This window comes from Hypanus sabinus, chromosome 2, assembly GCF_030144855.1.
Source record: "Hypanus sabinus isolate sHypSab1 chromosome 2, sHypSab1.hap1, whole genome shotgun sequence".
NCBI classification, from domain to species: Eukaryota; Metazoa; Chordata; class Chondrichthyes; order Myliobatiformes; family Dasyatidae; genus Hypanus; species Hypanus sabinus.
Genome location: NC_082707.1, coordinates 135,861,007 through 135,930,800, shown reverse-complemented (window position 1 = coordinate 135,930,800; position 69,794 = coordinate 135,861,007). Strand labels below are relative to the sequence as shown.

The following is a 69,794-nucleotide window of genomic DNA, read 5'->3' as shown; positions in this document are numbered from 1 at the left end:
GCTCAGCAATCTTCTCCCTCACCTCCCACAGTAGCCTGGGGTACATCTCATTCGGTCCCGGCGACTTATCCAACTTGATACTTTCCAAAAGCTCCAGCACATCCTCTTTCTTAATATGTATATGCTCAAGCTTTTCAGTCTGCTGCAAGTCATCACTACAATCACTAAGATCCTTTTCCACAGTCAATACTGAAGCAAAGTATTCATTAAGTACCTCTGCTATTTCCTCCGGTTCCATACACACTTTTCCACTGTCACACTTGATAGGTCCTATTCTTTCACATCTTATCCTTTTGCTCTTTGCCCACCAAAGCCTTCTCATGGCCCCTTCTGGCTCTCCTAATTTCCTTCTTAAGCACCTTCCTGTTAGCCTCATAATCTTCTAGATCTCTAACATTGCCTAGCTCCCTGATCCTTTTGCAAGCTTTTCTTCTTGACTAGATTTATTACAGCTTTTGTACATCACAGTTCTTGTACCCTACCATATCTTCCCTGTCTCATTGGAATGTACCTATATAAAACTCTACACAAATATCCCCTGAATATTTGCCATATTTCTTCTGTCCTTTTCCCTGAGAACATCAGTTCCCAATTTAAGCTTCCAATTTCCTGCCTGTTAGCCTCATAATTTCCCTTACTCCAATTAAATGCTTTTCTAACTTGTCTGTTCCTATCTCTCTCCAATGCTATTGTAAAGGAGATAGAATTATGATCACAATCTCCAAAATGCTCTCCCACTGAGAGATCTGACACCTTACCAGGTTCATTTCCCAATACCAAATCAAGTACAGTCTCTCCTCTTGTAGGCTTATCTACATATTGTGTCAAGAAACCTTCCTGAACACACCTAACAAACTCCACCCCATCTAAACCCCTCACTCTAGGGAGATGCCAATCAATATTTGGGAAATTAAAATCTCCCATCATGACAACTCTGTTATTATTACACACTTCCAGGATCTGTTTCCCTATCTGCTCCTCGATGTCCCTGGTACTATTGGGTAGCCTATAAAAAACCCGAGATCCCGAGATTATTACCTTTGCAGTCCTGCTCCTCAATTTCCTTCCTAACTCCCTGTAGTCTTTTTTCAGGACCTCTTCCCTTTTTCTACCTATGTCATTGGTACCAATATGTACCACGACCTCTGGCTGTTCTCCCTCCCACCACAGGATATCTTGGATGCGATCTGAAACATCCCAGACCCTGGCACCTGGGAGGCAAACTACCATCCTAGTTTCTTTCCTGCGTCCACAGAATCGCCTGTCTGAGCCCCTAACTACAGGTGTCCCCGCTTTACAAATGTTCACTTTATGCCACTTCTCTTTTACAAAAGACCTACATTAGTAACCTGTTTCCACATTACAAAGAGGATTTTCACTTTTACAAAAATTTTTCCCATATTAATTAATGGTTCTTCGCTTTACACCATTTCAGTTTAAGTAAGGTTTCATAGGAACGCAATACCTTTGTAAGGGGGGGGGGGAAGACACCTGTATAGTCCCCTATCACTACTGCCTTCTTCTTCCCTTCCCTACCTTTCTGAGCCACAGGCCACTGCCACTTCCCCCAGGTAGGCTGTTCCCAACCCCCCCCCCCCCCAACAGTACTCGAAAAGGAGTACTTATTGTCAAGGGGTACAGCCACAGGGGTACTCTCTAGTACCTGACTCTTCCCCTTCCTCCTCCTGACTGTGACCCACTTGTCCGTCTCCCGTGGCCCTGGTGTGACCACCTGCCTATAACTCCCTTCTATCACCTCCTCACTCTCCCTGACCAGGCAAAGGTCATCAAGCTGCATCTCCAGTTCCCTAACTCAGTCCCTTAGGAACTGCAGCTCAACACACCGGGTGCAGATATGGCCATCTGGGAGGCTGGGAGACTCCAGGACTCCCCATATCTGACACTGAGCACAGAAAACTGGCCTCACACACATACTTCCTATTGGTACTATGTATTTATTTTTATACATTATCATAATTTATACTAATTTTATGTATTGCACTGTCACAAACATTAAATTTCATGACATGTGTCAGTGATAATAAGGCTGAAATTTTAATTCTGATTCTGGAATATGGATTTGGGAGCATTGGAGGCTGTCAGGGTGGATGGTGATATTCCAATCTCTTTTGTAGAATGCATTAAGCTCATAAGGAAAAGGTGTGCTGTTGTTGGTGATGCTTCTTGACTTCATTTTGTAGCCTGTTATAATTTGTAGCCCTGCCAATACAGACAGCTGGTTGGTACTCAATCTTGGACTAGATTTTAAAAAAAGATTAGCTTTAGCTGTATTTGTTTCATGTACATCAAATGACAGTGAAATACATCATTTGTATTAATGACTAACACAGTCTGAGGATTGTGCTGGGGGTAGCCCACAGTATTGCCATGCTAACGATATGGATAACACAATTGATAGTTTTATGGCCAAGTTTGCAGATGATACTAAGATTGATGGAGGGGCAGGTAGTGCTGAGGGAATCTGCATTTCCACAGATTAGGAAAATGAGCAAAGAAGTGGCAGATGGAATATAGTGTAGGGAAGTGAATGGTCATGCGCTTTGGTAGAAGGAATAAAGGCATAGGCTATTTTCTAAATGGGAAGAAAATTCAGAAATTAGAGATTCAAAGAGACTTGTGCAGTATTCCCTAAAGATTAAGTTTTAAGTTGAGTCAATGGTAAGGAAGGCAAATGCAATGTTAGCATTCGTTGTTTCAAGAGGTTTCAGTATTGGATTTACATTCAGCTGCCTTGACCCCAGATCTTAAATTCCTCCCTTAACATCTCTTTTAATTATAGGAAGCAAACAATTCAGTCCACTGGATTTATCCTGACCGGTGGGTACCCATCAACGTTAATCACACTTGGCCTGTAGCCTTCTATCCCGAGGTGATTCAAGTGTTATTATGGACACTTCTTAAATGGTGACAGCAAATCTGCTTCCACCACTATTTCCGGCAGCATATTCCAGGTATTCACTACTCCAAGTGAAGCAAGTTTCTCTCACATCTCCTCTCAATATCTTATCCCTAAACTTAAATCTATATCTTCAACTTTTATGCTCCTTAATCTTCCTCCATCTTTCCTGACACTTCTTTCTGTAGGTTAGTGTCAACTATGGAGGTAGCAAATGATTTTGAGAAAGTACCTTCAACGATAATGTTAGTGCTTTACAGCACTTTTTAAAATGTATATTATTTCATATTATTTCAAGCAGTTTTAATCTATTCAATATACACATATATATACACTTTATGTAATCAATTTACTTATTTTTTTCCCTTTCTATATTTTCATGAACTGCTGCTGCTGAGTTAACAAATTTCATGACACATGCTGGTGATAATAAACCTGGTTCTGATGACAGTTATGACGTGGATGTGGTGAGGACCTACCTGTACCTGGGGATGCACCTGGAAGACAGACTTGAGTGGAGCACCAACACAGAGACTGTGTACAAGAAGGCCCAGAGTCACCTCTACTTCCTGAGGAGACTGAGGTCCTTTGGAGTACACAAGCCTCTCCTTCACATGTTCTACCAGTCTGTTGCCACCAGTACAATCATCTATGTGGTGGTGTGGTGGGGTAATGCCAACAGGCTCAATAAACTGATTAGAAAGGCTGGCTCTGTTATAGGAGTCAAACTCGACACACTGTAGGCTGTGGTAGAACAAAGGAGCCTATGAAAAATCCTGGCAATTCTGGACAATATTTCTCACCCTCTGCACGTCACCTTGGCTGAACAGAGAAGCACTTCTACTCATAGACTAAGACAACTGTGCAGTTCCAAAAAGCACTAGATGAGGACATTCTTACTCACAGCCATTAGGCTCTAATCTGAGTCAACCTATAACCAGGGAAGTGACAAACCCCTTTTTGTTGGGCTATTTGAGGCAACTTATTTTTTATTCTTTCTTACTTCTCTTCTAATATTTGTGCACGTGATGCTACTATGACACTGTAGTTTCCTTTGGGATCAATAAAGTACCTATCCAATCATGATAATTTAAGACATCTACTTAATACTTCATTAAAGTCAAACCCTCAGCACAAATCAATTATGGAGAAAGGGAACTTTTGGGAGAGAGGCAGAGAGAGTGGAGGAACAATTATATTTCATTGGGTTGTCAACCTGGAGATTGCAGAAATAGACAAGAACAAGGAATAAATAGAGATTTGAACACGAGGATTGTAATTGTAATGCCAAGACAGTTGTGTACTGGGTGCCAATGTTGGCTGACAGAAATCCACATATGGGCAGCAGTGTTTAGATTGTGCACAAGGTTATCCTAAAGGTGTGATGACAATCAGGATCTGAGGCTACAAGTAACAGGCACAAAGGTTAGGAATTTAATAGCAAATGAGCTGAGGAAGGGATGAAAACCAGTTAAAAAAAATAGAGGAGGAATGATGATCATAGACCACTACAGCACAGAAACAGGCCCTTTGGTCCTTCTAGTCTGTGCCAAACCATTAATCTGACTAGTCTCATCAACCCTCACCTGGAACATAGTCCTCCATACCCTTCCTGTCCACAATCTACTCAAATTTCTCTTACATGTTAAAATCGACCCCAAATCTACCCTTGCACTGGCAGCAGATTTCATTCCACATTCTCACCACCCGGAGTGATGAAGTTCCCCCTCATGTTCCCCATTCACCCTTAACTCATGACCTATAGTTGCTGACTCATTCTCCACTACACCACAAAGCCAATCTAATCCAATTTACGACTGCTTCTCAAATGCCAAGTGACTAAACCTATTTAACTAATTTCCCACATGGGACCTTGACAAAGTCCATGTGGACAACATCCACTGGCTTACCTTCATTAACAGTCCTGGAAACTTCCTCAAAAACTCTGTAAGATTTGTTAGACATGACTTGCCATGCACAAAGCCATGTTGACTATCGTTAAGTTCCTGTCTATCCACATACTTCTGCATCCAGTCTTCCAAAAACTTTCCCACTATTAATGTCAGGCTCACTGGTCTATAATTTCCTGGCTTATTCTTAGAGCCTTTCTTAAGCAACAGAACATTAGCTATTTTCCAAACCGCTGCACCTTACCAGTGGCTAAGGATGTTTTAAATACTTCTGCTAGGGCCCCTGCAATTTCTGCACTAGTCTGAGGGAACACATCATCAGGCCCTGTGGATTTATCCACCCTAATATGCCTTAATACAGCAAACACCTCATCTATATTCTGGGTAGGGACAATGGTGGCCCTGCTGCTGCATTGCCTCACATCTATAGATGGTGTCTGTCCCGAGTAAATACAGATGCAAAAAATAGTTACGATTTACCCCCATCTCTTTCAGCTTAATGAATAGATTACCATTCTGATCTTCCAAAGGCCCAATTTTATTCCTTGTTATCATTTTGCACTTAATACATCCATAGAAGCCCTTAGTATTCTCCTTCACCTTGTTTGCTAGAGAAACCTCATGTTTTCTTTTTTGCCCTCTTGGTTCCTTCTTAAGTGCTCTGTTACGTTTGTTGTTCTCAAGTAGCTCATTTGTTCCTTACTGCCTATACCTCTTTGCACCTCCTTTTTCTTAACCAGGGCGTCAATCTCTCAAAAAAGTTTCCTAAAACTGTTATTCTTGTCTTTTATTCTGACAGGAACATACAAACACTGAACTCTCAAAATTTCACTTTTGAAGACCTCCCATTTACCAAGTAACCCTTTGTCAAAAAAACAACCTGTCCCAATCCACACTTGCCAGGATCCTTTTGGATATCATTAAAATTAGCCTTTCTTCAATTTAGGATCTCAATTCTAGGACCAGTCTGAACCTTTCCATAATTACCTTGAAACTAATGACATCATGATCACTAGATGCAACATGTTTCCCTATATAATAAACTTCCGTCACATGCCATCTCATTCTCTAAAAAGAGATCTAGCATCACACTCTGTAGCTGAGACTTCTATGTACAGAATAAGGAAAATTTCCTGAACAAATTTGACAAACACTTTCCCATGCAGCACTTTACAGTATGAGTCCCAGTCATTGTGAGAGAAGATAATGGGGTTGCAAGTTAAGTTTGGGGTAAGCAGAATACCATTGTAACAATAGAAATGAATTCTAATGCTTCTGATTAGTTCGTACATCTTTATGGTAAACATAGTTAATTTCTAATGAAGAATAATTGACCAGGGACACATTTCTCCACTAGATGTTGCCTTGACCTGAGTTTGTCTCCCGTATTTATTTCAAATCTCCAGCATCTAGTTTTTGCTTTAAAATTCAATTTATGCATCTTTATGCACATTAGCAGCTATTTCTTGAGCCATGAAGACAAACTCCAGTTTATTGTTATAGGCACAGTGCATATATGCATCTATGTGATGTAAAACTTACTTGCAGCAGAATTAAAACTTACTTGCACATAGGATCATAATCAAGATTCACAATAAGATAAACATATATTATACTCATTTATAAAATACAATTAGACGAAATAAAGCCCATTCTAGTGCCAAGTGGGCAAAGTGTTGCTCAGCTGTACTGATTAGGGCTTTGCCATTTGGTTCAAAAATAGAATGATTGAAGGGAAGTAGCCATTCGAAGCTGGTGGTGTGAGACTTCAGGCTTCTGTGGTGGGATCTTTGATGATAGATGTTGCCTTCTTGAGGAAGCACCTCTTGCAGGTACAACCAGAGACTGAGAGGGATGCACCTATTATGTATTGGTCAGAGGCCACTAATCTCTGCAGCTTATGTTCCTGTGCATTACCATTGCTATACCAGATCATGATGCCACCTCTAAAATTCATTCCTTAAATCTATACTAAAATCTTCTTTCCATTAAAAACAAACATCATCATTAGCTATCCCTGTATCTGATCAGTTCGAATTACTGCTAATGTGAATTCTTAAAGGACAAAGTCCACTTAAACAGTATAGGTCTACACAATAATTATTCTGATAATTTCAAAAATCATTGTTACTTTAAAAAGGAAACTTACATGGTTTGGTAAACAAACTAAAGTAAATGCATTCTGTTGGGTATTAGATCATACTTAATGATTATTAATAAAATGGGAGAAAAAAGAAATAAAGTATGTTGGAGTTTTAGCTGGGCATGAAATCTCCAAATTATTCCATGAAGATACCCTTTTCTTCCAGTTTGCCTGTGCAGTAAACATGAGATTTGGTGTTATGCCAAATTCCACTGCTTTTTATCATTGTCTACTATAACAAGCAGAATACTAAAACCTATTCAAAATCCCTTCAAATTTTACTATATTCCAAATGCTTTACATTTTAAATTTAAGATACTGTGCTACTATCTGCACAAAATGGCTTGGCATTGTCATGAAGTTAAGTTTCTTCTCATATACTGAAATAAGGGATAACAGATTGTACTTGTATACAGTACTACACTGGCAGGTCAGGAATCCCAATTTCTTACATATAATTTTTTAAGACTTATGTGGATGGGGAGAAGACATTTTGTAGTTGCCTTATGTTAGCTTGGTGTACTGCAATAGCTTCATGTATTTTGAATGTAAATGTGAGGATACATCAGCATATTTGTTTTGCCCTTATACAATATTCAAAATATGCAAATATCCAGACTGAACACATTACTTTTGATCTCATGATTAAAATCTCAATGAACATTATCCGACTTTGTATTACCAGGATATGAAATGAAGTCCACACATTTTACAGATCCTCTGAATTAATGTACAGCCACTTTACCCTCCTCATTTACTACTTCTCATAAATTAGACTGCTCCAACGGAAAGAATTTTTCATTGTAATACCTCCTCACTTTTTTACCACTTAATATGCAGTGATTTTGAGAGTGCTCCTATTACAAAACAGCGACACTTGGATATTGAATAATTCCAGGCTTTTCACCTGCACCACTCTTCCAGGAATCAATTTCATGTGTTAATCAGCAAGTTAGAAGATTATGGACTTAAGTTCCATTCTAGAGAAGAGCACAAAATATACTCCTTGCTTTCACTGCTGAATATAGAAAGTGCTGTATCCCTGGAAAATCTTAAGTTCTATGTACAAGAATCATTCTAAAATAATTCCAATACATCGAAGTCAAATTTATTGTCATTATGCACAAGCTTATTTGCAGCAGACAATGAGTTTCAAGCCAATCACTTATGGTCATGGACTAGAGATGCACAGAACATTAAATATCTAGGTGATACTGTGTGCGTGGTTTGCACATTCTCACTGAGTCTCACAAAGCAATCTCATCCCATCCCCCAGGCACGCTTATTTCCCCTCTTATCCCAAAGATCTGTGTTGTTTTTTAAGTGGTTAATTGATGACTGTAAATTGCCGCACTGTGGAGGTGAAGGGGTGTTGATGGCAATATGGGACTACAAATTATTGGGGAAATTTAATGGGGGAGTAGTTCTATGAGTCAGCAAAGACTCAACAGACTGAAATGGGCCACCTTAGTAATACAATGTGAAATATGTAAATAATGACTGATATATGTTTCCAATATTAATGAAGTATCTATGTAACATCATAATCTTTACCATTATCTAGAAGAGCAATTGTTGTTACATAAACACAGGAGATTCTGCAGATGCTGGAAATCCAGCATTTTGTGTATATTACTCTGGAGGAAGTCAGAAGGTCAAACAGTTGATGTTTCAGGCCAAGACCCCTCATCAGGGCAGTTGTTACATCTAGATTTGATTAATGTGCAAATTGAATGTCCGGTTTACAGATACAATCTTGGGATTCTTTCAAAAGATTGCCCTACAGAGTTTATCAGGAGGGTGCAAGTCCATTGAAACATTATAGAAACCTCAACACGCAAAAGTGAATCGAAATAGATTACCCACTGTATCAATGATATTTTAAAAACAATTATATTTTGGTTCCAAGCTTCAAATTTTTAAAGCTAAAATGTGTTTGCTTCAATCAGCAATCCCTACAACTGAGATTAGTCATAAGTACTTGAACCAACCCAGTTTGTTATTCTTTATAATCTGTCAATTTAGCAAATGGTAAACTATGTCATAGAGAACATGTTAATTGTCTGCACTGATATACAGTAAATTTCTGAAAAGCTATTTTATTCATGTTCAAAGATATTCTGACAGGTACGTAGATAGGAAGGATTCAATAGGATATGGGCACCTTGCTTTGCGACGGTTGGGTCAAAGGACCTGTTTCCGCAAAGCACTACTCTATGACTCCAAGTAGAAAGCAAATGCAAAAGGTTCAAAAAATAATCTTTCATAAGAAAGCTATGCAAATGTTGTGAATGAATACTATGTAAAGTCAGAACATTTATTTAAGTGCAAACTCACATGAAATGTCTATTTTAATGGTACAATTAAAAGAATACAGTACTATGCACATTTTGTTAAGGTCACCTTGCTGACATGATTAGTAAACAACTGCATGCTCAACTATGGAACTTCACTGAAATGATAACTTACTGCTCTACTGTCATTTGCAAACTTTACAAAGTTGAATCAAATATACAGAAAATACATTCATAGTGTCCAAGTGCACTGAAGCAGCATTTCAGTGGCAGCTGATTGGCACTGGTGTGACAATATTGAAGAACACAGATCTCCTGTCCAAGTTAGGCCGTATAAATCTGGAAAGTAGAATAGTGTCACTTTGTCAGCTCATGGAGTCGAGTTAAATGCTGCTTGGCTAATAAACCACTTCAATATGAAGTAGCCTCACATGGTTCAATAGTGGTTTTTAGAACATTCTCAGCAATGAATGTAGTGCCGAGCTACTGTTGATTACTCCCTGCAGTGCTGGTCTCCCAAACATTTCAACAAACAAGATGATTTATGTGAAGTCGTAAAGCAGATGCTACTGCTGATAGTCTTGGAAAATAAAGTCCCCTGGATGCTGCATATACTTAGTATAACTGCTCCAGGTATGTTCCCACACTCTGCAGAAACAAAAACATTTTCAAATCATTAAATTTTTCCTTGCATGAGCCTTGGAAGCTCATTTTGGAAACAAATCTGACTTAAGTATAGTTAAAACTAAATGGATGTGAGATAGCTGTGCATTACTGTCTTACTAAGGTGACATAGTTAGTACTTTCACAATTGGCAATTTACATATGTATTCCAGATGCTATAGGTGGAACTGCAAAATATATTATTTTGTCAATTTGCAATAATGGTAACTTAGATAAAAACAGGTTTACCCATCTTGAGATACGTTTCAAGATAAATTCTAAATGATGTACCTGTCTGGTACAAATCATGTTGAATTGAAAACTGACATGCAAAGGAACAGAAATAATGAACAAATCAATTACACAAGATAAAACAGCAATACTTAACTATCAAAAATGTTAGAAAAACCTATGCTATAAATAAATTGACACCTTGAAGCCAAGTTATTGCTACTACAAAATGTGACAGTTCTGGGCATAAAGTTTAGGACTCCTGAACAAGTTCTGAACTTTTGCTCAACTGATTACCAGTCCTAGGCTAACTGCTTTCTGCAGTGAAAGTGAAAATCAGCAGGAGAATGTACATTTCTAAAGATTGCCTAACACAATAATTGGCAAGTCAGATTTTTTTAATTCAAATATTAAGTAGCTTTTGAGGATCTTTGAATGCTTGTGAATGTGGGTGGGACTTTATTAGTTAGAGCAATCCTTAGGGCAGGATTTCTACAGATTTGGTGTGTTAAATGCAGTGCCTTAACGATATGCTGCAGTCTGTCTTACTTCAGATGCCACAACAGTGGGTGCAGGTTCCAAGAGCAATTGAGCAACTAACTTGAAAAGTCCAATGGTCAGTGGAAGATCAGTGCCAATTTTTCTACTTTGGAATACTTAATTTTATGTGCACACAAGACTAATTACGTCAAAGTTAAATAATTTTAAAACCTTTTTGATTCATTTCTAAACTGTAAGTGCTGTTTCACAACTTTATCTTTCTTTCTCTACCTGGAGTTAAACCCAATTTATTATTCCTGCTTCAATTTACTCGATTTACATTCTGTCCATCTCAGAGCAGATTCTTCAATTTGATTGGCTACAGTTTCATCTTGCCCTGTTCACATGTTCCAAAAATATAGAGAGCACTCTCTAAATAACTGCAAATTCAAAATCTCAGAAAAGGTTTGTGATGTGCTTAAGGGCACTGCCTCACCAATGACCAGTAGTTAAAACTGAATAAAGCAAAGATACCATTAGCAAACAGTTCTTACCTTAGCTACTTTTCCAGTATATCCTGGAAATGAAGATAAATGATAGCCCTGTTCTCGTAGCTGTCGTAACTGATCTTTCATAATCACAATGTTTCTGGAAGAAATATTTAATTTTAAATTTCAAATTTCTCTGGTTAACATAGCCAATGAATATTTTTAGAAGAAAAATTACACTTAAGTAGTACTTAATATACCAATCTGGGGAGAAGCCTTTAAATAATATATTCTAATAGGCATCATACAACTATAAAGAATGAGGCTGAAGAGCCACAGATGAATTCTCCACAGAGGCCAGCCATAAATGATCAACAATTAATACAATAACTTCCTTTCAAGTTTTTGCTACTGTGGAATAAATTCAGTACAATATAAACTCAATGACAACAGTAGCTAACTGAGCGTCTGCAAAAGTTTTATGCACTGGTGATTGCTACCTGCATTTCAATAGGAACTTAGTAAAATCTACAAGCATGTTTTCTTTAAAATCTGACAGAAAGACATTTTCTACAAAGAAAGGATTTTTTTGGGTTTGATTGGCAGAGGATATTTAAAGGAATGTTTCTATGTTTATTTAAAAAGGCAAAAGTTTTTGCTTACTGGTCTTCTACATTGGTTGCATCACTATTTTTTGCATTTGCGGATAGCTCTGGCCACCATCGCTTAAGGACAGCCCATAGCCAGTTCAAACCAACGATCAAGTATCTGCAAAACATTTTGATTTATTGTTTGAAATATATTAGCAAAGATATTTACTATTACACATTTTAACAGATCATGAAACAACAAAGACCTTTCTCATAAAATTTGTGCGTTGTGATGATAATCAAAAGTAAGCTGAGTCTGAGCTTTACATTAGTCCAATACGTGCAAATTAGATGAAGTTTGCTTCTGTGATCATTTGATTTGATATCCTGTGGGTGTTATATTATTCATTTCCCATGGCAAGAGCACGCGTTGTGCTGATGTGGTTCAGGTACAAACATAGTTATAAACCCTGCAATGCAAACTACCACCTACTGAACGAGCCCCACAAAGTAAAGCTTACCTCACTACCCAACTCCTCAATAGTGTGGAATTTCTATTGATTTTTGAACTCATTACCCCTACAGACATTAGTCTGAACTTGGTCCAACCCATGAAATTTCTGGTGCACTATTTAACTAGATAGAAACTGACTGAAGTTGCCATAACGCATTCAAGAGCAGATCCTGGTACTAACACCAGCCCAAAAGATATCATGCAGCTGCTGTGTACACCATATTAGGTTCATGTACATTTCATGAATAGAGGCAAGTGATCCAGTCTGGATTTCTTGAAATAAGCAACTTAAATTTGTAAAGAGTTACAATTAAAAATAAAATGGTTACAATTTAATTACTGATGAGTAAACAGAATTGTCAGATCTAATTTCTTTCCAAAAACCCTTCCATTTGGGTATTGAAAAATATTGCCCACTAAATCACGGTCAGCTTTGCAAACTATCTTTACAAGCAAAGTGAATTCTCCTCCTTGGTTTTTCAATCCCAAACTCAGAGGCACAACATAAAAGCTGTTTTCTACAATTTTAGATATACTTACTCTTCAAACCTGCTTCTTAATAATTCTTGCACCAACGGTAATAGATCAACACAACAACCTATGGAGATGCTTTCTTTCTCTTCTTCCAAACTATAACCAAAAACAAGATTAAAAATTACTTGACTAAACCACAAGCAACTTGATGGTAAAAATTAATGATAGTATGTGAAATATTACCTCTTTGTAAGTACAGGCAGACAATCTGCAACAACGGCAGTGTCCCGTATTCTACAGATAACAAAGATTCAATGTCAAATACAAAAACGATTGAAACACTAAAATAATATCAATATAAAAGGTACACTATTTCTTACAGTTCTAATATGCTAATTGTATACTGCATTCAGGCATAACAATGAAGATTTCATGTGTTATTATACATTTGTATTGGAGAGGAAACAGAACCCAATGTGAAAGATGAATAAAACATGGTGAATGACAATTACCTGACCAAATAAGCTACTAGCTCACTTGCACTTTTTTGCCAGAAAGTCAGAGCGACACTAAGTCTTAGGTTTCTACCAAATAGCACTTGTGTCATAGTAGCATGATCCTTGGAAATCTGCAATAGAGAATCAAACAGCAAGATTGACGATTTGACAGAAAAACGTTAACTTGTGCATTTTTGCTCCAGAATCTATGTCCTGTGGAAAAGTAACGACAATTTACATCGATCTTGAAGAAAGCCCCCTCACAAAGATTTAGCAATTGCTGTGGTGAAAAATTTGACTTGTCCAAGAACTTTCTAGAAATTGATTGAAGGGTATTCAATCTGTTGTAGAACCTAGGAATAATGGTGCATAGTTCCCTGAAGGTGGAATCTCATGTGGGTAGGGTGGTGAAGAAAGCTTTTGGTATGTTAGCCTTTATAAATCAGAGCATTGAGTATAGGAGTTGGGATGTAATGTTAAAATTGTACAAGGCATTGGGAAGGCCGAATTTGGAGTATTGTGTACAGTTCTGGTCACCGAATTATAAGAAAGATGTCAACAAAATAGAGAGAGTACAGAGAAGATTTACTAGAATGCTACCTGGGTTTCAGCACCAAAGTAACAGGGAAAGATTGAACAAGTTAGGTCTTTATTCTTTGGAATGTAGAAGGTTGAGGGGGGACTTGATAGAGGTATTTAAAATTATGAGGGGGATAGATTGAGTTGATGTGGATAGGCTTTTTCCATTGACAGTAGGGGAGATTCAAACAAGAGGACTGAGTTGAGACTTAGGGGGCAAAAGTTTAAGGGTAACATGAAGGGGAATTTCTTTACTCAAAGAGTGGTAGCTATGTGGAATGAGCTTCTAGTAGAAGTGGTAGAGACAGGTTCAAAATTGTCACTAAAGCAAAATTGGATAGGTATATGGACAGGAAAGGAATGGAGGGTTATGGGCTGAGCGTGGGTCAGTGGGATTAGGTGAGAGTAAGCGTTCGCCACGGACTAGGAGGGCCAAGATGGCCTGTTTCTGTGCTGTAATTGTTAAATGGTTATATGGTATTAGATAAAGGATAATTCCTGTTGACTTCCACTAGCCAATCAGGCTGAATTATTCACACAGATAGCAAATCAAAAACAATTTTAATTAACAATTCAGAGCCTAAAGATTAAAATAAATGCTTGAAAACAAATAAGTATCACAAACCTTTAAAAATAATGAATTATTTTAAAATTTGGTTTTGCCCGAAACGTTGATTGTTTACTTTTTTCCATAGATGCTGCCAGGCCTACTGTGTTCCTCTAGCACTTTGAGTGTATGGTTTGTAAATAATTTATATCCATATCAATTCAAAATGATTTCTCACTGTTCCACTGAAAACTACAGTCCAAGATTAGGATAAAATCCCAAACTGTCAATTTCACAGATTAATGAAGGTTGAATTTCACCCATTTGTACCATGACAGCTAAATTTGCTTAAAGTTAATACTGTTGTTTCTTCATCCTTGTCTCTGTTTCATCTTTTAAAAACCTGAATACAGGTTGAAATTAGAGGAATGCTTGAGAATATTTCTAAGACCATTTTACTTTTTCAATGGATTAATGTTTACTAATTTAATAAGGAACAGTAAATAACTAAATACTACTTATGCAATGTATGTTTTGTTCTTTACTTTGAACCATCCAATAACTTCTTCTATTAATTGGCTCAGATTTAAAATAGTTACTTATGTAATGCATATTGAATAGGGATTAACAAAAAACTCAAGTTTACATGTGGTACATGGAATAACTTTGGAATATTCTCCATACTATCATATTCAACCACAACAGACCATACCACACAGATTTAGAAATAGCATTTATAACAACTTAATGGATGGTTTCTAGGAAGTATTAAGCCCAAAGGCAGTAAAGTAAATAATGCTGACGTTACATGTAGGTGAAGCCAGTCAAAAAACACAAAGCTAATTGCAGAATTGTCTTGTCATTTCATCATGCTCCGAAGGCAATTAGAAGAAACACCAGTTAAGTAAATTAAATGAAGTTGTTATTGACAGCTGAAATTCGATGATAGCAAAAGTGTTACTTGCTATTTCCTTGAATGCAAATGGGAATCAGGAAATAACTTAATATATGCTGAAATAGTTTGAAACCCAGATTTGCAGCTTCTGAAGATTTGCTCTGTAAATGCAATGCATAATGTGACATAAACAAGAAACAGCTAGGTCTGAACACTAGTTGATTTCAAGGTAGCTCACCTGAACAGAAGACTACAGTTTGATTAGCGCAATGTTCTGTGTGGTGTTAGTTTTGAGCAAGAATGAATAAATGATCATCACCAGTGGTCAGAGTTCAGAAATAACTGTGTGGATAATGACAGGAACAGACCAAGATTGGTTGCAATCATTACCTCAGCATTCTTGCCAATACCAATAACATGTAGTTCTCCTTCACTACTATCTTTCTCCAACTTCTTCAATACTGTTTCATTACCTAGTCAGTATTGGGCAAGCAGAAATTTCCTACAGATATTAGAAAGATAATTCCACTATAGGTCACGTTTTGCTGGTCAGGACAAAATTTGTCATTTACCATCTTAAATGGCTTAAGTATTCATTAAAAGGTGCTTTATTTTAAAGCAAGTTCTCAAACATCTATACCAAAACCTAGTCATGTCTCAATATGAACTGTGTTGGACAAGATTATCCATTTCAAGTTCATTATAATAAAGATGATGTACACATAGTAAACCCTGTATGTGAGTATGCCACTTAGTCCCTCAAGCCAGCTCCACTACTCAAAAAGAGAATAGATGATTTGACTGCAACGTTTAATTCTGCATTCCCATCAAACCCATGGAAATATTTCAGTTTGGTTCTCATCAAGAATCTATTCCACTCTGCATTCAAAGTATTCAAAGTCTCTCCTTACACCATCCTTTGAGGAATGGAGTTCCAAATATTCTTAAACAGGGATTAAAATACCTGCTTCACCTTCATCATAACGGAGTGGACCCTCATTTTTAACTAGTGATCCTTACTCCTAACTTCTCCAACAGGAAAAATGCTCTATGCATATTTTCAAAAGCTGCATGATCTTGTGTTTCAATCAAATCACAACTTGTTTTACTAAACTGCACTGAATAGAAAATTTGCCTGTTCAACCTTTCCTTGTAAGATAACTCACCTATTCCAGCTATCAATCAAATCAACCTTCCCAGAATGGCTTCCAGTGCATCCTGCCTAAAATAAGGAATTCCAGATGTAGTCCCAATAACACCCTATATTTCTGCAGTATAATTTCAATCATGCGTAATTATTTTGACTAGGAAAATACAATGATATTGTTAACTTCCCTTATTAGTTGCTTACTTATAGAGTGTTGTGAAAATTGGACACCCAGATCCATCTGCATCTCAAAATTACAGAAGCTCATAACATTTATATAATTCAAGACCATAAGACTATGATAAAGTAGCAGAATTATGCCATTTGGCCTATTGAGTGTGCCTCACCATACAATTGTGGCCGAGTTTTTCAGCCCCATTACCATTAACAACCCCACCAATCAACATACTTCTAATTTTTTCCTGCCATAACAATTTCTAATTTTCCTATATTATATTCCAGTTGATAGATTTTTGTCTAGCAACATCCATTTATGTAAACTGTGAAAGGCTAAGGCCCTGAGCACTGATATCATTGTGTAATCACTTACCACAATTTAATTTATATTCGCTATGTAAATTAGCCAGCCATTCTTCACTGGACAGTACGGATTATAACATTCACTGTTGTGGGTCTCCAGTGGTGTTTGACCACATACCAGTGCAGAAGGAATCAGAATAGTTCACTTCATAACTGATGAGAAACCTATAAAACTAAAACTAAGCTGTACTATTAACTTTATAAACAAAGGTTTATACCAAACCTTTATAAATCATTGAAAAGGCCAAGGTAGCAATAATTTTCCTAAAAGCAGGGCACACATCAGAAAGGATGTCAAGAATTTAGAGGGGGTGCAGTAGGGCTACACTAGAACGGACCTGGAATAGGAACTTTATTTGAGTGGGGCAAAAGTAAGGAAGAAAATGCCTATTAAAGTCCTAGGGCTTTACAGGATGAAAAGCAGATTCTTTGGCCCAAATCGTTCATGCTGACAAAGTTGTCTAATGGAGCTAGTCCATTTGCTTGCTTTTGGCCCATTGCTTGCTTATCCATTGTCCTGTTCCATTTAATGCAGACTTAGTTGAAGTCAAAGTAAGCTTAACTTGTTAAAGCAAATCCACTTCTAGTGGCAGAACGGTCAGTAACCAGAAGATAGACAAATGACTCAGAAAACCACAAGAGGAATGTGGGGGGGGGGGGGGGGGGAATTAAGATGAGGACGCTTTATTTCTCTTTATACACAATGGATTGCTTAAAAGATAGTGAAAGTAGATTCAGCAATAATTCTGTAAAAAAAAATTGGATAAGTGTACCCAAAGAGGAAACATTTATATGGGTTTCCAGAAAAGTGGGAAACAGAACCGAACAAAAACAAACGATTTTGGACAGGCTTAGACTGATGACAAATCTCCAAAGCTGCATTGTTCAAATATTCTGTGATTGTAACCCATTTCACAACTGATGGAATGTTGTACCCATCTGCTTTACCTTTAATAAAAGGGCTCTCCACTCAAAACACTTGCTCAATTCCAGAAAGAGGCATAAATTAAAAACTTTGTAATGTGATAACAGAAATAGATATCCTACCTGTGCAAAATAATCAGCATATGTCACAGAAGTACCGTCAGTCTGTGAAGCAGGAAATTCACCAGAGTTCAGCTGTGAGTTGCGATTGTCATTACATACTTTAGGTACAGTTCCTGAACATAAAACTTCATTTTCTTTATTTGCCATGTCACAGCTCCAAAAGCTTGGTCGCTGCTTTTTGATGTCCACGTTTCTTTGGACTCGATGTCTAGTTTTCTTTTTAGAGCACACTGCTTTGACTGTTTTAGGTAAGGTTTCCTCGGCTTCTTCAGTAGATGATCTGTGGAGACAAACCCAGCAACGCTCAGGATTACAGTTTATAAATTCCAGGAAATGATATTCAATAAAACACATGAAGTGAAAGTATTTCTATTGTGGCCCTTCTCTATTTAGAACTACAAAAATAACAAAAATCTTCTCTCCCATTTCATTGGGATGGAACACAGCCACATAGTCTTATGGTGGTACTTTACTGGTCATTGCAGAAGCACTTCAGGTGCACGGGAGTTTCTCTATTTGGAAATGTATCAATTCAAATCATTGATTTTTCCATCAAGTTCTAAATCAGATGAATCAAACTATACAGTTGTAGTGGTGTGCTACATGCAGCGCTAAAATTACGACACGGAGTCGGTAACTGCAGTTGAAGGAAAAAACTTCATTCAAAATCCTCAGCCTCACTTTTAAGCCTCCCTCAACCTGCCCCCCGTGGCGCAGAGGCTCCAAAGCTCTGTGCTCGCAAACCCCCGTAGGCTATCTCCCTTAGCCGGAAAGCTGGCTAATTGTGAGCCGGTTCGGATGTGCCAGGAAATGGGTCGCCACACAGTGGTATTAATGGTTCATTTGGTTTATTTCTATTATGGCGTCCTAAGGACAATGTTGGTATTTAAATGTTTATTGTGTATTTTTTATATATTTCTCACCATCATCCAAGTACATTTCCAGTTGAGAGGCTGAGTAAAAGCAGATGGTAATTTTTAATCAAGTGGAAAAATAATGTATTGGGACATTTCATATTTTAAATAAAACAAAGAACTACTGGAAAAACTCATGGGGTCATTCAGCATTTATAGAAAGAAACTTGTTTTTGGTTCTGGGACGCTAAGGAAGAGTCTGAGATGGACCATGTACGGAGAAGAGCAGATGGAAGCTGGCTGTAAGGACATTTGAGTTCTTAAGTGCACCAAACAGCAGCAATTCAGTTGAGAAGAGTTTGGGGGATGAGTTCCAAAAGGTAGGACTGAAACATAGACTATTCCATTTGATCAGCAAAATGACAGGTATAGCTTGAATCCAGGTGAGTGCCCAGCTACATCTTAAGATTAGAAAAAAAAAAAGAGTGGAGTTAAGTTACACGTGAGGAGAATTTCATACCCACAGACACTGGAGCAGAATTAGACCATTCAGCCCATCAAGACTGTCTGCCATTTGATCACAGCTGATATATTTTCCCTCTCAACCCCATTCTTCTGCTTTCTCCCTGTAACCTTTGATGCTCTTATTAGTTCAGTCAAGCAAATAATATATTTTGATGGATGGGAACTGGTTAAGCCTCTATTCAAGGAAAAAGCAGAAGGCCCTCAGACCCCTTAGATGTGGAACAGAAGTGTAGTGAGTGTACATCCCTGGTGAAGGTGAACCAGTTAGGACCAGGGAATTGGAAACTGTTGAGGTGGCAGAGGACATCCAAAGTGTAATGGATGAAAGCAGGAATAAATGAGAAAACACAGAAGAGAAAGAATGGAGTCAAATTAGGAAGAAATAAGCTTAGTGATCAAAAGCAGGAGTGAGCAGGCTCTGGCTATAGTGACCTGATATCCAATGGTGTTGTCTTGAACTAGAAGGAGGTAGGACAGTGTGTGAGAGCTGAAAATTGGCTGCTGCAATTAGGGGTCAAAAGACTACAATAGTGCCATTCGTCAGTTTTGATAATGACCTGATAATAATTGGGGTTGGTTCTCAGTGTACCTAATTCTTCAAATCCTAGGGAGATAATCAGAATGAGTGGGTGGAGTGGTAAAATTAAGGCTTGCAACATTTTCTTGGCCAGATCGAGGAAGTACAAGGCAGAGGTGAGAGGTGTTCAGCTGATTGAGAATTCTGCAGTGGGGAGAAAAGGTCTACCATTTGGCATAAGGACACGTGTCTATAGACAAGGCAGAGGTGACATGTGAAGAATTCAAATTCACATCATTAAAGAGTTGCAGGCCAGAAACATTGATTGTTTCTTTTTCCATAAATGTTGTTTGACTTGTTGAGTTTTCCCAGCATTTTGTTTTCATTTCAGATTTCCAGCATGTGCTTTTGTTGATTTTCATTTTGGATTTCAAACTTGGTTTCATAAATGACATTGCAATGTTGTGGGTGTCTAAGAGAAAATGCTACAGTTATCATGCTGTACTCTTAACAGCAATGACAAGGAATTCTTTGCGATTACATTCCCCTTAACAACTTTTCATGTGTGTATGGCTTTCACTTCAATACCTTCATGCCTTATTTCACAGTAGAGCAAGTAGTTTCTGTACTGAGATAAAAGGTACACCTTAAAACCTGCTTATTCCATCAGAGTACCCAAAGAAGCTCCAGAGACAATTGAGAGATTTGAAGAGACTTCACTATCTATCTCTTTTTCTGCTGTTTGCAAATTCAGCAGCAGGTTAAATATTGAAAGTTACCTTAATGCAATTTACTTGGAGAGGGGGGGTTTGAAAGGGTGGAAGGATATGGTAGCTTCCACTGCATGCTATAAAGGGGAATTTGAAGATTTTGTAAATGCCTAAAGAGATGAGGAGTAAGAGTTTTCCTGTACAACAAGACCTCTTCCCAGCTGTCAATTCCTTCATTGCTGCTCTTGACCCCCCCCCCCCCCCGCCCCCCAACCCCTCAGGAGTTCGTCATCTGACAAACCAATTCCAACTTGTTTCTCCAGATTACCAAGCTACTTTTTAGTACTTGTTTAGCTCTGGAAGCTGTGTGCTAGCCAAAATGAGTCTTGGCACCAAAATATGGATCTACTTTCTTATATCCAATGAACTTTAGTGAAATCAGTCCAACTAATATTGTACTTTAGTATACAATATTGCATATTTCTATGTATTAGTGATACAGCTGAAAATCATGTATGAAGCTAAATTCAGTCAAAATATGTTGTCCTTTTAATTAAATTTACAGGTGGTTACATTGTAGCTGAAGATCAGGGTCATCAAGCAAAAGTTAGGTATTCTTACCGAAGAATCTTAGGAGTCGTTTCTTTACATTCCGAAAGTTTAACCTGACAGAAAAAAAAAAGACCTTATGAATTTACAGATTTGAGTAAGTAGCTTCCTTGGTTACTTTTCTATCCTTATGTTTTAAATGTGTTACATTTCAAAATAAACAACCTGACAGACATGGAAAATTGGGAAACTAAAAATAATTTTGCAAATATGTGGTTTTCATAAATGGAGCCTACTAAGTCAGTTGGATCTGCTGTCTGTTAGAGCCATAAATAACTGACACTTCAAGAATTTTAAGGGAATTACACAAACTTTGGAAATTATAAAATTGTGAAATTTAAGTCCCCCTGAGTGAACACTAATGAAAATGAAAGTTTAGACTTTGTGTTTCAGAGATTTGCTCTCCCATCAATAATCAACTTTTAATGACAACTGCGTATAAAGTTGTAGAAAGATTTATTTGGCTTTCCTTTGGGGGGGGGGGAATTTTTTGTAATTACGTAAAATATGAGCACTTCATTAAACAGCACATTCTGACAAAACACCAAGAAAATGCACGGCTGGCGGATTAGTATCAGGTAGCCAAGCTTCCACTGTATAATTAAAAATAATATGAGAATATCTATACAGCTTCCAAAGACACACCATAATTTATGTAGAAAACTAGGAATCTTGTTTGAAATTCTAAGATCCAAGTACAATGAATAGCCTGGTTTACTTCAAAGCAGTCGATAACTGGTCTAAATTTGGACAAACATGTCCTTTTTAAAATAAAGACCATATAATATTTGAATACTTTGAATGAATGACTCTGTTCTTTAAATGAAGTTTCCAGCTAAAGTATTGAATACAGATATGCTAACTGCACAGTAGCCTTGTGTTCTATTTTCATGCATATCTTAAATTGAACTTATAATTCATAGAACTTTATTTCAAAATGTTCCACATGAATGCTATCATATTAATTCTTTAGACATTAAGTTGGTTTATGTATTCAGGAACAGTGAAAAAGTTTTGCATGGCATCCATACAGAAAATTTCATATTATCAGTGCATTGCATTGAAATAGAACAAGAAAAAAAATAACAATGCAGAATAAAGTTAACGTAAGTTTTGTTCCTCTCCCCACTGCAATCACATAGTTTCTATTGGATCCTCTAGTATCTTTCCACATCCCAAAAGCATGTAGGTTGACACTTTAGTTGACCAATGTAAACTACTCTTAGTAAGTGGAACAGCATTAGATTCTGGGGTTTAGTTGAGAGAAAGTGGGAAAAGTTAAATGGGTTAGAGTACGGTTAGTAGGTAAGTGGTCCTTGATGATCACAAAGTACAAGATTCCAGACTATTGTTGTGACAATCTTTGTTTTAACCTATTAGAAGATAGGTTTAATCCTACAAACAAGGAAATTTTGAATTATAAGCCAATCAAAATTCAAAACACCACACACTTGAGGAACAGTAGGATATTTAAAAGTTGGAAGTTAATCAAGGGGTTTCAGATTTCAAAGATGGTGCCAGCAAACAATCCGAGGGTGACATCCTCCAGATGGATCATGAAACTACTACTTTCACTTCTTACGTCTTATTTTTCTTTCAAATGTGGTTCTGCCACTGTTGGAGCATGCAATCTACATTTTGGTGTGCTTTTGGACTGATTGAATTATCTGGAGCTCTGCTGTTTCAAGGGTTTTCCATGAGGTTTCGTGCAAATGGTGTGGCCACGGTCAAGAAGCCTGGAGATTGGGCACAAGCCCATGATTGACTTCAATCTCACCTATCAAAGCGCTGAGGAAGACTGAAATAATCAAGGCGAGTGCGGAGGTGGAGCAGGTGTCCAGCCCCTTACTCACTGCTACTGGAGGAAGGCATCTCTCCCTCTCTGCCCCCCCCCCCCCCCCCCAAAGCAAGGTATGTGTTCAAATTGACTCTCTCTTCCTCAATGCTGTCAGAAGATGGTGCCAGAGTCTGAGGCTTGCACAAGATTTAATTGATACGTTTGTGGATTGGATCTGCAGTTCACATTATGATGTGTTTCTGGTCGCTCCTTTTTTGGTATTTTGGGCAATTTTGAATCAGGGCAGCCTATAGATAATGAACAGAGCTGAACTGAATATGCTGGACTCTTTCAATTTTGGGTTTTATATTCTGTTTTTTTGCTCATTTTTTGGTTGCCATTTGTGTGATTTTTTTTTGCACGTGAGGGGAGTGAATTGATGTTTTTGTTTGAATGTTTTCGATGGCTTTTCTTTGTTTCGCAGCTGTCCGTGGGGAAGACTTATCTCAGGGTTGTATACTGCATTCACACTTTGATAATAAGTATACTTTAAACCTTTGAAAAAATCTGAGAGAGTAAACATAGTTATATACTTCTGTAGGTGTTTTTTTTTACAGTATTTGCTTCTGCTCACTGTGCTGTTAATATCACTGTCTCATGAAAATCTCGTAACAGAAATATCCATTATTAACAATCCCCATCACCTTTTTTTCCCATTGCTACCATCAACATGGTGGTTCAGGAGCCTGAAGATATACACAATGTTTTAGGGACAGCTTCTTCCCTGCTGCCATTAGATTTCTGAATGGACATTGAACCCATATACATTACCTCACGACCTTTTTTTATTTTTTGCTCTCTTTTTGCACTAATTTAATTTTGTCTGTATATGTATAAAATATACAGTTTAAAATTTGCTATTGCAATGTACATCTGCCGCAAAGCAACATATTTCACAATATCTGCCAGTGATATTAAACCTGACTGATTCTGATATTGCTCCTTGATAACAAGAAAATGAGTTATGCAAAATAGTGCTAAAACGTTATTAACCTTCCTATGTTAGGTTGTTCTTTCAGTACAGAGATGTCAATACTGAAGGACCCAAATTTTAGAAAAAGATTAAGGTACAGATTCTGTCACTATCCAAAGTGATCTTGTCTTTTGTGTGCCCTATGCGTTATCCTGGGAGCTAGCCATAGATAGGAAGACAGTATTTACTGAGCATTCTTAGTTTCCCTTCAAAAGGAGCTGACAGTTCACTTTCAACAGCGACAGTCCAAACATAGTAGTTGGTTATGATATAACAAATGACTTGCTTGTGTTACGTACTCATATTTATTGTTGCCTGAATATGTAACATTTGGCTATCTTAAAAGGGCATTTAAGATCAGGTAGGCCGACAGATAACAAAGGCCAAACCAAGGAGACATGGAAGCTTTGTTCCCTTAAATGACACTAATGGCTAGTAGTGACCAACCGAATTAAGCAACCAGCCTGGATTTAAGCCCAAACTGGTGTTATTGAAAGACAAGGTTTTTCATGATCTAGCAACATCATAAACACCTTAAAAGAGGAGCGAATAAAAATAAACAAAAACAAGGAGTGGATAGATGATTACATCTGTAGTTTTTATTTACTTTTCATAAAGAATGGCTTACTAATCTTTGATTGCACTGGCCTCTCTGGCATTATCAGATCCATTGGACAAGGATTATGTTAATAGATCAATTTTGTGATCATTACTACTAATAACTATTTTTGAAAAAAGTTCCACGTTATTAACTGCAGTTAAATTCCACACCTATAGAAAGATTTGTAAAAACAAGAAATAGTGAAAATATTCAGTGGGTCAGGCAGCATCTACAAGAGGGCGACTCAATGATAGCTTGAGAGTCTCAATGGAAACGGCAGGGAGGGAGAAAGAGCAAGATGCCTCTATATTGGGAAAATAAAATGTAGATTACTTTGCAGAACACTTGATTTCAATTTGCAGCAGTAGCCATAACCTTCCATTTACTCGCTGTTCCATTTCCTACCCTACACTGACCTATCTGTTCATCGCCTCCTGCACTGTTACAATGAAACCTAACGCTAGCCTGAAAAATAACACCTCATTATCTAGCTGGGCACAGGGCAACTTCTGGGTTCAATATCAAATCTTCCAACATTAAATATTCACTTTGTTTCTGTCTGTTTCAGAACTGGCCTTTCATTTTTTTTTAAAAAGTCATCATTAGTGATTTTGACTATTTTTCTCTATTAGGATCCTTTGTCTGCTGGCTATGCCACATAACCCTGCCATTAGTTGTACATAATTGTAATTGCTATATATACAAGAGACAGAAAAAAAATCTTATGCTTTGCATGGCTTCCACTGATTATTTCACATCAGTACTTTGAGCTAATACAAGGGAAAAACAGTAACAATGCAGAAAGAACCATGATGTGATCCAATTAACTCATCTAATTGCACAATACAAAAACTCACCCTATCCTAATCTATAAGTCACTGAGCAATATAACATGGATACCACCCCTTCAGCCAAACTGGTCCATTCCAATGACATTACCCACCCAGTTAGTCCCAATTCCCTGTGTCTGGCCCATATCCCTCTAAACCACAACTCTCCATGTACTTATCCAAGTTCTTCTTAAATTATTCTATCATACTTGCATCAAGCACTTATGGCAGCCCATTCCATATACTTACCAGCCTGTGCATGAAAAATTTGCTCCTCAGGTTCCTTTTAAATCTTTCCCCCTCACCTGAAATCTATGCTCCCTAGTTTTGAACTCCCCTATCCTGGGAAAAAGACTTACTGTCCACCTTATCTAGGTCTCTCATAATTTTAGACATTTCTGCACAGTTACCACTCATTTCCCACATTACAAAGAAAAAAGATGTAACCTGGACAATCTCTCCCTATAACTCTTTAGTCCTGGTAACATGCTTGTAAAGCTCTCTGTGGTGTTTCCAGATTACACATCTTTCTCATAAAAGGGTGACCAAAACTGTACAGTACTTCAAGTGTGGCCTCACCAATGACTTCTACAACTGCAACATAATGTCACAACCCTATACTCAATGCCCTGACTGATGAAGTACCCTGTACTACCACCCAGTCTACTTGCAACATCCCATTTACTGGAAACTAAACTATTTTGGCTTTTTTCTAGTTCTGATGGTCTCAGATCTGAAACAGTAGCTATTTTTCCTTCCTCAGATGCTACATCACCTGCTGAGTGTTTCTAGCATTTTCCATTTCAATCCAGATTTCCAGCATCTGTAGTTTTTTGATTGCCATGGCAAGATTTGAACTGTTTTCTTGATTGGTAGACCAGTGTTCTGGATTAGTGATTGAAAATCAAAAAATTCAGACAGTAAAATCTGAAGTAAAAAGAGAAGTGCTGGAAACATTCAATAAGTTGGGTAGCATTCATCCTGTGGAGAAAAGAAGCAGAACTGCATTTCTAAGAATGATCATCAGAACTGGAGAAGTGATCTGAAAAATAAGAGTTAAAATTTCATATATGTCACTGTTTAGAGGAAGTGATAGCATTCAGCCCTGTTACAGCTTACAACCATCCTCCTGTGATTTGTTTGGTCAGGAATTACCACTTTTCATGTCAGATGGCTTTCTGGAGGCTGTAGCTGGACCTCTTGTATTTTATTTGGTCACCAGACCTGAACACCACTGATCAGGCCCTCAGCATATTACAGATCTCTTAGCTCATCCAGGTTTCTGGTTGGGAAAGACTCTGAATGATCTTGTGGGAACATACTTGTCCATGATTGACTATAAAGTCCTTGACAATCATGGCACATTTGTTCAGATGCTCTAATGAATCCTTGAACATGGCCCAGTCTACCAACTCAAAGCAATCCTGTAGCTGCTCCTCTACCTCCTCCATCGTTTTTACCCCTGGAACTTTGCTCTTTAGCTTCTGCCTGTATGCATGTAGGACAGGCAGATGATCAGATATCCCAAAATGCATTGCAGCAATGGAACGGGAGGCATTCTTAATTATAGAGTAATAATGTCAAGTGTATTGGGACCCCTGGTGCTACATTTTGTTGGTAATTGGGCAGAGATTTCTTCCAGCAAGCCTGATTGAAGTCCCTGGCAATGATTTGAAAGGCACTGGGGTAGGGCGTTTCTTATCTGCCCATCGTAGCATTCAACACAAAGTGCTTGCTTAACATCAGTGGTATTTGAGGATTTCAGGATCACAGAAGAACCCTCACAGTAAGTAGAATGGACTGTATTTTGTCATTAGGTGTTCCAGGTCGCAAGAACAATTAATCAGAATCAGAATTTAATCGCCAAGTACCTGTACACAGAAAAGGAATTTACTTCCGGAAGATGTTGTCTCTCTGCTCATAACAATAATAATGATAAATATAAATGAAAATATAGATTATACATACAAGTAGTGCAATCCAAGTAATAGTTAGCCGACAGTTAACTGTTCAGCAAAGTGACCGCAGTAGGGAAAAAACTTCTCCAGTGCCTACTAGTCTTAGTCTGGAGGGATCTGAAGCGCCTACCAGACGGAAGCAGTTCAAACATTCCATGCGCAGGATGGAAGGAGTCCTTTATGATGTTCCCCGCCCTCTTCTTCAACCTGGAAGAGTACAGGTCCACAATAGAGGGCAGGGAGGCTCCAATGATGCGCTCGGCAGTTCTCACTGTTCACTGTAGTCTGGTTCTATCCTGCTTGGTGGCGGCTCCAAACCACACAGTGATGGAGGTGCACAGGACAGACTCAATGACTGCAGTATAGAACTGCAGCAGCAATTCCTGAGGCAGACCATATTTCCTCAAGAGCCGCAGGAAGTACATCCGCTGCTGGGCCTTCTTCAGGATGGAGCTGATGTTCTGCTCCCACTTCAGGTCCTGAGAGATGGTGGTTCCCAGGAACCTGAAGTACTCCATGGCGGACACAAGGCTGCTGAGGACTGTGAGGGGGGACATAACGGGGGGGATGTCTCCTGAAATCCACTATCATCTCCTTTGTCATGAGTGTGTTCAGCTCCAGATTGTTCCGACTGCACCAGAGCGCCAGTTGGTCCACCTGCTGTCGATATGCAGACTCATCACTGTTCTGGATAAGTCCGATGATGGTGGTGTCATCTGCAAACTTCAAAAGCTTCACATAGGGGTAGGAGGAGGTGCAGTCATTGGTGTAGAGGGAGAACAGCAGTGGAGAGAGGACACACCCCTGGGGGGGGGGGGGGGGCGCCGGTGTTGGTAATTCGAGTATCCGAGGTGACCTAACGAAGATTCAGAGTATCCGAGGTGACCTAATGAAGATTCAGAGTTTTGAAGTTTTCAAATAATCTAGCTTCAACAGGCATAGAAAGGAAGTTTCAAGTTTTCATTACTATTGTCTTTGCATAAATTACTCCAGCTATAATTCTGAAGTTTTTGACTTTTGGGCTGCAAATTGGCATCAAAAGAAACAATTTTGATCCACTCTAATGAATGAATTAAATCATTTTAACCCTTCATAAATCTCCACAATACAATTATCAGACACTCTCATGATTTTATTCTTGCATTATTCTGGCAAATACACTCAGTGGTCTCTTTATTAGATATTTACATTAACGAGCAAATGTATCTAATCAGCCAGTCATGTGGCAGCAACTCAATGCAAGAAAGCATGCTAACATGGTCAAGAGGCTCAGTTGTTTTCAGACCAAACAACGTGAAGGAGGGTGACTTAAATAAGCACACGTTAAACAGTGGCAAACAGCAGAGCATCTCTGAATGCACGTGTTGAACCTTGAAGTAGATGGGCTACAGCAGCAGAACACGAATATACACCCATTGTCTACTTTATTATGTACAGGAGATACCCAATAAAGTGACCACTGAATGTATATGCCATACACGTTGGCACTTTAAGGACAGAGGTGATGTGTTTAGATTTGAATTCCAGAGTTTTAAATATAGTCTTGACAAAAAATTGTTTGCCTCTAAATTAACTCATCTCTTCTTACTTCAACTCATTTGATCAACCTAAAAATCCATTCGCCTTTTAATAATTTTTGTATTTATCTCTTAGCCTTAAGTGATGTCTATGGACTTGTAAATTTCTCAGATTCTTTTCAGTTCTTTAGTTTTACAATTCTGACAACATCTTCATTTAGTCCAATGACTCAGAGCTAGATAAGCTAAGATTGAACTCCTTCAGCCATTTTTTTAAACCATTAATGTATCAATGTTCCTTTCCAAATGTCTGACCCATTCTTCATTACTTGCTCTACCACTCAAATCAGTGAATTCCATCTTTCACATCAGTAATAAATATAGCAAGGGAAGCCCCAGTTTAGATCACTGCAGGCCAACATTAATCTCAGTCAGTAGATTGCATAGACATGTATTTCCTACCTCCAAGTTAAAAAGTCATCAGCAATTCCATTCTTGTTACTATTTGCAATTAGAAGCTTCCAATGCATTCTGGAACTTCATACTTAGCACCCATAATTTATCTTTGAAATTATGTTATTAGAAACTTCAATATACACAACTTGATCAGTTGTACAGGTCCTTTCCAGTTTACTAAAGTCCAACTTCTGACATGCGTTGGAAGGAGCACAGTAGGATTCATCCTTTAAATCTATTTACTTTTGATTTGTCTAATTATTTCATTGTTTACAGGTTGTAGTAATTAGTTCCAAAGATCTATAATCATCAGCTTTTTCTCTTCCATCCTCCTGAACAATACAAATATTTGATAACTTTACAGCCTAAAGAAAATCGAGATCACGAGTCATTCCGAGATCATTAACTAAAGCACTTGGTTTTCCTTTCATCTGCTGAATATATAAAATATATACAATTGGCCCTCCTTATCCGTGGGGATTAGTTCCGAGACCCCCCCGCAGATACAAAAAAAACGCGGATGCTCAAGTCTCTTATTTAACCTTTCTCAGTACGGTGGGCTTTAGGACCCAGTGGAGCCCTGGACCTTATTTAACCTGTCTCAGTGCAGTGGACTTTAGGACTTGGTGGAGTTCGGGACCTGCCGCCCACAGTGTCCATTGACGGAAAATGATCACCATGGAAAATAAAATGGAAATAATAAAGCGATCAGAAAGAGGTGAAACACCATTGGTCATTGGAAAAGCGTTAGGCCACAGTCCATCAACGATTAGAAAAATTTTAAAGGATAAAGTGAGAATAATGAAGCATGTGAAAGGCCTTGCCTCAATGAAAGCTACAATTATTACTAAGCAATGCAGTGCTTTAATTATTGAAATACATATGTTTCTTAAGTGTTTTATATGCATAGAAAGGTAAAATATATACTAAGACAAATGTTTGACTTGACACTAAATAATACCGGATGTACCTGTTCCTACTTAGAGAACCGTTTTTTTAAAATCGATCCCGATCCGCCAGGATGCACATCCTCCCATATACTTTAAATCATCTCTAGATTACTTATAATACCTAATACAATGTAAATACCATGCAAATAGTTGTTATACTATATTGTTTAGGGAATAATGACAAGAAAAAAAAAGTCTGTACATGCGTAAACAACAAGTGCTGGAAACAGAACTTTTGGGTTTTCCTGATCCACGGTTGGTTGAATCCACGCATGCAGAACCCGCGGATAAGGAGGGCCAACTGTAATTTGTTTAACCTCACTTCTAATTCACTTTTCATATTGCATTTGGTGCTATTTTATCAAAATGCATCTAAATCAGTTCCCTAAGGAAACAATGCCATGAATATTATCATTCAAGTTCACCCATTATAGATATTTTGTAGCAGTTACAAGGAAAATGTTAAAGGTTATGCTTCAATCAGAAATGACGAAGTGATAAAAGATGACAAATGTGATTGAGGCACCATACACTGCTAGTCTGTACACATAGACAAGCAATTTATGGTCTTCACTTGTAATCTCTATAGACCGGGAGCCCATCATTGCCTGTACAACATCCGAAGCAACTGAAGATCTGGACATCATGTTACCCGGAAGTTACAGCAAGGACCAATGAAAAACAATGATAAAACTCTTAATGTAGAATGAAGAACCTGTAGGTTACATCATAGCATTGGCTACAGAAGAAATTGGTGAGAAAGCAAGCTTGGTGTACTGTACATACTGACCATAGTGGAAAAAGGAAAATCATAACCATTGATCAAATGAGTTTTCTCACAATACAGTATGTGCAATATTGTGCAGTCTTTTAAATATGCATTTTCCTCACCTTTTTCATAGTCTCATCGCAATCAGAATGCATTCTTTTACCAAGTTGCTTCTCTTCAATAAGTTCATCCTCCACTGCAAATAACACACCTTGCCTGACATTTTGAGTTCTAGATGCCATAATCACTTGCAATCCTAGGTTGGAAACACATGAGAATATTTAATATATACTCATCCCTTTAGCTGATTCCCAGAAAAGTCAATGAATAATGAATGCTTCTTGTGAACAATGCAATTCTTGATTTGCTTCTCTCTGTGGTCCTTGATCCTGGGATATTCAGCTTTCTTACAAATGGCAAAAAAACTATTGAGTTGGTCCTTTTGGCTTAATATTATTATTCATTAGAAGTGCCTACTCTTTATAAACTCAAATCTTCTTAAGACGCATTAAGTGTCACAGAAATAAAAAGAAAGGAAGCAGCTAGTATTAGCTTCAGCCAGATGAGCCAAGATAGATCAGCAAGCACAGAAGCAAGCAGGGTTAAGATCACCTGCCTAGCTGTAGGTACAGTTGGTGAACATTGGGCCAGGGATTTGCAACAAGGTAATTCAAGAAGGCACAATATTCTAATGGAATGAATGACTATATGCTCAGGGATAAATTGGATGCTGATGATACCCAACCAGACATCTTTTAAATGCCAGATTCCACTCCATTCTGATATGAAGCTCATATGCTCCACTCTTCAGTCCTCACTAGCCATTAACTTCAGAATATTTAAAACAAATTAAAGAAAAAACATGCTAACTGTTCCAAAACATACCTTAAACATGGATTTGAAAGAACAAATAACTGTCCCTCAATTTAATGCCATCAGATACATCAAACATTAAGCATCATCTTCTGGGGTTTTCTCCCTAATTAACCTCATGTTGTTCTTTGGAGAAAATTAAGAGGCAAGAAATATTACATATATAAATATTTTTTGCTCAGATTAACCACCACGGTGGTGCTGTTGATGATTCTTCCATTGTAGTAATTCCTTGCTCATATGACTACATACACAGACATGGAATGGCAATTTTAGAAGATCAATTAAATAATTAACATTCACAAGAACAGCTAAGCGTAGGGGAAAAAGACAAAATATTGTGCAGATGCTAGAAATCTGGAGAAACACATACAAAATGCTGGAGGAGTTCATCAATGGAAGGAGATGAATAGTTGATATTTGGGCCAAATCCTTTCATCAGGACTGGAAAAGAGCATAAAAGCTAAACAAAAAGCTGACAGGTGAAAGAAGCAAAGGAGTGAACAAGATAAAAGCTGATAGGAGAGGACAGTAGCCCATGGACTAAAACGAAGGAGGTGGCGAACAAGAGAATGGAAGGTGTGGGTGATGGAAAGATCTTGAGAGTGAGGAAGTTCAAAGAGAAAGTGTGAAAAGGCCTGAGATACAAGGGAAAACAAAGAGAGGAGTAGTTACTGGAAGTTAAAGAAATCAATATCTTACCGCAGGTTGGAGACTACCAAGATGAATGAGGTGAGACAACAAGTTAGGTAGTGAGGTTGATTTGAGCAACAAAAAACTCAATGGGCTAAATTACTTTCATCTGCATTCTCAGAAAATATGAAATTTGATCCACTATTTAGCTTTGAGCATTAATAACTGTAATATTTCTTGCCTTGTATATGGACTACTTCCCATCAGATTCAACCTTCATCTGCCCTTTACTCTTCTACCAATCACCTTCCTGTTTCTCACACCATTTACACTTCCCCTCCCTCCTCCACCTGCCCATCTTTCCCTCTCACCTGGATCTGCCAGCCAGCCTGTTCTCCTACCCACCCCCTCACCCTTTTATTCTGGCTTCTGCCTTTGTTTTTCCCAGTCTTAATGAAGGGGCTCAGCCGGAAATGACAACTATTCATTTCTCTTCATGATGCTGCTTGTCATACTAAGTACCTCCAGTCACTTTAAAGGAAAAAAAAGTATTAAATAAAGCCAGTCAGCTAAATTTGCATAATTTTTTACCCTAAATTGAAGATTCCAATCCCACTCAATTTTCATTCAGGTACAATAGCACTGCAGGAAGCACGAGAAGATGCTCTTTGATACAAGAGATCTTATATCACCACTTTTTAAAAAAGCTCCCCCCCCCCACCCCATAACCTTCACTACTATTTATCCTTCAACCCAGGATATTTGGACATTAAAACTTCACTGTACTATGCTTGGTTCTATGCTTCCTGCAAAAACTACTATTTAATTACAGTTGGGCTCTTTGGGCCATATTCAAAATGCAAAGTGTGAAAATAAAGAGCACTTTTTCTTTCCTTTTTCATTGCCATGGTAAATGGCTGATCCATTAATGCTTAAGCAGACAAGACAAGTAATCCCGCGATGCTACACAAAGTGTGAAATGTTTTCAGAACTCCATAATGGAACATGAATCCATAAAATTCTGAAACTTTTAATGACCTTTTGAATAGCCGCCAATTGAATTTGTTTTGAAAACTGAACAAGTTACCATATTAATCAGTAATGCAAATTTAGAATATAGTTACTCTTCCTTTTTTGTCTAGCATCTTTAGTAATCAAGTGAATAAAATGCATAATTACTTTAATGTTTTAAAAAAGCAGAACACTAATATGGTTAATGTTGATCTGCCTTCAGATGAAATTCATATTCCACATGTAAATGGACAATGTGAAATTAAAGAGAGAATTCCACATTAACTGAATGACTGTCCATCACTTTGCAGCATAGACTGGAGAAATTAAAAAGTAAGAGGTTAAAAGCACTCAAACAATACTGCAGGGTGCCCCTACTAAGAATTATTGAAGCTATGTACAGTTAGAAGCAATCATGTCGACAGCTCTACTCCTGAAACTTCTATTTCATAAAGTGACATTGTCTGCTTTTTCACATTATAAATTACTGAACAGTAATCAAAAGCCAAGTAACTGAGATGAAAAAAGGAAATAAATGTCACAAGCAACGTACCTCTGAAGATAAGAGTTAAAATTAAATTGTTTTCCCTCTTCTCCACTGAGCAAGTTGCTTCTACTCTTGACTATCTCAAATAAAAAATGTTGCAAACATTCAGCATATCTGGATGCATCCACAGAAAGAAAAACTATTGTTTCAGGTCCAGGACCCTTCATCAAAACTGTCTTTCTACAGACTGCAGACTTGATGAGTGTTTCCAGAAATTTCTTTTTTTATTTCAGATTTATAGAATCTATATTCTCAACAACTAATACACAACTAGCGAATCTTCCACTTTCTATGCTTTGTAAACTTGAGTGGCATCCAGAAGGCTGTTGTAACAAAACATTTACAATCATGTTTTTGTCTAATGTGCTACCTAAGCAACAGCTTAACAGAGAACCAGTCAGTGACAGTCAGCAATGCCCGGGTACTATGCTCCTCATTCTGGATTTCTAAACCCATCACAACTTTGCCTTTCCTAATCTATGCAATCTCCTTCAGCCTTAAACACAGAGGTATTCACACTTCCTCTAACCCTGATCTAGAAAATCATTACATTCGAGGGCCAAACTTTTTTTCAAAACTTCCCATTTCCATAACTGTTTCCTAGTGTTTTTATCTTCACGGGATTGAAACCAAATATTTGATCAGCCTTCCTTATTGAATGAAACACTATAACTGAAGGGCTATAGAGTTCACTTTTATACAGAATAATGTCAAATTCTGATTATGACAATGCTCCTGTGAAGTGCATTTACTTCTTGTCTTAAATTAAAAGGGTACCATAGCAAGCTGGTACTGACACACAGGGAGATGACTTTTGAACTCTACTCTCTAACCCCAGCCACAAAATTAAGGTGAGAGAAATCTCCAGGATGAATGTAACTTTTACATTATGTTCAACTCAATTTATTTAATGGAGATATTTCAGCTTTCAGATGGTGACAGAGCACTACACACTTCAAGTTAATGATACGTTAAACCAGCAAAGGATATCGCCCACAATGCTGAAAAATATCAACATTCATCTATCTGGAGTTTTTGAAATTACACTGCATTCTTACTGAATTTATCATTAAAGGTGTTTTTAATTAAGTGTGCAAATTTAAAGTTGTCTTATAATACAAACTTCTGTAACAGTGATAAGATATTGTTAAATTTGAATATACTGTGCATTTATAGTCTCCCTTTGTATGGATGGAAGGACAAATATTGGAATTGGTGCAGTTTAAATATGCAGGATTAGTGCAATAATGGTTCACTAAATAGATTTCTGGATGAGATGTTTGTTATATGAACAGTGATGAGTGCAGATAAACTGCATTGAATTTTGAAAAATTGAAGTAGTATGTCATTAAGACAAGGTTCTGAGAGAGATTTGTATAGGCAGTTATCACTGGTATTTGGGCAGTTTCAGACAAGGGATCAGCTATTTCAAAAAGAAGTCAAAGCTTCCTTTGTGCAAAGGGTTTTAAACCTTTGGAAAGCCGTGAACACATGAAAATGAAAAAGTAATATATGCCATAACAATGATAGAAGAGGCGGTTCCTTGACACCTAAACCTCATTCATATTCCGAAGTCCTTAGAAACTGAATTCACTATTAATTTACAAATGCAAAGCCACTTTCAAATACTCAGCTTAGTTTTATGAAATGTATATGTATATATACGATGTATATAGTGATTAATTAACTTTGTAAAGAATATTTTTTCTATCTCAGCAATACCAAACTACCCGATAACACACAATCTCTCTGTGACAACATTTTTTTCCATAAATTCTCTCACAGCCACTCCCATGCAAACAAAATGGATCCAAATGAATGCAGACTCGCCGTTGAAGGGGCGGGTCCTTCAGTATCATTTGAGATTTGTCTCCAACTTTAAAAATCAATAACGTTGTGATGTTTTATAAAACAGTTGAGGCACGCCAGACGTGGGTATCAAAAACGTTTTATACTGACAATAGGGATTTCTCCCGGTACAAAGGGTTTATACAGCTCCCCAAAGAAATTCCAATGGAAATTAACCGGCTCATTCCCCACAACTGAGGTGTCAGTGCGGGGCCTTAGGCTCGGCACCCGCTACAAGGAACAAGGCCACTCACCCTAACATTTTACAGCATTTCACCGGGGTCTGCCAGTTGCCACAAACTGAGCCAGGCGTCCTTCTGACCCCGCCGTTCTTCACTCATCCAACCCTTAATGATGGGCGTCAGTCACCGCCGACCTACCCCTGCGCCATTGAAAAGAACCCAGAGCATCACGGGATCGCTCTGCTCTTCCAGCCGGGAGGACCAAGGCCGTCGGTGCAAACGGCTGACAGCCGGCAGTACGCATGCGCAGAGGCGCGGCCTGTTGATCGATCTTCAGCTCTGTCAGCAGTTCATCTCTTCTGGGAATTATCGAAACGCACACGTAATGCATGAGCTTTTAGTCCCCTATAGACAGGGGCAAATGAACTCTACGTTGTTCAGGATCTGAATTTTCTATAAATTGAGATCTGAAATTCTGAGACATCGCATAACTGAAATTGTGAGGAGAGATTGCCCAGAATAAGTCCTAACTCTTGAATATAAAATGTAATGCAAGGGTATAAACAGTTGATTGATGACCTAAAAAGGGAAGGTGGATGCAACAGTAACAGAGTTGCTGTACAGATGGTGGGAGCTTCAAATCCCTTTGCATTTGTATTACCAGCAGTCTCACCTGATCTCTTCCATACTGATGTGATCAGTAAGCGCATCAGTGTAGTCACCTCATGATTCAGAATGTCCGTGAGGATTCTCTGAAACATTTCCAGGTGAGCTATAGTAAGTGTCCTGGCTTGGTTCTAGTCTGACAAGACTGTCAGAAAGCGTTATGAATTCCTTCCAACGCACCTTCTGAACCACCCTGTAAACTTGACCAGCAACTTTGAAAGATCTATGTACATGGAACCCCCGCTCCTCAACACTGCTAAGAATCCTGCCATAAACCTTGTACATGTTCTTCAAGTTTGACCTTCTAAAGTGTATTACTTCAGACATGTCCTGATTGAACTCCATCTGCCACTTCTCAGCCCAGTCTTGCATCTTGTTAATGTTCTGCTGTAACGTACAACAACCACGTTATCCACAACACCACCAACCTTATGTCATCTGCAAGCTTACTAATGCACCCCTCCACTGCTTTATCCAAGTCGTTTATAAAAATCACAAAGAGCAGGGGTTCCAGAGCAGATCCCTGTGGAGCACCACTAGCCATGAACCTCCAGACAGAATACGCTCCATCTATTAACACACTTAGCCTACTGTGAACAAGCCGATTTTGAATCTATGTAGCTAGTTTTTCCTGCATCCATGGCTCCTGACTTTATGAATGAGCGTACCACGAGGAACCTTGTCAAATGTCTTACTAAAATATATACAGTCGGCCCTCCTTATCCATGGGGGATTTGTTCCAGGACCCCCCGCAGATACCAAAATTCGCAGATGCTCAAGCCCCTTATTTAATGTATCGGTGCAGTGGTCTTTAGGACCCAGCGGAACACCGGCCTTTATTTAACATGTCTCCATGCGGTGGATATCAGGACCTGACGTTGCAGCTCTGAATCCACAGTGTTTCTGTTCACGATCGCGATTGAAAATAAGGTGGAAGTAATAAAGTGATCGGAAAGAGGTGAAACGCTATCGGTCATTGGAAAAGTGGAGGCTGCAGTCAGTCAACGATCAGAACAATTTTAATGGAGAGTGTGAAAGGCCCTGCTCCGATGAAAGCTACAATTATTACTAAGCAGCACAGTGGTTAAATTATTGAAATACATATGCATAGAAAGGTAAAATATATACTATATACTAAGAAAAACGTTTGTCTAACTGACGCTAAATAATACCGTATGTGTACCTATTCCAACTTCAAATCTGACTTAAAGATGGGCTCAGGAATGGAACTCGTTCATAACCTGGGGACTTCCTGTATTTTTAAGTCATTTCTAGATTACTTATAATACCTAATACAATGTAAACGCTATGTAAATAGTTGTTATACTGTATTGTTTAGGGAATAATGACAAGAAAATATAGTCTGTAGATGCGCAAGCAACGAGTACTGGAGAGAGAACTTACAGGTTTTCCCGATCCGCGGTTGGTTGAATTCGCGCATACGGAATCCGCAGATAAGGAGGGCCAACTGTAAATAGTTTTGGCACTTCCTCATAAAAGTCAATAAGCATGTGAGATACGACATGCCCCTCAAAATACCATGCTGACTATCTCTAATCAGACAATGCTCCTACAAATGCTTATAAATCTTGTCTCTAAGAATTCTCTCCAGTAGCTTGCCCACCACTGATGTAAGATGCACTGGTCTATGATTCCTAGGGTTATTCTTATTACTTTTTTTTAAAAAAGTATCCTCCAATCTTCTGGAGTTAAAAAAATTATGTGACTATGCAGATATTAATTCAACCAAGAGTCAGTTTTCAGTTGTTAATGTAAATTGCAAGCAGAAATCAATTTGATGTTAAAAGGACAGCTTTGTAAACAGGACTGCCTTCAGTGCATAGGCTGCAGGTATTGGAGTATAAAAGTTGCATTGTTTGCTGTGTAACCAAAACTATGTAGTCAGCTTTGAACTTGCTATTTGCTATGCACGTATCCAATTTAGTAGGAGAATGAAATCTTAAGAATGTAGAAGTTAATGAGAGTTAGCTAAGAGATGTAGATTAGAACATGATTAAGTCAATGGGTAGAAACAATGGGTAGAAAAGCTGTCTCAGCTTTGATTTGCAAATTAAAGTTTAACACTTCTTGAAGAATCTTCTGCATCTCCTGGTTGTTTGTGGGGCACAAGAAACCACGACAAAATTGGCATATCCCCCCCCTTTGAGCACACAGAGAAAGAAGACTAAGAGTTCGCGCACAAAAGCCCCAATAAACTCAAGCACTTATTCCCAAATCTCGGGTTAAACTATAATTTTCTGTGCCAAGACCTCAAAGTATTCTCTCCCTGTTACCTTGGGCCGCTGAGCCAAAAACCTGTCCCTTTGTACCTGAGACAGGAAAAAAAAACTCAGAAGCCCTTACAATCTATTCCCACACTGTCGTTTTGCTCTTGTTCATTCTGCAGGTATTGTAGGCTGTAACGATACATTTTCGGTGTTTCTTTCTCCACTAAGCTTGCTTCAGTAATTGCCATGAGCATCAGAAATTGTTTGGTTGCAGCACACACTACAAGAGATTTGAGACAAGGAAGAAAACAGCACAGCACAAGTGCACAACTCAACAATACAATACTGACAGTTATTGCCATTTTAGTCAGCCATGCTCCCCATCCTCCCAGTCTACTTTCTAACCAGTCAAAGAACTGATGTCCGAACCCTGCATTCTGTGCGCATACCTCGCACTGTGACAAGACAAAATCCACTGAAGCCTGTAAATAAGGTGACCAAAAACCGTCCTTCTTTGTCTTCTTTATCACTTCCCCCCTTGCACAATGGTCAATCCCATGCACTTCTGAAATCAGAATCGTCAGTAGAGGGGTGGGCGCTACCAACAAACTGTCTTCCATGCTCCACAAGCCTTCCGGGTTCTGCTTGGCCCCCCTTCGTTTCCACATTGTCTTACCTTTGTATTTCAATTAAGTCCTCTACCACAGGTTCTGGAGCTAGGCTTACCTGAGGGGCAATGACAGCTGATATACATCCAGACGCTTTTCTGGCTGCCTTGTCCGCAGCTTGATTTCCCTTTGTTATTACATCATTTCCCTTTTTATGCACCTGGCATTTTACTATAGTCAATGCTTTAGGTTTCATTATGGCTTTTATTAAGTCTAGAATTTGCTGACAATGTTGTATGGGATCTCCACTGCTTTTTTTAAAGCCTCTCTGTTTCCACACTGCCCCGAACAAATGGCATACTCCGTGAGCATATGCCAAATCAGTATAGATGTCTACTTTCTCACCTTCCATCATTTCACACGCAGCTGTCAGGGCTTTGATTTCCGCTAGTTGGGCGGAACATGGTTGGGGACAGGACTCCATCCTAATAATCTTATAGCTCAACTGATCCTGCTGCACTACTGAGAACCCTGCATGATTTCCATCATAATCCCTATAACAAGAGCCATCTACAAACAGAACCTGTTTATATGCATCCTCTAGTGCAGGGGTCGGCAACCCGCGGCTCTTTCATCTCTGTGCTGTGGCTCCCTGTGGCTCTGGAAAATAAATGATGAGTATTTAATTAAAATGTATTTTATGTTAGTTTGTTAGTTTTTGAAATGTAATTCTAAATTTGAAGATTATGGTGATCTTGTACAATCTAAATAAAACGTGTTTTTGTCGCTATTAATATACGTCACCACTGCCAATGCCTAACACCCGCCAGAGCGCGATTTCTTTAATTTTTCGATCCAAGGTAGGCTAAATATGGAGAATTCTAAAAAAAGAAAAGTGACTGAAGAAAACAGAACGTTTAATGATACGTGGGCAGATTCATTTGCTTTCACTGCTGACGAGACTGGTTTACCGGTATGCTTAATATGCAATGAGAAACTAGCAAACAACAAAAAGTCAAAAGTCGCAAGACATTTCCAGAATAAACACGCAGCCTTTGCTCAAAAATATCCGGATGGAGATGAGAGAAAAAAAAGCCGTTTCGGAACTGATGCAGAAGGTTGATCTGAGCAAAAATCATTTCAAGAAGTGGATGATGTCTGGAAAATCAACGACATATGCTAGTTTTGTTGCCGCTCAGGAAATAGTCAGGCACGGGAAGCAGTTTACAGATGGTGAATATATAAAAGAATCTTTCATTATGATTTCAGAACATCTATTCATGGACTTTAAAAACAAAAGTGAAATTCTGCAGAAAATCAGGGATATGCCCCTCTCTGCAAAGACTGTCAAAGACAGAACCATAAAAATGGCAGAAGACATCACAAGACAGTAAATTAAATACATCAATTCAGCTGTGGCCTACTCGATTGCCTGTGACGAGTCTAAAGACAAATGTGATATTGAACAAATAGCGCTGTTCTGCCGGTATGTAAACTCTGCTTGGAGTCCTGTTGATCTTGGATCCACATATGTATGTGAGCAGGTGTTCTCCAACATGAACTTTATTAAAAACAAACATCGCGCACGCCTCACAGATGACAGCTTGCGATCCCGTGTAAAGATGAAGGTGACGGCATACAGCCCTGATGTGCAGACGCTGTGCGCTGAGGTCCAGGAGCAGAAATCCCATTAACCAAGTATGATAAATATTTTAATTGCCTATTATTTTACGTATATTCATATTTTTTCATTGTTCAGTGAAATAGTCCTTTTATTTTTCAGGTTGACAGCTGGCTGACGTTATTTTTGGTTTGCTGCTGGCGGACAATTTAAGTACAGCGTTTTTCATAAATACAAGAAGGACTCAAATAGACATTGAGTATTTTACTTAAAAGTAACCTTCAACCCAACGTCTTTTTTTCGGAGTTCAAAAAGTTTTCGTTGCATGCAGAAATGTAATTTCGTTTTCTCTGCAGGAGTTCATCGATTTCATAAATGCAACACATTATAGTTTGTTTATACATAGCATAAAGGCAAAAAAAAAACCGTTTTATGCAGTGTTATTTCATTTTAAATGTCAACCTTGTTTTGTGGCTCCCAGTGTTTTCTTTTCTGTGGGAAACGGATCCAAATGGCTCTTTCAGTGGTAAAGGTTGCCGACCCCTGCTCTAGTGGTTCTGACCGTAAATCTGCTCTCAATTTGGCAAATGCCATCGTCCTCCCTATACAATCATGGGGTTCTCCTTCATAGCCCAAAGGGACAAAATCGGCTATATTACTGGTAGTGCATCTCTGTATAGTATGTCAATAGCATCTGATACGCTGCTATCCTGGCTGGCGTCAGCACAAATTTCCCTCTTTCCAGCAATTCTGCTACTTTGTGGTGTATGTACAGAGTCACAGGATAGCCCAGGGTTACAGATGATGCCTTTTCATATGCATAGTACTGCGCCGCCAGTCCCTGATAGCAGGGTGGATACCCCTGAGCCACCTCATCTAGTCTCGTACTGTAGTATGCTATCGGCTGCTTTGCTTTTCCTGTGCCTGTCTCTTGTGTTAGAACCGCTGTGACATAACCCTCCTGTCAGTTGGATACATACAAATGAAAAACCTTCTCGTAGTCAGGCAAAGCTAATGCTGGTGCTGACTGCAATTCCTGCTTAATAGTATTGAAAGCTATCTCCGCCTCTCCATTCCACTGTAAGCCGTTCTTCAAATTGGTATGTCCTGCTTCTTTCATTATCTTTCTCAAAGGTGCCACAATCTCAGCATATTCTCCTATCCAATCTGAGCTGTACCCAAAAACGTCATCATCTGCCCTACAGTCTGGGGTTTTGGGGCCTTAGTTATTGCCTCAATCTGATCTGGTGCTATCGCCTTCACTCCCTTGGATATTACCCTGCCTAAGTATTCTGCTTGCTGCGTGCAAAATTGCAGTTTCTTTCTGGATACTTTATGTCCTCCGTGCGCCAGCTTCTCTAACAGAGTTATAGTGTCCTGCTCACACTGTTCCTTACTGTGGGAGCAAATCAACAGGTCATCCACAGATTGTAACAATTGTACTTTGCAATGGTATACCCTCTAGGTCTGCCTTCAACACCTGATTAAAAACATGTGGTGAATGCTTAAACCCTTGCGGCATTCTGGTATGGGTATACTGAGCACCTCTGTAAGTAAATGCAAACAGATACTGACACTGGTCGGCCAGAGAAAGCCGAACACAAATCAATCACTGAAAAGTAACTTGCTTCTGGTGGAACATTAGTCGAAAGCGTGTGTGGGTTGGGGACTACCGCTGGCCAGTCCTCTACCACATCATTTACCGCTGGCAAATCATGCACCAATCTCCACTTAGATTTATCTGCTTTTAAGACTGGCAGCAACAGGGTATTGCATGGACTGTTTGTTCTTTTAAGCACTCCTATTTCAAGCAACCCCTGCACTGTTGATGCTATTCCCTCTTCTGCTTCTGGTCTTAGAGGTTATTGTGGTCTCCTGGGTGGAATTGCTCCCCTTTTCAGCCTTATTTCCACCGGACTTCCTGTTTTTATTTTCCCTACGTCTGTGTCATGCTGTGACCACAGAATAGATGGCAACTCATCTAACCTTTTATCTTTCTGCTGGCCTCTTTCCTTTCCCAGCAATGGATGTGTGGTTGGGGAATTATTTTGACCTCTCTCACTGTCCCTATCATATCTACACTTACCATTATTTTAATGCAATTGTTGTCTTCTGATATCCACACATCTGGCGTGATTTTCCTCCACACTCAGCACTCTTAACTAAGGGTCCTAAGTCTTTTGACTGATGTCCCTTGTTTACCAACAACGTTATGTGGAGCGCAGCCTCTGATATCCTGTACCATTTTTCTAAAAAGGTGTTCCACTTAACTTGTAAAGCTGCCCCTTGCTTTCCAATTATCACAGCCTGCCCTTCCAGGTGCTGTTGGGTACATGCCTCCAGGTGCCATCTCTCGTCTAACTCCCTGTTCTGAGTTTCCTCAAAAATCACTGTACAATGTAGCTCAGATTTGGGCATTACAGCCCTGGGTAATATAGCCTGCACACCCTTTTTCCATTTTTCCCAGGTTTCCTGAATCCGATCTGCAATATCTCCTGTCCAAAAGACATTAGCCTTCTTGTCTTCTTGCACTATCAATTGAGCCCCTGCTCTTTCCACACTCAGCCCATTTCTGGTGCATTCTAATTTTAATTCCAGTTTTAATAAGGCATCTCTGCCTAACAAATTAATCGGAGTTTCTTTAAATACTAGCACCTGCAAAACAATTCCTTTATTTCCCATTCTCAACTGCACTGGAGCCGTGCACTGCGTCAACTGTGTTTTCCCCGAGAACCCTACCGTCTTAATAAACTTTCCTGACATGGGAAGGTGAAGGGCATACTGTGGCTGTACACAAGTGTACGTGGCTCCAGTATCTATCATCATTGGTGTCAGTTGCCCTTCTAACATAACCTGAACAATGGGTTCCTTGTCTGCCTCCCTTGTTATCATTGGGTAATGTCCCTTCCCACTCGAGTTCTCGGGGCACCCCTAATACCTCGCATAGGGGTTCACAGGTCTGCTTGGGCCTGTGGGGGCTGGTCCTTGGCTAAACTTTAGTTCCCTTCTTATCGGTTCCTGCTGGTGTGTGACAGGCCATGGTGTCAACGGACAATCTCTTCTCATGTGACCTGGCTGATTACATCCCCAGCACAATCTCTCTACCTCTCTTTCCCCCTGTTTCCTCACTGGTCCCCTCTGCCCATAGCTCCTCTGTCCCCCTCCTTGGGACTTCCAGTCCTGTCTGGGCTGTTTGAATTTAGTCTGTTCCTGATAGGGCATTTGTGGGAATGCTCCTCCAAAGACATTGATTATTGGCATGGGGTTTTCCGGCCCTTGTCTTACAGTATGATCGGTTCCTCCATATAGCGGTGCTTCATCCAGTTTGATGGCTGTACTTGGACCAGTGGTTGCTGGCAGCATCTTTTTGCTTTTCTCTTTTTCCTTCTTTTTGAGTTATTCGAGTTGCATTTGTATTAACTTTCTTTGCACCTCTTCCTGCTGCTCAGCCAACCTTCATTTGTCTTTCCAGTATTTCTCAACCGCATGAACTATGTGGTCCCCCTTTAAGGCATTGGGGTTAACTTTGGGTGGATGAAGCTTCCTGAGGGCCTGCCATACCCTCTGCCTCACTCTGTCAAACCCGTCTCCATCAGTTCTCGGGTCGTTCGAGTTTACTATGCCAGCTATTTCCATTAGTTCGTTAAATTTGGAGGTTCCCATCAACCTTATCAATAGTGCCTTCAAATCTCCTATAGCCAATAATCGTCCCACCGTTTCTTCTTCAAAGGCTCTAATCCATTTCCCTGCTCTTTCATGTAGATTGGGCAGAGTGTTTTTCTGCCCTTCTAGGTCCTGAGATCCCAAAGGGATATACTGCACTTGTCCTGATCCTTTAACTAACAACGGCATCATTATTCCTCCTTTTTCCCACCTGCCCTGGCTCTCCTCCACGTCTGACTCCCCATCTGTCTCAGGGTATGTCTTTACTGTCTTTCACACAAATTTCTCTGGGGTCCCCTTCTTCCCTCGGTCTCCCTGTGGAGTCCTTCCTTTCTGTCCTGATTCAATACTTGGTTGGCCCCTGGAGTATCTTTTGCATCTCCTCTGGCAATCCCCTCTCAGTAACTTATCTAGCTCTCTCTCTACTTCCGCAAGTCGCTCCTCTACCGCCTCCTTCTGCTCTTCTAGGCTTCTGCCTTCTACCTCTTCCCCAAAAATTCTTGTATCCTCTCTCTCTCCACTTAACTGTTGCTCCTTCAACGAGTCACCTTCTCTTTCTTCCTGTCCGTGTCTGTACACCTGTGGCAGGGACTCTTCATGATCCTTACTCATGCTTGATTCCCTTCTCTCTTGTGTTTCTCCAAGACTCTCATCTCCTATCTTTTTTCCACTTCCTCTTGAATGCCTCATCTCTTCCTGCCCTGATGAGCCACTTTTTTTTCTAGTCTGTTTATTTCTATGGTATAACCCAGGGGTCGGCAACGATTACCACTAAAAGAGCCAATATGGACCCATTTCCCACAGAAAAGAAAACACTGGGAGCCACAAAATGAAATAACAGTGCATACAACGGGTTTTTTTTTGCCTTTATGCTATGTATAAACAAACTATAATGTGTTGCATTTTTGAAATTGATGAACTCCTGCAGAGAAAACGAAATTACATTTCTGCATGGAACAAAAACATTTTGAACTCCGAAAAAAAGACGTTGGGTTGAAGGTTACTCCATAGGTAGCCTACCTTGGATCAAAGAATTAAAAGAATGCGCGCACTGGTGGGTGTCAGGCATTGGCAGTGGTGATGTATATTAATAGCGATAAAAAACACGTTGTAGCGGTGTAGCGCTACACGCAGCGCTAAAATAAAGACTGCAGTCAAAGGTAACTTTATTCGAACTAAACAGCCTTGCTTTAAAGCCTCCTTCAACCCGTCCCCGTGGGCGCGGATGCTCCAAAAGACACGTACTCACAAACCCCCGTAGGCTATCTCCCTTAGTCGGAACGGTGGCTAATTGTGAGCCGGTTCGGATGTGCCAGGAAACGGTGTCTCCGCAAAGTTTTCATATTGTACAAGATCACCATAATCTTCAAATTTCGAATTACATTTCAAAAGCTAACAAACCACGGGGAGCCGCATCGCAGAGATCAAAGAGCCGCATGTGGCTCTGGAGCCGCAGGTTGCCGACCTCTGGTATAACCGATACTCCTCATACTCCATTTCCTCTCTCAAGTATTTCATCCGTTCAATCTCTTCTTTCATTTCTCTCTTTGCCTGTTCCACCTTTATCCTTTCTGCCTGTATCTCCTTCCATATCGCCGCTTTTTCCTTCTCGTATTGTCTTTTTTCCTCCTCATTATCCCAAACTTGTACTTCTCCCTGCATGTTTACTGTTCCCGTTAGCAGGGGGCACTGCTTAGGGGTTCCTTCCTCATTATAGGGAGGGGGCTTTTCTGTTTCTTTCACATCCGGGTACGGAGCTGAAGCCAGCTTCTCACTGTACCTTCTTCTCTCTCTAACAGGCTGTTTCTCCAGCACCTTGGTGTCTTCCTCGCTTGTAATCAATATTCTACCTGTCCTCCTCAGCCTTTCTCCCTCCATTCTGAAGAGTTTCAGCACTTCCATTTCTCGTTCTCTTTTTTGCCCTCTTTTCTTAGATTTATCTTTTGGTTTGTAATTTTTAATTAGTGCTTCCATTTCTTTGCACAAGCTTACATCAAACGTTCCTTCTCTTGGACATTTTGTGACCAGGTTTTTGGTTCTCTTTTCCCATTTTTCTGAAGTTTTTGTGATCTCATATTTATTTACCGGGATTTTTTTGCTCAGAATCTCTACTACCGTTCCTTTACCTGTCATGTTGTTCTCTCTTTTTAAGGTATTTCAGAGATTCACAGTTCGTTTACTGGATAATATTACTTACTCTTATGCCTAGTCTAGCGTCTATCTACCAGCCCTTTAAACTATATATTGGACTGTCCTTGTTTCCTATTCTGTTCTGCCCGTACAGACCTCTATTCAGAGCGGTATCCACAGAACTTTCTCTTTGCACCTCGTCTATTCAGACCCTTATTTCTTAAGGCAGTATCCATGAGGATTTTCTCTATTTTTCTTTCCCTGCCCATTCAGACCTTCTTTTCAAACAAAGCGGTATCCACAGGGATTTTCTCTATTTTCCCTTTCCCTGCCCGTTCAGACCTTCGTTTCATACGAAGCGGTATCCACAGGGATTTTCTCTATTTTCCCTTTCCCTGCCCATTCAGACCTTCGTTTCATATGAAGCGGTATCCACAGGGGTTTACCAACACCACGTGGAATTTTTCTTCACTTAACTTCTTATTAGCTTATTTGTACTTACCCTCACTGCAGTGTTCTTGATCAATCTTCTGAGCCTCCTGTTAACCCCCAATTCTGCCAGATTCTTTGGACCGGAGAGACCCTTCAGCAGTGGTTCCACACTTCTGAGACTCCAAGACCTCCCCAAAACCAACAGATTCTTAGTCCAAATTGTCACAAAAAGCGCTTACCTTTTGTTTGGGTGCACCCTTAATTCTGTTAGCCTAGTGGGGGTACCTAGAGGACTGGGAAGTGTCCCCAATCTGCCATTTCCTTTCCGTGGGTTTCTTTCCGGTCCTGCCACGGTCGCCACTTTTGTCGTGGTTTCTCGTGCCCCACAAACGATCAGGAGATGCAGAAGATTCTTCAAGAAGTTTCAAGAAGTCTTCAAGAAGATTCTTCAAGAACCTTTCAGAGAAAGGTTGAACAAGTTAGGTCTCTATTCATTGGAGCGTAGAAGGTTGAGGGGGGATTTGATCGAGGTATTTAAAATTTTGAGAGGGATAGATAGAGTTGACGTGAATAGGCTGTTTCCATTGAGAGTAGGGGAGATTCAAACGAGAGGACATGATTTGAGAGTTAGGGGGCAGAAGTTTAAGGGAAACACGAGGGGGTATTTCTTTACTCAGAGAGTGATAGCTGTGTGGAATGAGCTTCCTGTAGAAGTAGTAGAGGCCAGTTCAGTTGTGTCATTTAAGGTAAAATTGGATAGGTATATGGACAAGAAAGGAGTGGAGGATTATGGGCTGAGTGTGGGTAGGTGGGACTAGGTGAGATTAAGAGTTCTGCACGGACTAGGATGGCCGAGATGGCCTGTTTCCGTGCTGTGATTGTTATATAGTTTGTATGGTTAAGTGTTAAACTTTAATTTGCAAATCAAAGTTGAGACAGTCATTGAGTTACTAGTCGCTGATTGCCCACCAATCCTTGTACATAGCATTTTTTATAGCAATCTCCTGGTTTAGTTGCAACTGTTTTTTCTACTCATTGACTTAATCATGTTCTAATCTACATCTCTTAGCCAACTCTCATTAACGCACCATTATAATCTACATCAATTAGCTAGCCTCTCATTAACACCCCATTATCTCCTACATTCTTAAGATTTCATTCTCCTACTAAATTGGATACATGAATAGCAAATAGCAAGTTCAAAGCTGACTACATAGTTTTGGTTACACAGCAAACAATGCCAGTTTTCAGTTGTTAGTGTAAAAAATTGCAAGCAGAAATCAATTTGATGTTAAAAGGACAGCTTTGTCAACAGGACTGCCTTCAGTGCATAGGCTGCAGGTAAACAGCAGGACATTGGCTGTTCAAGAGATATGGCTTACAAAGTGATGTGACCAAGAGACTTTTCTTATATACTTCACCCAAATGTAAGACAATGAGTTTATGTTAATTGGTCTATATCAATCAGGCAACAATGGCGAAGTTATATCACCATTGTGAACGGGTTCATGAAAGCTTGAAGATTTTACTGATTTAGTCACAGGCTTATTTTATCAATCAACAGTTGGGATATCTGTATATTCATAGAATCAGTTCACACAACATTAATCACTATCGACATTTCGGGCCGAGACCCTTCATCAGGACTGATGAAGGGTCTCAGCCCCAAAACGTTGACAGCGCTTCTCCCTATAGATGCTGCCTGGCCTGCTGTGTTCCACCAGCATTTTGTGTGTGTTGCTTGAATTTCCAGCATCTGCAGATTTCCTCATGTTCGCTTACACAACATTAATGTTGGGTTGTAGTGTCAAAGCAGGTTCATGGATTTGGTGAGTGGGACAGAAAACACTGAATACGAATAAGCATAGGAATCATTTATTTACAGACAGTAACTGTCTGTCTGTCTGTAAAAGATTTGATCAAACATCTAAGCTCCGCCAAGTTACATAAACTACAAAACTAAATATTCAACAAATGGATATTTAGCTAAAAGTGCACATGGAGCATAACATAAAACATAGGAGCAGAATTAGGCCATTTTGCCCATTGAGTCTGTTCTGCTATTCAATCATGGCTGATCCTTTTCTCCCCCCCCCTCCTCAGCCCCACTCCCCAGCCTTCTCCCTGTAACCTTTGATACCATATCCAATCAAGAACCTATCAAGCTCTGGCTTAAGTACACCCAATGACCTGGATTTCACAGCTGCCTGTGGTATTAAAATCCACAAATTAACCACCCTCTGGCTAAAGAAATTTCTCTGCATCTCTGTTTTAAAAGGACGCTCCTTTATTCTGAGGCTGTACCCTCTTGTTCTAGGCTCCACAACCGTGGGAAACATCTGTTCCACATCTACTCCATCTAGGCCTTTCAATATCTGACAAATTTCAATGAGATCCCCCCTCATCCTTCTAAATCCTAGCAAGTACAGACACAGAGTTATCAAACGTTCCTCGTATGATAACCCTTTCATTCTTGGAATCATTTTTGTGAACCTCCTCTGAACCCTCTGCAATGCTAATATATCTTTTCTTAGATGAGGAGCTTAAAACTGTTCACAATACTCAAGGTGAGGCCTCACAATGCCTTACACCCTCAGCATCACATCCTGCTCTTGTGTTCTAGACCTCTTGAAATGAATGATAACATTGCATTTGCCTTCTTTACCACCGGCTCTAACTGCAAGTTAACCTTTAGGCCAGGGGTCGGCAACCCGCGGCTCTTTCATCTCCGTGCTGCGGCTTCCTGTGGCTTTGGAAAATAAATGATGAGTATTTAATTAAATTGTATTTTATGTTTGTTAGTTTTTGAAATGTAATTCTAAATTTGAAGTTTATGGTGATCTTGTACAATCTAAATAAAACATGTTTTTTGTCGCTATTAATAGGTGTCACCACGGCCAATGCCTAACACCCGCCAGTGCGCGATTTCTTTAATTTTTCGATCCAAGGTAGGCTAACTATGGAGAATTCTAAAAAAAGAAAAGTGACTGAAGAAAACAGAACGTTTAATGATACATGGGCAGATTCATTTGCTTTCACTGCTGATGAGACTGGTTTATCGGTATGCTTAATATGCAATGAGAAACTAACAAACAACAAAAAGTCAAAAGTCGCAAGACATTTCCAGAATAAACACGCAGCCTTTGCTCAAAAATATCCGGATGGAGATGAGAGAAAAAAAAGCCGTTTCGGAACTGATGCAGAAGGTTGATCTGAGCAAAAATCATTTCAAGAAGTGGATGATGTCTGGAAAATCAACGACATATGCTAGTTTTGTTGCCGCTCAGGAAATAGTCAGGCACGGGAAGCAGTTTACAGATGGTGAATATATAAAAGAATCTTTCATTATGATTTCAGAACATCTATTCACGGACTTTAAAAACAAGAGTGAAATTCTGCAGAAAATCAGGGATATGCCCCTCTCTGCAAAGACTGCCAAAGACAGAACCATAAAAATGGCAGAAGACATCACAAGACAGTAAATTAAAGACATCAATTCAGCTGTGGCCTACTCGATTGCCTGTAACGAGTCTAAAGACAAAGGTGATATTGAACAAATAGCGTTGTTCTGCCGGTATGTAAACTCTGCTGGGCCACAGGAAGAAATGATTGAGTTGATACCTCTAAAAGGCCAAACACAGGGGGAGGATATCTGTGAGGCTGTCTTGAGTTGTTTAAGAGCCAAAGTAATAAAGACCACCCACCTGGTGTCAGTAGCTACTGATGGGGCACCATTTATGACAGGAGCGCACAAGGGATTTGTGGCTTTACTGCAGAAGTCGCTGGACAGAAAGCTGCAGACTTTTCACTGCATCTTGCACCAAGAGGCATTGTGCGCTCAAACATTTCCTCCAGAATGCACAGAAGTAATGGATGTTGTCATTCAGATTGTCAATAAAATAATGGCAAAAAGTTTAAATCACCGTCAATTCCATTTGTTTCTGGACGAGCTGGAAAGCGCATATTCTGATCTCCTGCTGCACAACAAAGTCTGGTGGCTGTCAAGAGGGGAGGTGCTGAAACGCTTTGTCGCGTGTCTGGAAGAAGTGAAAACTTTCCTGGGCAGCAAAGGTCTCACCTTTCCTGAGCTGGAACAGCCAGAGTGCCTGTAAAAGCTACACTACATGGTAGACATGACAGCGCACCTGAACACGCTGAACACAGCTCTTGAGGGGAAAGGACGCACAGCCCTGCACATGTTGGAGGATGTTTTGGCATTCCAGTGCAGTGCTTGCCAGAGATTTACAGAAAGGCACATTGTCTCACTTCCCCAATTTGAGAGAGTTCAAACAAGCTCACGACATGATAAATTCGGAGTATTTACATTCTGCAATCATCGCAATGCAAACATCGTTTGGGAAACATTTCTGTGAGTTCAGAGAGGTAAAAAACACATTATCCTTCCCGGTCACTCGATCCATCCCTACTGAATACGACTGCATTGGCAGGTGTGAGTCAACCTGATCTTGAGATGGAACTGGCCGACATAGCCAACAAAGACATTTGGGTGTCCAAGTTTAGACGCTTGACAGCAGACCTTGAAGATGTTGCCCATCAGAAGGCCGTTCTTGCTCAGAATCACAAATGGAGTGATATTGAAAACCTCCCTAAACCGGACAAACTTGTGTTCGAAACATGGAATGCTATCCCCGACATTTATGTAAACATTAAAAAGTATGCGCTTGCAGTCCTGTCGATCTTTGGATCCACATATGTATGTGAGCAGGTGTTCTCCAACATGAACATTATTAAAAACAAACATCGCGCACGCCTCACAGATGACAGCTTGCGATCCTGTGTAAAGATGAAGGTGACGTCATACAGCCCTGATGTGCAGACGCTGTGCACTAAGGTCCAGCAGCAGAAATCCCATTAACCAAGTATGATAAATATTTTAATTGTCTATTATTTTACGTATATTCATATTTTTTCATTGTTCAGTGAAATAGTCCTTTTATTTTTCAGGTTGACAGCTGGCTGACGTTATTTTTGGTTTGCTGCTGGCGGACAATTTAAGTACAGCGTTTTTCATAAATACAAGAAGGACTCAAATAGACATTGATTATTTTACTTAAAAGTAACCTTCAACCCAACGTCTTTTCTTTCGTAGTTCAAAATGTTTTTCTTGCATGCAGAAATGTAATTTCATTTTCTCTGCAGGAGTTCATCGATTTCATAAAAGCAACACATTATAGTTTGTTTATACATAGCATAAAGGCAAAAAAAACGTTGTATGCAGTGTTATTTCATTTTAAATGTCAAACGAGTTTTGTGGCTCCCAGTGTTTTCTTTTCTGTGGGAAACGGGTCCAAATGGCTCTTTCAGTGGTAAAGGTTGCCGACCCCTGCTTTAGGCTGTTCTGCACAAGGCCTCTCAGCTTATTGGATTTTCTCCCCACTTAGAAAATAATCTGCACATTTATTTCTACCACCATAGTGCATGACCATGCATTTTCTAAAATAGTATTTCATTTGCCACTTTCTTGCCTATTCCCCTAATCTAGTGTTCACCAACTCGTTGATCATGATTGACTGGTCGGTCTTTGAGACTTTCCCAGTAGATCTCGAAAAAAATGAAAAATAAATACACAAATACTATTGAGAGATTGTTTCTAGGTTGCAGGGTTTTAGTTCCGTTCTTTCTGCCCAGTGCGCATGCGTGTAGCTCCCTCGCCACGCACTACAGTGTATTTCAGTGGTCCCCAACCACTGGGCTGCGAGGAAACAATATGGGTCAGCTGCACCTTTCCTCATTCCCTGTCACGCCCACTGTTGAACCCACTCAAGGTCATCAGTCGCCTAAACGCAGAGACACTCTTGTGCCAGTGTTTACCTTGCGCGGCCGGCGGGAACCGCCGATGCTACTGGCCTGGAGCGCAGCCGGCGGGAACCGCCGATGCTACTGACCTGGAACGTGGCCGGCGGGAACCGCCGATGGTACTGGCCTGGAGCGCGGCCGGCGGGAACCACCGATGCTACTGGCCTGGAGCGCGGCCGGTGGGAACCGCCAGTGCTACTGACCTGGAGCGCGGCCGGCGGGAAGTGCCGATGCTACTGATCCGGAGCGCGGCTGGTGGGAACCGCCAGTGCTACTGACCTGGAGCGCGGCCGGCAGGAAGTGCCGATGCTACTGACCCGGAGCGCGGCTGGCGGGAAGTGCCGATGCTACTGACCTGGAGCACGGCCAAAGGGAACCGCTGACTCTATTGGCCTGGAGCACGGACAGATGGGCGCCGCCTCTAAACCTGTTTAGCACACTGAATGTTCGTGGGGAACCTGATGCTAAAATATTTGCAGGTGACCTAATTCGGGCTCAAGGTTTCGTAGGTGGCAGAGCAGCTACCTCGCTGCGATCTACTGAAAGTCATCCCTCGAGCCGAACTTTTGTCAGCTGATAGATCCTACAAAGGGGGCGGGCGTGGGCCTGTTCCGCTCCTCGCTTGGTTGGTCGCTCTCTCCAGACAGAGACTGCCGCGGCCCCGGCTCAGGGACCGCCGGCCCTGACCTTGTCCTCTCACCTCACCCACGACCAGCCGCACCTGGCCAGGGTGTCTGGCGGCGGGTGGGCAGAGGCTGGAGTTCGGTCCGGAAGGCTGTCTAATGAGACAATGAAGCCCTCAAAACTGCTTCGGTGCCTTGAGTCCAAGCACCCTGCGCTTAAAGACAAACGCAATGAGTTTTTTTCAGCGGAAATAACGTGAACAGCGCGGGGCAGCAGCTAAGTGCCAAGAGCCCCGAAAACTAAATTGTGGAATAGTCTGGACTTAAGGAATCTGCTTCGAGTATCGCTGTATTCCTGTCGTGTTTAACACACCTCCCTCCCCCCGTCGGCCGGTCCGCAAGAATATTGTTAATATTAAACCGGTCTGTGGTGCAAAAAAAACGGTGGGTACCCCTAGTGTTTATGCATTATTTCTACTTCCAGGTTGTGAAGTTTTACTTCCGGTCTTCTCTGCCCAGTGTGCATGCGTGTAACTAATCGATCTGGGGTCGATCTTGCCTTTCACTAAGGCCGAGGTAGGGCATCTTGGGGTTAAAAGGGTTGTTGACCACTACCCTAATCTGTCTAAGTCCTTTTGCAGCCTACCTGTTTCCTCAACACTACTTGCCCCTTTATCAATCTTCATATCATCTGCAAACTTGGCAACGAAGCCATCTATTCCATCGTCTAAGTCTTTGATATGCTGCATAAAAAGAAGTGGTCCCAACACCAAGACCTATGGAACACCACTAGTCACTGGCAGTCAACCAGAAAAGGATCCTTTTATTCCTACTCGCTGCCTCCTACCAATCAGCCAATGCTCTAACCATGCCAGTAACTTTCCTGTAATACCATGGGCTCTTAACTTGGTAAGAAGCCTCATGTGTGACACCTTGTCAAAGGCCTTCTGAAAGTCCAAATATACAACATCCACTGCATCCCCTTTATCTATCCTACTTGTAATCTCGTCAAAGAATTCCAACAGGTTCTTCAGGCATGATTTTCCCTCAAGGAAACTGTACAGACTTTGTTCTATCTTGTCCGGTGTCACCAAGTAATCCATCACCTCATCCTTAACATTTACTGTGACATTTTCCCAACCATTGAGGTCAGGCTAACTGGTCCATAATTTCTTTTCTGCTGCCTTCCCCCTTTCTTCAAGAGTGGAGTGACATTTGCAATTTTCCAGTCCTCTGGCACCATGCCAGTGTCTAATGGTTTGTGATCTTCATTTCTAATGCCTCCACATTCTCTACTGCTACCTCTTTCAGAACCTAGGATGCAGTTCATCTAGTCCAGGTGACTAATGTACTCTTTGGTCTTTCAGTTTTTAGAGCATCTTCTCACTTGTAGTAGTAACTGCACTTACTTCTCCCTCACACCTTTCAACACCTGGCACACTGCTAGTGTCTTTCACAGTGAAGCCTGATGCAAAATCCTCATTTAGTTCATCTGCCATCGCCTTGTCCCCAGTTATTATTTCTCTGGACCTATTTTCTAGCAGTCCTATATCAACCCTCATCTCTCTTTTATTTTTACATACTTGAAAATGTTTTTACTATCCACTTTGATATTGTTTGCTATCTTGCTTTCATATTTCATCTTTTCCCTCCTAATGTTCTTTCAGTTGCTCTCTGTCGGGATTTAAAAGCTTCCCACTCCTCTGTCTTACCCCTAATTTTTGCTTTGCTGTATACCCGCTCTTTTGCTTTTACATTAGCTTTGACTTCCCTTGTCAGCCACAGTTGTACTATTTTGCCATTTGAGTATTTCTTTGTTTTTGGAATACATCTATCCTGCACCTTCCTCATTTTCCCCAGAAATTCACACCATTGCTGTTCTGTTGTTATCCCTGTCAACATTTTCCAATTAACTTTGGCCAACTCCTCTCTCATAGTAATTTCTTTTACTCCTCTGAAATATTGCTACATCAGATTTTACTTTCCCCCTATCAAATTTCAAGTTGAACTCAATCATATTGTGATCACTGCTTCCTAAGGTTTCTTTTACCTTAAGCTCCCTAATCACCTCTGGTTTATTACATGACACCCAATCAAATATATCTGCTCCCCAATAGGCTTAACAGCAGACTGCTCTAAAAAGCCATCTCGTAGGCATTCAACAAACTCATTGTCTTGAAATCCATTTCTAACCTCATTTTCCAATTGACCTGCATGTTGAAATTTCCCATGACTTCCATAACATTGCCCTTTTAACATGCCTTTTCTATTTCCTGTTTTAATCTGTGGTCTATATCCCAGCTACTGTTGGGAGGCCTGTATATAATTGCCCCCAGTTTCCTTAGACCCCAGTGGGGCTGTTATGGGCTAGCTACCCATAACAGCAGGCTCCGTCACCTTGTCAGGGCAAAAGAACCACCCTCACTTGGCTACGGAAAGTTTAAGGAGAAGTATACCCCCAGAGTCTGATAGAGCGGGAGCATAAGAAGACTCTCTGACTGACCTCCTGGTAATGAACCTTGGCATGGACACAACAATGAATCAAGAATGTGGCAATACTCTTGTGAAACCAGCAGCTGGACATGTTCTTCAGACCTGTAGGTGTGGCTGGACTAAAGTAACGTCAACTGGTGGTCTTAAAATTCATTAAGGACGGAAGAAATACTTGAAAATCTCCAACCCAGGGCCCCGCATTGACCAGATTCTGTTAAGAGGAAGGTCAAATCAGTCGGATGAAACTCAGTGGCAGGAAGAAACCCACAGAGTATCAGCACCCTACGGGATGTTTCAGGCACATGCAGTAGTCCACGACACAGCCAAGCGCATCGTAAAGTGGAGAACATGCAAGGACGTAAGCCGTTGGTGAAATGGCCAAAGTCTAACAGCAAGGAGTGGGAAATCATCAATGCAGATGTGAGCCTGATCTTATGTGGCTCAGCAGAAAAGAAGTTGGAGAAGATAGGTGACCTGATTTACAGCTATGGAAAGGAGAAATTTGGAGTGAAGGAACAAGTCAGCAGGAAAGATATGCTTCCTCCCCCCAAATCCTATTGTCTCCAGGAAATCCAGCGACTTGTTAAAGAAAGAAGAGGCCCGAGGAAGTCATGGAAAAAAGCAACAGCAGAAGAAAGGGAGGGTATCAACCTCCTTCTGGAGGACCTAAAACAGAGGCTCTCGAAGCTGTGCAGAGCAGAGAATTTAAGGAAACAATGCAATAAGAAGGAAGAAGAAAGAACAGACTTCTAAAAAGATCCATTTAAATATGTGAAAGGCATTTTCACAAAAGAGAAAAGCGGATCCTTGAAAGTATCAAAAAAAGAGATTGAAAGCCATCTCAGAATCATTCACACTGATGAGCTAAAAGATGAACTGATACTTGTCCCAGCTGACACTCCACCAACCTCATCCTCACAACATCAATTTAACATCAGCCCTCCCAAGCTGAGTGAGGTGAAAGAGGTAGTGAAGAAGGCAAGACCGGCATCAGTGCCCGGCCCTAACGGTTCCATATTGTGTCTACTCCCCGGATGTTCTGAAATTTCTCTGGAAAAACATAAGGGTTGCGTGGGAAAAGCAAGTGATCCCCAAAACCTGGAGAAGAGCCGGGGAAGTTCTGATCCCAAAAGAAAAGAATTCGTCTACCATAGAACAGTTTTGCCAAATAAACCTTCTGAACATAGGAGGCAAGATCTTTTTCTGCGTGTTGGCACAAAGACTTACAAAGTATCTGAAACAAACCCATTTCATTGATACGTCAATGAAATGGGCTGACATAGCAGGCTTCTCAGGATGCCTTGAACATATCAGCATCATAAGGCATCAGATCCAGATGGCCAAGAAAGAAGGAAAGGATCTGCATGTCTTGTTCCTCGACCTGGCCAATGCCTATGGATCAGTTCCTCATTCCCTGCTGTGGACTGCTTTTGAATTCTTTCAGGTACCTGCAACAATAACAAATCTGGTAAAACACTACTTCCGGGATCTGCAAGTTTGACTCATGACATCAGACTTCACCACAGCTTGGCAACCACTGGAAGCAGGCCTCATGGTGGGGTGCACCATCTCCCCATTGGCTCTCACTATGGCAATGGAACTCATTATCAGAGCCTCAAGATGGGTTGCGAGAGGAAAACAGCTACAGTTTGGTCAAAGGTTACCACTGATATGAGCTTATATGGATAATATAACAATACTGATGACAACTGTCCCCTGCACTAAGAGACTTCTGGAAAAGCTTCATCAAAACATCACATGGGCGAGGATGAAGATCAAGCCCATCAAGTGCAGAAGCATCTTCATTGTCAAAGGTCAAGTTACGGATCAAAGATTTCATATTGACGGAACACCTGACCCAGCTGTGTCAGAAATGCCAGTGAAGAGCTTGGGCCGATGGTATGATGCTAAGCTCAAGGACACCGAGCAGCTTAAACAACTCAAAATGAATACCATCACGTACATAGCTCGCATCAACAAGACCTTGCTGCCAGGAAAACTCAAGCTGTGGTGCTTCCAGTTCGACATACTCCCAAGACTCATGTGGCCTTTAACAGTGTATGAAATCCCCATCAACAGAGTGGAAAAGCTCGAAAGAGTGATCAGCACACATGTGAAACAGTGGCTTGGACTTCCACAATGCTTAAGTCCTGTTGGACTGTACAGAAACGGCAAATTAGAATTATCAATTGCAAGTCTTGCGGAAGAATTCAAATGTACCAAAGCAAGGTTGGTCATGACCCTCACTGAATCTGAAGATAGTGGTATTTGAACAGCGTGTGGCAACGGGGAGGAAGTGGACCCCATCTGAAGCTGTTCAGAGTGCAAGGTCTGCTCTTCGCTTCAGGGATGTGTTCGCTTCAAGAACTTAGGGGAGCTGGGCTCAGGCTCATCCCAAAGACTCCTCAATGGCACAAGGCAACATCAGTGCAGAAGACACGCTCGTGGTGGAGGAGATAAGAAGACAGGATGTAAGACAGGAGGAGGCAGAGCGAAGCGCCAGGGCCGTCTCAATGGCCAAGCAGGACCAATGGACTAATTGGGAGAGCCTGGAAAAGAGGAATCTCAGCTGGCGTGACATCTGGGAGATGGAGGGATCTCAGCTAAGTTTTGTCAGCAGAGCCACTTATGACCTCCTACCCACACCCCAGAACCTGAACCAATGGTTGGGAGAAGACCCCGCCAGTAGCGTATCTAAAGTATGGCAGGTATGGCACATGCCCTGGGCGCTACTTGAAGGAGGTGCCACTGAGCAGTTTCTATTAAAATCAGACAAGCCATCCTTGGATAGTGAAAAAAGAATTTTCTTCAGGTGTATGATCTGTCTTTGATTATCATGGGTGAGAAGCACTAGGATGGCCTTATTTCAGAGCAATGTGTAAGAAGACCATGAAACGTTTCTTCACAAAGAAGAAGGAAAGTGGAGCTGAAGGATGGAAGAGATGAAAGTTGGAGGCGCAAGAAGCCAAGAAGTCGAGCAAGTTCTTCATGCCCTTCTTTGAAAAGCCTGGAATAAGTAGTGCAACATGTTCCATGGAGTCGCCTGCACCTGCTACAAGTTTGCTGGAATCTGAAGGTGGATCAAGTACAAATGCGTCACAAGCCGAGGAGGAAGTCAAGTCAGATAAATCCGAGTATGACGAGATTAAGAGTGGGTCTGCCACAGAGAACATGGACACGACAGGAGGGGAAGATGATGGTGGTGCTGGTGATGTTGAGTTTATTGACGAGATTTTCCAAATGAGATTGAACCTGATGACACTGAACCTATTGAACTGGATGGTATCAAAGAGCCTCGAACTGTCATACCAGAAGTGATTGAACAGCATGAAATTCGACTTCTGAAGTTCGACAAGGATACTGGAAAAGCAATTCTGCCTGACGCGTTGAGAACAGAAATAATAAACTACTACTACTATGTCGACTCAGGCCTAGGTGGTCAGAGTCAGGCACGATGAAGGACTCTCCATTCCTCCCTCTCCCTCATCAGTGTGTTCAGTTCATCTACATTAGCCGCGTCACTATCTTCTGGGAGCGTGTTGACCATAGTCTTGGGAGGGCACCCAGGGTTCATCTCCCATGCTTGGGTTCCCATGTGATGACTAGGCTGGCAGGTAGCTCAGGGTGGTGTAGACAGTGTCCTGCTAGTTGCAGTCTTCTCACCTCGATTTTAGTAGTGAGCATCGGTAGGTCGTCATAAAGCTCAACGTTCATCATGTGCTGTTGCCAACTCATGTCAAGAGCCATCCGGAGCATTCATGTATAGCAACCGTCTGGTGACTTTCGCATGGTCTTGGTGAGTGTCCACGTCTCACATCCGTACGTGAGAATGGACTCTATGACTGCCATGAAGATCCTCTTTTTGAGCCCTCTGGTCAGGTTCAACCTCCAGATTTCCTTCATGTCGTTCATAGCCCTCCATGGCAGCGCCTCCAAACTCATCATTCTTGACCCGAGGTACTTGAAGTCTAAGACTTTCTTAATGGTATCATTCTTTGCGGTCTTGAGAGTACCTTCGTTGCAGTTGAACACCATGTACTCTGTCTTTTTAGCATCTAGGTGAAGTCCAACTTTATTGCAGTGAATTTCCACTTTTGTCAGTAGCTGCTGTGCTTCCTCCATCTGGTCCGAGAGCAGGACAGAAATAATAAAGCTGGGTTTGAAGTATTTCCAGAACAGTGAGGGGCCTTTCCTACCAACAAATAACCACTCAATGAACACAACTTAGTTCAAGAGGAAATAGGGAAATGGTCGTAGTGAGGAAGTGACTCGTTTATGACAGGTCTATTCCCCTTCTTAAAAAGTCTGTATTTTGTTTCTGTTCTCTATTCCTGGTCAGACCATCAATCCTCATTGGAGCAGGAAAGTGCATTCAACCAGTGGAAAGCACCTGAAAGGATTAGTGTTCATGAAAATGCCAAGAATCATCGGGAATGCTTCGCACAGTGGAGAGAAATGGAAAGAAATTTAACTGGAAACTGAGGAGTTACTGATGCAGTATTTCAGTCACAGATTGAGAAGGAAAAGCAGAAGTGGTGTGGTATCTTGATGAGAATCCTTCACTGCATAAGATTCCTTGCGACTCAGAACCTGGCTTTGTGAGGACACGGAGTCACTTCAGCTCGATGAGGACTCCAATGTGGGAAACTTCCTTGGCTTACTGAAGCTATTGGCCATCTTTGACCCTGTCATAAAAGAACACCTCACTCATTTGAAAAGTCATTCTGGATCCACATCTTATCTTTCACCAGGTGTCCAGAATGAATTCATCCACATGATGGCATCCACTGTTCACCAGAGTTTACTGAGAAGCATTTGTAAAGCCAAGTACTATGGTCTCATGTTCAACTCGACTCCTGATCAGGCACATCATGAGCAGACGCCAGAAGTAGTGAGGTATGTGGAAGTTGATTTTGAGAGGAAAACAGTCCATGTTAGAGAATCCTTCCCTTGTTTTATCCAGATAAGCCAGAAGGATGCTGAGAGCTCGGTTGAAGACATCTTGAAACAACTAGAGAAGGATGAAATGGAGCTTCAAGATTGTCGGTCACAGTGCTATGACAACACTGCTGTGATGGCTGGATACAGAAGTGATGTTCCTCAAAAAATAAGTGAGAAAAACAACCTGGCAGTGTTTGTGAATTGCGACAATCACTCACTCAACTTGGTGGGTGTACATGCAGCCAAGCAGGATACAATGATGGCCACGTTTTTTGGAACCATCGAAGCTCTCTACATATTTTTCTCTCATTCAACACAGCGCTTGGAAAAACTCAAAGACAGTTTTTAAGTGTGGTTTTTAAGTCGGAGTCCGAAACCAGGTGGAGTGCAAGGACAGAAGCAGCGAAGCCTGTCAACAAGTACCTTGAGGTGATACTTCAAGTTCTCCAGGACATGATAGACAATGAAAATGAGACCAGTGAAACAAGAAGTGACACAAGGCAGCTGTACAACCGCATGTTGAGTTATGATATTCTGATTTTGCTAGGATTTTGGAACAAAGTAATCATTTGCATTGACCGTATTCAAAAGAGGCTGCAAGATCCTAGCATGAATTTCCACAATGCTGCCCTGGATTTGAAAGCTCTCCGAGATCATTTTTATGATGAAAGAGAAGTGTTGGTCAGTGAGTCATTCGAAGAAGGAGTTGGTCTCTGTCAAGAATGGAATATTGAAGTTGAAAGATGTCAGAGATGAAAGAAACAAATGGCTGGTGAGAACTCAAGAGAAGCTGGGTTAACAGCAAAGGAGGAAATGGAAAGAGTCATGAAGGAACGCTTGACCATCTTCACAGAGAAATGGATGAAAGGTTCGTTCGTTTGCACGACACTGATGCCAAGTTTGGGTCCCTTCTCGATGTCAAGGGACTGTGTTACAGCACCTACAGTAACAACCTAAAGAAGAAGTGCAAAAATTTGAGTGGATTGTACAGCTCTGATGCTGATGGACAGCAACTATATGAAGATGTTTTGGATTGTAGAATGTTGCTAACAAGGCGGGTCAACATGAAAATATCAAGACCTGAAGAGCTTCTTGAATTTATTTTTCATTATGGAGATGACAGCGTCTTCCCCAATCTTCGCATTGCTATTCAGATAATGCTAACCATCACAGTTTCCATCACCAGCTGTGAGAGATCATTCAGCAAGTTAAAACTAATACTTTCATATTTGAGAGCCTCCATGGGTCAAGGCAGAGTCTGTGATCTTGCTCTGCTGAGTGGAGTAACTGAAAAAACTGACGTTGATCACATCATAGACCAATTTGCATCAGTGAAAACAAGGAAGGGGCAGTTATAATTTTCATGTAGTGCCATAATTTGTTAATTAAAAGATTAACGAGCTTTACTTGTGTTTTTGAGCTGATATTATGGTAAAGTTAACTAAAAGATGGGTGTCAGATGTTTGGACAGGGGTGCAATTTCAATGCTTGCCATAGGTGCTATTTTCCATAGATACGCCCCTGGACCCCATTTGCTCTCTTTGTCAAGCACTAAGGCACATTTTAACACGATGCACTACGAGCCTCAGCCAGGAGTGGTACACTTGGCAGCATAACTAAGTTCTCAGACAGCTGGCATCAATATTGGAACAGAGGCAAATCACCACAAATGTTCTCCCACAAACATCAGCAAGAAATGTTCACATCACATAATTTGTATCAGCAGGCCAACCTCCAGAGCACCATATAACATCAAAAGAGATAAGCATTCTGCAGGTTGCTTGGGATTGGAAAATGGACGTGCACTTGGAAAAAAAGCTTGTGTTTCCCCCAGACATTGTGGCTACAACACTTCAGCCAGACGTGATCCTGTGGTCCACAACAGCAAAGCTGGATATGTTGTGGAATTGACAGTACCATGGGAAGATGGTACTGAAGAAGCTTATGAGAGGAAAAAGACCAAGTACTCTGAACTGGCAACTGAAGCTGCCCAGAATGGCTGGAAGACCAAGATTTTCCCTGTAGAAGTAGGATGCAGGGGATTTGTGACTACATCTACGACCAGTTTATTGAAGAAGATGGAGGTGAGGGGTTATTCACACCAACAAGCAATCAAGTCCTTGTCAAATGCAGCAGAAGAAAGCAGTAATTGGATCTGGATTAAAAGGAAAGATAACAACTGGGCTGCAAGATGAAGACAGGAGGGTATGGGACTGGGGGGGGGGGGGTGTATCTGGGTGGCACTGTTGAGCCCTCTGGAGACATCGTGGGCTTATCAATGAAACGTCAAAGAAGGAGGGTGCCCACCTGATGACCCCGATGAGGTACCCACCCTCCTTGTCACCACTCCAAGCCCACTGCCAACATCAAGAGTGCCGACTTACCATACGGATTGAAACATCAAGTCCTATTAGCTCTACTACTTCCCAATGGTTCTGTAAAGAATGCCCTGCAGACAAAAGGAAAGAAAGGGAGCAAGTCTCCTGCATGTGCTATTTTATAACCCCCCCCCCCAAGGTGCCTGGAACTGGAAGTTGGTGTTGTGGCTCACAAGGGAATCAACGGGAAGAGCTGCTACAGTTTATAAATGGACCAATCAATGTCTGACATGGCGGAAGTGGTTTTTGCTTAGCAAATAAACCACATTCCCACATGATGAAGATGTCTGGAATCTCTGTCTTCAAGAGGTTTTAGATCATCCATGTGAATTACTTCGTCCCAGCAATGGTGTTTGAACATTCAGAGGTGTCACGCATTGCAGATATATAACTCAAAGGAAGCAATGTCAATCTCAAAATAATGAAGTAAACAATATCATGGTAAGAATTGAAACTGTATTGAATCACTTGCCATTAGCTTTGATCTTAAGAGTATAAAATCTCATGTCATTTGAATTTTTAGGTCTTCACTGAGATGGTTTCCAGGAGAATGTCTGCTTGCATATCACCGTTTTCAGCGTCTCTCAGTGACTGAGATCTCAGCTATGACTGTGGATGCAGGTGACACTGGCAAGTGCACCATTTCAGCCCTTTCAGAATATGCTTAATGTGTCAACTGCTTGAATCACAAATCTGTTTGATCAAAGTACTCCATGGGGCTGTTAGAAAGTTCAGCGAGTACAACAGAGGGACAGGAACTGCTGAGCTGCTGCTTCCCAATTCCAGCAATCTGGGTTCAATCCTAGTTTCTGATGCTGTCTGTGTGGAGAATACAAGTTCTCCCTGTGACTGTCTGGGTCTCCTCTGGATGTAAAAGATTCCTTCCACATCCCAAAGGTGTACAGTTTGGTAGACTAATTGTCTGTTGTAAATCCACCCCCCCCCCCATGTGCAGAATCTTGTGGGGGTGAATCTTGTTAAGGTGGGTTAGCATAGGATCAGTGTGAAAATGAATACTCAATGGTCAGTGTGGATTTCATGGACCGAGGGCCAATATCTCTCTATGACTCTATAGGCTGGAGCTTTTCCATACATATGTTGCTTTGGAGTTAGATGTCACAGGCAATATAGAACACATATATGTATAATGTTATATGGCATATTGCGATGACACAGTGCTAATGGGCATTGTGTCCACAAAGCAGGCAATATTTATTTTGAACTGCAATGAGGATTTTGAATATTGTTCAGGCTTCACTAACCTATACATTCTGATACTTGACTAATATACCTTTAGATGGTGAAAAGAAGGGAGTAACACCCCCAAAATACTTGTTTTTTTTAATCTTACCGTCAGAGTAGTTATGTGACTAGGCCAATAAATCAGTGATGCATTGTGATAATATTGGCAATAGCCCATGAAAATTGGAAATAATGAAATAGCTTGATTACTCTGATGAAAGGTCCTTGACCTGAAACATTAACTCCAGTTCTTTCTCCACAGATTCTGCTTGACCTGCTGAATGTTCATATTGAGCACATATAAGTCAGGAAACTTATAGTGCTTGTAACAGGGATGATCATGTAAACTTGGGAGACTTTAACTTACAGATAGATTAGACAAGTCAAATACGCAGCAACAAGTGGAAAAAGAATTCATGACATGTATACAGAAGATATTGAGAAACCAAACGGGAGAAAGATTATTTTAGATCTGGTACTATATAATCTTGTTGTAGACATCTTACCTGAAGATTGACTATAATATGACAAGAATTTTACAGTGAACCTGGAAATGATGTACACTTTAATTCAAAACCATTGTTTTCAATCTAAGGAGGAAACTAAAAGGTATGAGAGTTGAATTGGCCGGAATTGGTTAAGTGTGTTGAAAAGTATTCCTGTAGACAGACAATGATAGGAATTCAAAAATATAATATATGATTGCAAAAAAAAAATCCTTTGAAGTACATAATCCCAGCTGGAAATGTGACACATCCATCGATGGCAGGAAGAATTGAACATAGTATTAAAGGAAGTTAAGGGAGCTGGAGTCCCAAAAATGCTCCTGCACCTGCCTCATTCTCCATTGTTCCAAGGAACAAAGAGCCAGCCTGGCAACCTCTCACTGTAACTCCAGCCATCAGGTCCTGGAAACACTCTCACAGATCTTTTCTGCACTTCTGGTTTAACCCCATCATTCATATAACAAGGTATAAATAGCAGTCGGAGTGCAGCCTCACCAATGAATTATATTAGTTATATTTTATATGGCTTTGTTGATAAAGCAATTGAATATAGAGTATGAGAGTAAATTGCTGGGAAACAGAAAAATGGGCTATTGATATGCAAAATGGAAAAGATTAACGAGTGAGGACAATGAGAGTCCCTCACTGACTGAGACAAAAAAAATATAATGGGAAATAAGGAAATGGAAGAGGAATTACTTTTTGCTTGACTTCACTGAAGAAGGACCAAAAAAAATCTGCTGGAATACTGGAGTATCAAAGGTCACAAAACAATGACAAACTGAAGGGAATTACTGTAGGATTAGTGATTGCGTTGTTTAACATTCTCCTACATTCTAAAGATTACAGAGTGATTCCTAAACTCAAGAGATTCTACAGATGCTGGAAATCCAGAGGAACACACACAAAATGCTGGAAGAATTCAGCAGGCCAGGCAGCATCTGTGGAGAGACCTCTTGGGCTGAGACTCTTCATCAGGACTCCAAAAGGGGGAGAAGGGAAAATATCCTGATGGGTTGTGATAAGAAATTATAAAGAACTGCAACACTGTAAAAGAATGAACAAGGCAGAAAAAGGACTAACTTAAGGAAATTAATATTGCAGGAGCTGCAATGTGCTTCAGATTCAGCTTCATACTTCGGCAGCTCTCTTAATGTTCTTGCTGAACATGATGCCCTTTTCAGTTGTTCAGACGGCACCATCAGTATACGGAGGCATTTTGCGGGGAGCTCACAAAACTGCTAGCTATTCTACTAAGTATACCTCTTCTAGACTGTGATCGCTACAATCTGCAATCTGTAATTTCATGTTGCATGATGTGCATTTGAACTTCAGGTTGACTTCAGGCTGGATTGAAACAGTGGGAACTGTGTCTGAAAGCGAAAAATAAACTGATGTTTAACCAATTTAAACTTCAAATCAGATTAAAAGGTAAAGGCATTGAGGCCAGCCGAGGGTGGGGGTTGAAATGGTGTTCAACTCACTTCTCGGTGTCAACCAAGATCCCCCACCTGAATCAGTCCCACCTGCCTGGGTTTGACCTGTCTCCCTCTCTTCTTGCTGCTGTCATCGCGTGGATGGTGCAGGAGTCTTGGGTCTACGCCGTCAGATTTGGGAGTAGTTGCTGCCCTACAGCCATCAGGCTCCTGGACCAGCTTCACTTGTTTCAGCACTGAACTGATCCTGCAAGTGTGGCCTGCAGTCAAAGGGTCCCTGGATCAGTTTCACTTGCCTTAGAGCTGAACCGGCTCCGTGGCTGTGAACTTACTCTGTGGTTCAGGGCTTGTGTGTTATTTGTTACTTTTTTTATTGCTTGCACCATTTTTCTTTTTTTTTTGCACATTGGACGATTATTGTTCTTGCTTCTTTTGTGGATTCCATTGTGCTTCTTTTTTTGCATGGCTGCCTGAAAGAGGATGAGTCTCAAGGTTGTATATGGTATATTTACCTCGCTAATAAATTCACTTTGAAGTTTACTGAGAAAATACAGCGGCACATGTTTGCACAACTTTGATGGTTTCTATTTTTACCCTCCAGATTTTATCCAAGCATTCCCAGCAATGATTTATCTACTCTGCCAGCACTGACTCCTCTAAAGGCCCTCAGGGACACCTGCCATTCACCATCCTCATCGACATGACCTTATCCAGGGATGTATGGTCTGATTTGGTAAATAAGGTAACTTGTCATTTGATCCCACCTCTGCCTCGTTGTCACATTATAGTAATTGTCATTATCAAAGTCACATCATCAGAGGCCTCAATTTCTGCCATTGCTTCTGATTTTCTAACATGGGCTTTCTAACTAGTGAAGGTTCTTCCCTTATATCCCAGGAACTGAACTTTAGCCCTCAAGGGAAATGAACTCCCAAGTAAAACTAATTTCAGAATGAGAATCAGGTTTATGATCACGGGCATGTGTTGTGACATTTGTTAACTTAGCAGCAGCAGTTCAATGCAATACATAACGTAGAAGGCAAAAACAGAATAAAATAATAATAACTAACTCAATTACAGTATATGTATATTAAATAGATTAAAAATTGTGCAAAAAATGGAAATAATATATATTGAAAAAGTGAGCTAGTGACCAAGGGTTTAATGTCCATTTAAGAATTGGATGGCAGAGGGGAAGAAGCTGTTCCTGAATCACTGTGTGTGTGCCTTCAGGCTTCTGTACCTCCTACCTAATAGTAAAAGAGAGAAAAGAGTATGCCCGGGGTGCTGGAGGTCCTTAATAATGGATGCTGCCTTTCTGAGACACCACTCTTTGAAGATGTCTTTGGTACTTTGTAGGCTAGTACCTAAGATGGAACTGACTAAATTTACAACCCTCTTCAGCTTCTTTTGGTCATGTGCAGTAGCCCTCACTACACCCCCCATACCAGACTGTGATACAGCCTATCAGAATGCTCTCCATGGTACATCTATAGAAGTTTTTCAGTGTATTTGTTGACATACCAAATCTCTCAAGTTCCTATTGAAGTATAGCTGCTGTCTTGTCTTCTTTTAAACTGCATCAATATGTTGGGACTAGGTTAGATCGTCAGAGATCTTGACACCCAGGAACTTGAAACTGCTCACTCCCTGCCCTTCTGATCCCTCTATAAGGATTGGTATGTATTCCTTCATCTTACTGTTCTGGAAGTCCACAATCAGCTCTTTTGTTTTACTGAAGTTGAGTGCCAGGTTCGTACTGTGACACCACTCCACTAGTTGGCATATCTCACTCTTGTACGCCTTCTCGTCACCACCTGAGATTCTACCAAAAATGGTTGTATCATCAACAAATTTATAGATGGTATCTGAGCTATGCCTAGCCACACAGGCATGGGTATGGAGAGAATAGAGCAGTGGGCTAAGCACACACCCCTGAGGTGCATGCACTAGTGTTGATCATCAGCGAGGAGGAGATGTTATCACCAATCTGCACAGATTGTGGTCTTCTGGTTAGAAAGTCGAGGATCCAATTGCAGAGGGAGGTACAGAGGTCCAGGTTTTGCAACTTCTTAATCAGGTTGCAGGAATGATGGTATTAAGTGTTGAGCTATAGTCGATGAATAGCATCCTGATATAGGCGTTCGTGTTGTCCTGGTGGTCTAAAGCCATGTGAAGAGCCATTGAGATTGCATCTGTCATTGACCTATTGTGGCGATAGGCAAATTGCAATGGGTCCTGGTCCTTGCTGAGGCAGGAATTCAGTTTAGTTATGACCAACCTTCACATCTACATCTCTGTAGATGTGAATGCTACCAGGTGATAGTTATTAAGGCAGCTCACATTATTCTTCTTAGGCACTGGTATAATTGTTGCCTTTTTGAAGCACATGGGAACTTCCACCCATAGCAGTGAGAGGTTGAAAATGTTCTTGAATACTCCCGCCAGTTGGTTGGCACAGGTTTTTAGAGCCTTACCAGGTACTCCATCGGGACCTTCTGCTTTGCGAGGGTTCACTCTCTTTAAAGACAGCCTAACATCAGCCTCTGAGACAGAGATCACAGGGTCATCAGGTGCAGCAGGGATCTTCACAGCTGTAGTTGTGTTCTCCCTTTCAAAGCGTGCATAGAAGGCGTTGAGTTCATCTGGTAGTGAAGCATTGCTGCCATTCATGCTACTGGGTTTTGCTTTGTAGGACGTAATGTCTTGCAAACCCTGCCAGAGGTGTTGTACATCTGATGTTGCCTCCAACCTCGTTTGAAATTGTCTCTTCACCCTTGAAATAGCCCTCCACAGATCATACCTGGTTTTCTGAATCAGTGCTGGGTCGCCAGACTTGAATGCCACAGATCTA

The 69,794-nt window shown here is 40.5% G+C and overlaps 1 protein-coding gene across 1 annotated transcript; it reads right to left on the bottom strand.

Annotated features, from left to right (window-relative positions):
- Positions 1 to 9,266: 9,266 nt before the first annotated feature.
- On the bottom strand, positions 9,267 to 36,424 carry katnbl1 (katanin p80 subunit B-like 1). Its single transcript, XM_059955585.1, has 10 exons — positions 36,229 to 36,424; positions 31,185 to 31,318; positions 21,184 to 21,227; positions 17,957 to 18,236; positions 13,217 to 13,332; positions 12,948 to 12,998; positions 12,771 to 12,860; positions 11,790 to 11,894; positions 11,193 to 11,286; positions 9,267 to 9,912 (listed from the first exon to the last, which is right to left on the bottom strand). Exons 2-10 carry the CDS (start codon positions 31,302 to 31,304, stop codon positions 9,880 to 9,882), a joined length of 933 nt encoding a protein of 310 aa, XP_059811568.1. The 5' UTR covers positions 31,305 to 31,318; positions 36,229 to 36,424; the 3' UTR covers positions 9,267 to 9,879.
- Positions 36,425 to 69,794: the final 33,370 nt, after the last annotated feature.

What these genes read in the sequence shown, in the direction of transcription:
- katnbl1 (XM_059955585.1), bottom strand. Translation starts at nt 31,304, where the DNA reads ATGGCATCTAGAACTCAAAATGTCAGGCAAGGTGTGTTATTTGCAGTG. An exon ending in TTAAGAAGCAGGTTTGAAGA is followed by an intron (nt 11,895 to 12,770) that starts GTAAGTATATCT and finishes AATGTTTTGCAG; the next exon opens with ATACTTGATCGTTGGTTTGA. An exon ending in GCAACCAATGTAGAAGACCA is followed by an intron (nt 11,287 to 11,789) that starts GTAAGCAAAAAC and finishes TATTTCTTCCAG; the next exon opens with AAACATTGTGATTATGAAAG.